The 71,257-nt window shown below is 44.2% G+C and overlaps 5 protein-coding genes across 5 annotated transcripts; 3 read left to right on the plus strand and 2 right to left on the minus strand.

Moving 5' to 3' along the window:
- The first annotated feature begins 6,634 nt into the window (after nt 1-6,634).
- Nucleotides 6,635-11,262, plus strand: LOC120106215 (nascent polypeptide-associated complex subunit alpha-like protein 1). The gene is made up of 4 exons (XM_039119148.1): nt 6,635-6,803; nt 8,864-8,945; nt 10,305-10,435; nt 10,532-11,262. Exons 1-4 carry the CDS (start codon nt 6,744-6,746, stop codon nt 10,862-10,864), a joined length of 606 nt encoding a protein of 201 aa, XP_038975076.1. The 5' UTR covers nt 6,635-6,743; the 3' UTR covers nt 10,865-11,262.
- An 8,505-nt stretch (nt 11,263-19,767) lies between these two features.
- On the minus strand, nt 19,768-22,249 carry LOC103722854 (probable E3 ubiquitin-protein ligase RHC1A). Its single transcript, XM_008813551.4, has 2 exons — nt 22,080-22,249; nt 19,768-21,056 (listed from the first exon to the last, which is right to left on the minus strand). The coding sequence occupies exon 2, from the start codon at nt 21,001-21,003 to the stop codon at nt 20,158-20,160; it is 846 nt and encodes a 281-aa protein (XP_008811773.1). The 5' UTR covers nt 21,004-21,056; nt 22,080-22,249; the 3' UTR covers nt 19,768-20,157.
- A 9,995-nt stretch (nt 22,250-32,244) lies between these two features.
- On the plus strand, nt 32,245-50,765 carry LOC103722852 (elongation factor 1-beta-like). The gene is made up of 6 exons (XM_008813550.3): nt 32,245-32,464; nt 32,731-32,844; nt 48,736-48,817; nt 49,900-50,011; nt 50,168-50,281; nt 50,385-50,765. Exons 1-6 carry the CDS (start codon nt 32,379-32,381, stop codon nt 50,546-50,548), a joined length of 672 nt encoding a protein of 223 aa, XP_008811772.2. The 5' UTR covers nt 32,245-32,378; the 3' UTR covers nt 50,549-50,765.
- Nucleotides 50,766-51,361: 596 nt separating this feature from the next.
- On the minus strand, nt 51,362-53,122 carry LOC103722857 (pentatricopeptide repeat-containing protein At1g07740, mitochondrial). Its single transcript, XM_008813554.4, has one exon. It carries the CDS (start codon nt 53,095-53,097, stop codon nt 51,733-51,735), a length of 1,365 nt encoding a protein of 454 aa, XP_008811776.2. The 5' UTR covers nt 53,098-53,122; the 3' UTR covers nt 51,362-51,732.
- An 8,312-nt stretch (nt 53,123-61,434) lies between these two features.
- LOC120106216 (pentatricopeptide repeat-containing protein At1g01970-like) lies at nt 61,435-66,514 on the plus strand. Its single transcript, XM_039119150.1, has 3 exons — nt 61,435-61,580; nt 63,190-63,905; nt 65,512-66,514. The coding sequence occupies exons 2-3, from the start codon at nt 63,447-63,449 to the stop codon at nt 66,301-66,303; spliced, it is 1,251 nt and encodes a 416-aa protein (XP_038975078.1). The 5' UTR covers nt 61,435-61,580; nt 63,190-63,446; the 3' UTR covers nt 66,304-66,514.
- Nucleotides 66,515-71,257: the final 4,743 nt, after the last annotated feature.

Raw genomic sequence — 71,257 nt, forward strand, 5'->3', positions numbered from 1 at the left:
CCGACTACGCCTGCACCGCGGTTTCCTGCTCCGACGCCAATCCGACGTATCTCATGGGAAGAAATGCAACAACGACGGGAACGTGGGCTATGCTTTAAGTGCAACGAGAAGTTCACACCCGGACACCGGTGCAAAACTCCTCACGTTCATCTAATAGAAGCCGATCCCGTGGAGGACATGGAGGGAGTAAGCAGCGGCGAGGCCGACCTTCATGGCGAGGGGCAGTCTGAAGGAGAGGCGCAACCGGTTATCTCCCTACATGCTCTCTCTGGATGGAACGGACCAAGGACGATGCGAGTAACGGCATGCATCCAGGGACAACCCTTGACGATTCTCATCGACAGTGGATCAACTCATAACTTTGTGAGTGACCGCATTGCCCAGCAACTCCAACTGCCCCTTGACGCCACCGTCCAGTTTGGAGTTCGGGTGGCAAACGGGGAAATCCTCCAGTGTCGGGAGATGTTCCGGTCAGTGGAGGTCGAGCTGCAAGGAAAAAGGTTCTCTGTAAACTTTTATACACTGCCGCTTGTCGGGCTGGACGCTGTCCTTGGTGTACAGTGGCTAGAAGAGCTTGGTCCCGTGGTCTGCGACTGGAAGCAGATGACCATGAAGTTCTGGAGAGACGGCCAGGAGTGCAGACTAATTGGGCAGCCGTCAGAAACCGCCAGAGCTAGGGAATCCCAAGAAATGCAACGAGAGATCAAAGGGAAAGCCCAGCTTTTTGCCATCATGGTTAAAGGCTCTGGGGAACATCACCTAGAGGCTGAAAGGAGAGAGCTGCCCCAAGATCTTCAAAGACTACTGAGAAGGTACTCCTCGCTCTTCCAAGAACCCCGAGGGCTACCGCCGGAGCGATCTTTTGTCCATCGTATTCCCCTACAAGCTGAAGCGTCAGCTGTCAATGTTCGTCCCTACCGTTATGCCTACTATCAGAAAAACGAGATTGAGCGCCAGGTAGCAGAAATGCTGGAATGTGGGATGGTTAGGGAAAGCCATAGCCCTTTTTCATCTCCTGTCCTACTAGTAAAGAAGAAGGATGGCACCTGGCGATTCTGCACAGACTATAGGGCTCTCAACGCGGTGACCATCAAGGATAGATTTCCTATCCCTACCGTCGACGACATGCTGGACGAACTACATGGAGCTCGCTTCTTCACAAAGCTGGATCTTCGGGCTGGATAACACCAAATTAGAATCCACCTCGAAGACGTCCATAAGACTGCATTTTGCACACATCATGGCCATTTCGAGTATTTGGTGATGCCCTTCGGGCTGTGCAACGCCCCTTCGACGTTTCAAGCAGCCATGAACTCCATCTTTCGGGAGCACCTGCGCAAGTTCATCCTAGTATTTTTTGATGACATCCTGGTATATAGTACCACTTGGGAGCTCCACCTTTTTCACCTCAATATTACTCTGAAGATCCTCTCCGACCATCGCTTCTACTTGCAGCCCTCCAAGTGTCTGTTTGGACAACAACAGGTTGAATATCTCGGTCATCTAGTTTCGGCTGGGGGAGTGCAGGTGGATGCCACAAAAATACAGGCGATGCAAGACTGGCCTCGACCCACGACGGTGATGGAGTTGAGGGGATTCCTCGGATTGACAGGGTATTATCGCAAGTTCGTCAAAAGTTATGGCCTCATCGCAGCCCCACTGACCAGTCTGCTGAGGAAGGGGCAGTTTCAGTGGAATCTACAAGCCGAACAGGCATTTCTTCACCTCAAGCAAGCCATGACGACCACTCCCGTACTAGCCATTCCCAACTTTTCAGAGACCTTTGTGATTGAAACCGACGCTTCTGAGAAGGGAGTGGGAGCCGTGCTATCTCAAGGAGGGAGACCCATTGCGTATATGAGCAAGGCGTTGAGTGTAATCAAAAAGGATTGGTCCACATATGCCAAGGAAATGTTAGCAATCATGGAAGCTGTGCGGATGTGGCGTCCATACCTATTGGGAAGAAGGTTTCAGATACGCACTGACCAGAAGAGTCTACGATACTTTCTGGAGCAGCGCGTGAGCACGCCGGAGCAGCAGAAATGGGTGGCAAAGCTACTAGGATATGAATATGAAATCATCTACAAACCGGGTAAAGAAAACTCGGCTGCCGATGCTTTGTCTCGTCTTCCTGAAGAGGCCACACTCCATGGTCTAAGTCGACCATTATTCGAGATATGGGAAGAGATTCGAGTCGCCAGCTGTGAAGATCCTTACCTACAGCAGAAGAGACATCAGATGGGAGCAACGCCTGATCGCATGAAGAACTATCAGTCCAAGGAAGGCATTTTATATTATAAAGGCCGGGTTCTAATTCCCCCCAGATCACCACTCAGTGAACGGATAATGGCCGAATACCACAACACAAAAGTCGGTGGCCACTCCGGAGCTCTTCGGACCCTCAAACGAGTTTCACAAGCTTTCTACTGGAAATCCATGAAGAAGGACATACAAAGGTTCGTGGCTGAGCGTGTTGTTTGCCAACAGCACAAATACGATGCTCAAGTACCAGCCGGGCTACTCCAACCTCTACCGATACCAACCCAAGTTTGGGAGGACATCTCTATGGATTTCATCGAAGGACTACCATATTCCAAAGGAAAGAACGTCATAATGGTTATTGTCGATCGCCTCACCAAGTATGCACACTTCTTGCCACTTTCCCACCCTTACACAGCACGAGGAGTGGCTGAACTCTTTGTATGTCAAGTAGCTCGACTGCATGGGATGCCGAGATCAATTGTGAGCGATCGGGATCCGGTGTTCGTAAGTAACTTTTGGCGAGAATTCTTCAAACTTCAGGGAACCTTGCTCCGTATGAGCACGGCATACCACCCTCAATCGGACGGCCAAACTGAGGTTGTCAACCGGTGTGTCGAACAATACCTCAGGTGTTTGTGCAGCCAATATCCGAAGAACTGGGAACAGAATTTAGCATGGGCAGAGTACTGGTACAACACAACGTTCCATTCCTCCACCGGCACAACCCCATTCCAGGCATTATATGGAAGAGATCCCCCCACAATCGTAAGGTACATGGAAGGCCTGTCTGCAGTAGAAGAGGTTGATCGAGCCCTAGCCAACCGAGACCAACTGCTGAAGGAGCTAAAGAGCAACCTGGAACGGACACAAGAAAGAATGAAGCAGCGCCACCAAGGTGGTAGCCTAGTGGTACTGGGCAGCAATTCTAACCACAAGGTCCCAAGTTCGAATCGCTGCGGCGACGATTAAATTGTGGACCGAAGCTCACTACTTTGGCCACTGCTTGGACTTGTGGTGTAGGACCGCTCTTGAACCGCTAGTAGCCGGGGTGGTGCCGGGTGTGACGTACTCACACGTGGGACTCGAGCCAGAGCTCAAAGGAGTAACTGAGCCGGGCCCACGGGTGGGGAGGGTATGAGTAAAACCGGTCGGGGTGCCCAACACACGGCCATTTCTGCCCGCATCGAACATTCTCCTGGCGGGGCGGGGGCCCAGTAAGGGCTGCTACGCGGGGGTGGGCTTGTCCCTTCCTCCCCCCTACCCCTTTTCTTTAGCAAAAAAAAAAAAAAAAAGAAAGAATGAAGCAGCAGGCAGACAAAAAGAGGAGGAAAGTTACCCTCACTGTAGGAGACTGGGTATTCCTGAAACTTCCACCGTACAGACAACAAACGATCTTCCGGCGAGCTCACCAAAAGCTCGCCCAGAAGTACTTCGGACCCTATCGCATCCTCGAACGCATCGGGCCAGTAGCCTATCGACTAGAGCTGCCTGAGAACGCGAAGGTCCATTCTGTGTTTCATGTTTCTCTTCTTAAACGGAAGATAGGAAATGGGCAAAGCCCATGCACAGATCCTCCGCCTATCCAAGAAGATGGCCATCCGATGTTGGAGCCGGCATCCATCAAAAACTATCGATGGGTTAAGAAAGGAGGAAAGCTCATCGACGAGGTCCTAGTGCAGTGGCGTTCCTTGCCCGAAGAAGACGCTACCTGGGAAGAATACAAGCTGTTGAAGGAGCGATACCCTGGAACAAACCTTGAGGACAAGGTTGTTGTTGAAGGGGGAAGAGATGATGGGTGCATCGGGCGTACCCGACCCCAACGGACCCGAAGACCGAACCCCCGCTATCTGGGGGCCTTCTCCCACGTCCCCACGCTGGAAGCAACACCGGAAGCGTCCACGAAGGAGCAACACCGCATGGGAAGGGAGCACGTGCAAGAGCGGGCCACGATGGAGAAGGAATAGCTCACCGAACAGAAGGATCCGTTGCGAAGACGAAGGCGAACAGTAACCATGCACTCGGCCACTACGTAGAGGCTGGGAGTTAATTTCCTCAACTCTTCGACGGGACAGGCGGCCTTTTCGGAACGTCAGTTGTCAAGAGCTATGGCAGGGGGAAATAAATGAGAGTGTAGGGAGGGGGAGTATTTTATTATTGCATGAATTGTTTTAGTATCTAGTGTTTTGTGGTTGCTCTCACCCGAAGAGAGACCTACATTAAATTTAGCCTTGTGTTCCCATCCATCTCTCTACGTCCGCCTTCCTTTTCCTCTGATCGGGACCTATCATATGTCATGATTATTCGTGATTATAAGTGTCCATCTCTAACTATAAATCTCTTATTAATAAATATTAGCTATGTAAAAAGAAACACTGGCCAAGAACATGCTTTGAATGGACTTAAGATGAGCTCATGGGGCTCTATCTGAGTGACTCTATCTAGCTGTATTGAGAGAGAGAGAGTGAGCTCCATGGGTGTGTTATGGGTGAAGGGGTTGCAAGCCTGTTGCATGAAATAGGAGTGGCAATGAGAGGCGTTGGATCTAGTTTGTGTTGAACTTTCTTATCCATTGCATGGGTCAGAATTTAAAATATGGACCCAACCTATTTATTAGATAATCAAGACAACCAACATGTATGATCTCTTATCCTATTCATCAGATTTGACATGAACATTAATTGGCCTATATGTTAGATTCATGTTACATAAATTGGATCTTAATCATGTCAAGACAATCGAATTATTTAACAGGTTGAATTGGGTTGGGTAAGTAAAAACTACAAGGTAAACTAATCCATTTAATAAACAAATGAATCAGGTCCGCCCGTTTATAATATGAGCATGCTATGATAAATCAAGGTATGCTTATCTTGGGTCAGATCTGTGTCGAATCTTTCATAACATATGTGAAAAGTTCCTCCGAATTTATCTATCTATTTGAACCAAATCATCCATAACCAAGTCTATCAAACCTAATGCAAAAAACTACCCATGTAGTTGTACTTATCCGCATGGACAATTTCTCCTTCGGCTAACAAAGCAGTGCAATTATGAGCCTCTTTATATGTATGGCATATTAAAAAGGAGATATGCATCATGTGAGAGAGGCAGGAGCGCCTTGCAACCATAATAGAGATGGATTAATTAGTTATTTAACATGGTATAAGAGTGCAAGTTAGATGGAGGTAGTGAGTGTGGGTCCCCCTCCATGCTAAATACTTATTTAATTAACTAAGTTATTATCTTATCTTATTTCAATTATTGTTATAATTCATTTGTCCTTTCATGTGTTTGATATGCTCGATCTGGTCTGCACATGTGTACTCAAAGGGCCGGTTAGTTAACATGGTATTAGAGTCGATGGTTTTGCTTTCAAATCCTCTTAGTTTTGGGTCTATTGGATAGTTGACATCCCTCCCTAAGGAGGTGTAATTTGCTCCAACAATTCATTTAGATGGCCAATGAAAATGAAGCAAGCCAACTTTTATAGTTATCTTGAAGGGAATCATCAAAGTTGATCTTGACCTATCCATACTATAGGTCGTGTTTGGTTAGTAAACAAGATAGCCTAATCAAGTCAAGGCCATCCACCAAAAGCGAGTAATGGGTGTAAGATTTTTTCCAGCATGATAAAGTTAATGAGAAGGCATGATCACTTTGCTTGCTGTCTGGATATATGAGAGCAAAATGCTTCTAAGCTTCCTCATCCTAGTCTACCAAATGGACTAGGCCATTTAGCACTTGATGGCAACTATGGAGTCGTCGTTAGGGTTGATCGATGATGAATTGAAGGCTTTTCAAGAGTCAACAAGCAACTTCTATTTCACACCAAACTTCTAGCATTTGCAAAGTAATATGATAATATACTTTTTTTTCACTAGATAGAAAAAGATGATCCACTTAAATAATGGTACACATAACAAACAATTTTGATCAATAGGATCATATTTATTCAACGATAGTATATTCTTCTTTACTTAAATACACCCTACATGGGTTTGAGTTATATCTTTTACACAAAAGAATGATTGATCTCTTTTTTATGATATCAATCATTAGATCATCTCTGCACAGATCTCAAAGCTTCGAGCCTCGCCAAGGTAAATCTTTTTTTCTGCAATAAGTACAACCCATCTCTATTGTGAATAATATGAAAAGACTAACCACTTATATAAAAATATGTGTAACAAACAATTTTGATCCATAGAATCACGCCCATTCATTAAATGAACATCATCTTGAATATACCATGCTCATCATGCAATGATCAATGACCATGGGCCATTTGAGTTCAGATCCACCCACCAGTACAAAACTTACAACAAAGGAGCAGTGGCAACTTGGTAATTTCAGCGCAGCCGAGGAGGCTATATAAACGCTTCGATCTTGCGTTCGCCCTCGTCTCTGTTGGGGCTTGGGGTTTTTGCCTAGGGTTTTCATTGAGCGGCGCCCTCTCCACTCTCTCCTCCGATCCCATCGCCATGACCGCCCAGACGCAAGAGGAGCTCCTCGCCGCTCACCTCGAGCAGCAGAAGATCGACGTAAGCCTCTCCATCTCGTCTCCGTTCCTCTCAGCTCTTCACCCTTCTCGATTTGAATCAGTTATCTTGTATTTCTCCTCTCTTTTGCTTTTGGTGCTGAATGGATGTAAGATTTAATCCCCGCAACCTTAAAAATCCAAAAGTTGGCCCTTTTCTTTCTTATCAATCCGATCTTTGCCCCGTTCTCTTTTATTATTGCTTGGAATATTGTCTCTATGGGATATCTATCTATAATCATAATGAGGTTTTGCTAGAATTTTAATTTGGAAATTTTCCTTTTTGTATGTTGCTCACGATCTCCCTTGACGCATATATAAGCTTACTATCACCTTGCAATTTTTTAATGGTAGATTGATAATATATGCACCTCAAGCAATTTGAGATCATGTCCAATCATTAAATAAATTAAGAAAAGTAGGAGCTTTGCACAATATCCAAATAGCAGTATTGGAAGAGATATAGAACCACACTATCTCGTGCTAAGTACTTTGAGTTAGAACTAGATGTGGCAAAAGAGCGGAGACGTCTGCAGATGACAATGTTAAATGCCAAAATTAACATGGTCCGCTTATTTGATGGTTGGGTTTACTCCATTATAAATTAAAGAGGTGCCAGTTCTTGGGATTGGTTCTTATAGGAAGAGGAATTCATAGGGAGTTTTGCAGGAAATTGCTACGGTATAGCCTGTTCAGAATTGTCTAATACATCTGAAGTGAACTTGGTGTTGGTATCTCGGAGAAAAGAACAGTAAAGGATTTAGATGTTAAACACAATTATGCGGAGTTTGTACTATGCAGTAGCAGTTTTAGATGTCAAGCTAAACTGGAGGTTTGAAGCATCTGGGAATGGAGAGTAAAATTTCTAACACATGCATGCCATCCAAGTGGTGACTCAGATCTTCTGGTGTCATATGAGGTTATTGTTGAAATTTCCATATTATCATTGCTAATTTCATATGAAATGTACTGTGGCATCATCATAAATGGTATGAGATGGTGTTCCTTTTTCTTAAATTTGTCATCATCATTGCAAACAGATCTTGGTCATATAAGTTGAAGTGAGTCAATTGCATGAGTGGAATCATATGATCCTTTGATTGTGAGGGTTCCTTCTAATGATCAAATGGTTCTAAAGTTTTGGAAACTAGTGATATTGATGATGGTATTGCCCCTTTTTATATTTTCATGTCTACACTTGCTGGCAGCCCCCACCTAGTTTAGTAAAAGAGAGCTAGTAGCTATGCAAATAATACATTTTTAAGGATAGCTTCTTGGTTATTTTATTGAATGATCCAAGGCAATAAAAGGATTAGAGGCACAGTAAAATTTTTGGTCTGAATGTTGCTCCCTTTGACTTGTCCTACTGGATGGTGAGTTATTCTGGATGCGTGTTCACTTTTCTTTAATTGTAGAAATTTACCTAAGGAATTCGCTTGCTTATAGAAACTTGCAAAAAACTGCTTTTATGCGAAATGCATCACAAAGCAAAGGGGATGAAGATAAGCCATTTCCATGTTGGAAGCATTAATCTTTGCAGTGTCAGGCTGGTGGAACTGTGGAAGTGTACTTTGAAGCGATGCCCAAACATCTGAACCAATAATTTCTTCAGTTAAAAAGCAAGAACAAACATGATAGTGCCTTCTTGACATTCTTTAATTTTGTCATCTTTATATATGATATTTTGCATGTTGCTTCCCTTTGGGAACTAATGTGATAATGGTCAGAAGAGTGATGAAGGTTAACATTTAGCTCTTGATATCCACCCTCTTCTCCTTCCTCTCTGTCAGTAACTTAGTAAATCATGCATAGCCATGTTAATGTGCACAACTTGATGCATGATGCTATGTGTGCCTTAGCATTCCATGATCCTGTGTACTTTGGAAGAGAGGACTTATTCATTGTATTCCCTACATATACTGACATGAATATGCTCATTATTATTGTATTCAATTTTTCTTTCAGCTAGACCGATGTCAAAGATATTGTCTCTATTGTCCTATCTTTTTATTGATTTTTATATACTTTAGTGTAGTCAAGTTTTTATATGAATTCTCTATATAGCATGATGAGCCCGTGGTTGAAGATGAGGATGACGATGAAGATGATGAGGACGATGATGACAAAGATGAGGATGACGCTGAAGGTAACTCAAACCTTTTTCTGTATACCTCAGTCTTGAAACCTTTTGCATTCAATTTATCAGAAACCCATAAGCCCAAACTTGAAGTAGGAAAAGCCCCTGTAAGATCTTATACATTTCACAGCAGTGAGATACATTTTGCAGTTTTGAAGCATGAAAAAATGATATCACTTCAACAAGCTTAGTAACCTACTCATTTGCTTAGTTGAAGAAAAATAGTGCCTTGAAAATTGTAGAGTCTATGAATGACAGAGCTTCATTCTTCTCTTTTTGAAAATTAAAATAAGAAATTAACGGGCTTCTTCATTGTTTGATATCTTAATCATGACACCTCAAGACAAGTCAACAATAAGACTCATCTGTTTTCCCTTCTGAAGTGCTTCATATGACATATTTTAGTTGCACTTTACCAACATATATTTGCTGCCTTTTGCCTGCACCTGTTGGACCTTTTTATATGCTATTTAAACACATTTCTGTTAACAGGTTTGATGAAATGGCTCAAAGTAACTGAGTGGAAAAGAAGGCAACTAGGAAGTCTAGGGTGAGGCCTTCTACGAATTAGCACTAGTTGCAATGCATGGTTTTGACGGATGATTTTGAGTGTGTCAGGTGATATTGGGCAAAATCCTAGTCAGATATGTAATCAGATTTGATATAAGAGCAGAAAAAATTAGAGGAATAGGGAAGAAAGTTGGATAGACCTGGAGGTCTCTGGTAGGGGAAAAGGGTGGAACAGAATGGTTAGGTTATCTTATTAATTATATTATTTGAAAATTACTCATTCTGAAATTTGGTAGAGCTGGCTCCTTCTTCCAATCATGGAATAGCTAATCAGCCCTGCTACAAGTATACTTAGTCTGAGTGAGACACCTTATTGGAAGGAAATAGAAAAGACAAGATATATTTCAAATTTCATTCAAAACTCAATGGCATATTCAAATAAAATAAATGAAAAGGAAGAGGAAAAATACTAACCTACCAGCCGCCATCCCCCAAGAAGTCTTTCTTTAATGTGGGAGAATAACTCCTAAGTTCCAAATTATGCATCTGCAGGCCCTAAATAGCCTATTTATGTGCTAAACTTCCCTCACCGAAGCATCCCCCAACTTTTTTCATGCATGCATGCAGTGATGCCGCACTCGTACGGCAATGCGGTCCTGGTTGCAAGCCTTTTTCGTTTATACAGTTCTGGCCAAATAATTAGCAACTGCATAACCTGTTTGCTGTTTTGTACTTGATGTTATGATCTCATTTTCTATAACAATGTACCCCAGATACCTAAGTCTTCCACCACCTCTGCTTGTCCTTAAATCTCGCTTATAGACGGTTGTCATTTTACTGATTATAACTAATGTGCAGGACAAGCAGGTGATGCTAGTGGAAGATCAAAGCAGAGCAGAAGTGAGAAGAAGAGCCGGAAAGCCATGTTGAAGCTTGGGATGAAACCTATTCCTGGTGTCAGTCGTGTCACCATAAAGAAGAGCAAGAATGTGAACTCCCCACTCCCTATCTCATCATTATTGCCCACATCATTTATTTGCAACATCTGTTTTTAATTTGACCTCTTTTTTTTATTATACTTTCAGATATTATTTGTCATTTCGAAGCCAGATGTTTTTAAAAGTCCAACCTCAGACACCTATGTTATCTTCGGGGAGGCAAAGATTGAGGACCTGAGCTCGCAGCTGCAGACCCAGGCTGCTGAACAGTTTAAGGCACCTGATCTGAGCCATGTGATCTCGAAGCCTGAGACATCTGCCATGGCCCAGGACGATGAAGAAGTTGATGAGACTGGGGTTGAGCCTAAGGACATCGAACTGGTTATGACACAGGCTGGAGTTTCAAGATCCAAGGCTGTCAAGGCACTCAAAGCTGCAGATGGGGACATCGTTACTGCAATCATGGAGTTAACTAACTGATGCGAGATCTCTGGAGAGTTGTTTGTCTTTCAATAGTGGCTAGATTTTTTGTGTTTTCCGTGCGGTCTGTGGGCCGAATTCTTTGCCTGTCTTTGCTGCTTAAACTGTTAGTCATACGGACTATCGTGTTGTATGAGTAGTAAGTAATGGTGCTTTTATTTTTAATTTTTGCCCCGGTACATACGCTTGCTGTCGGAGGATGTTGCTGCATGGGATCCCATTCAATTTCAGTATAAAGATCAGAGCCAGGATCTTGGTAGGCTGGCACTGGTGAAAACAGAAGTGATATATTTTTTTTAACCCAGTCTGCTAGTCTGTCTTGTAACACCCCTGGATTTTCCATTTCGTCCCACAGGGCATATGAATTTTATTTCTGCTGTTCCTATGTTATGGATTTCCATATCAGATTGCATGTGACACCATTCAAGTTTTCAGTATCTGGATTAAGACTAGTTTTAGCTTGTACTTTGCTTGAAAAGTGTTAGCGTTCCTGTGGACTATTTGTGAGGTGCCAAACCGTATGCTTATATTTTCAGTACAAGTAGTTGCAATGGTCCCAATTTTTGTGCAATATTAGCAAGCAGTTCCCATCTATAACGTCCAACCTAACGACAGTCTAAAAGAGTAATCGGTAGAGAAACAGACTCTGTTGGCCAAAGTGTAATTGGATAAAAAACTGTACCTGAACTGAAGCATCACAGGTAATCGAGTGACCTTATTACCAGGTATCTTGAAACTGGCTGTTTAATTCAATCTACTTGCTAATAAACGGACAAGTACGTCATACATTTGAGCAGCTGAGACTACGGAATAAGCTGGCATTGAAAGTGGCTCCGTACGCAAAAGAGAAAAGGAAAAGAAGATTGGAACTGGCTAAGGAAAAGAAAATTGGAACTGGGTAAGGGGCGGTTCGGCATCTCTTCCAGTTTCCAGTTTTTTGTTTTCATTTAGGCTGGAAGATAGGCGAAGGAGTCTTGGGATGGGGAAACTAACAATGGAGATGTCAGATCACACCATCCTCATTGATCTAACTCGGATTGGTATGCACAAAAAGAAAGACATGAAACCCTACAGTGGATGGAGTTGCCCAATAATGTGATTTGCTGTTTATAGGTCCATTGCTGGTCAGTCAGCAGAAATTCTGGATTGTCCTTGAATTTTTTTTTTTTTTTGATAACTAAAAAATAGGCCTGTTAACGAGCTGAGTCATGGGAGGCTTGGGCTCGACTCATTTCACAGAATCTCAGGCTCGAGCTCGGACTCGGACTTGATACCGAGCTCTGTATTGGGCTCGAGCTTGAGCTTGCTTGGCAAAGCAAAGGCTCAGGCTCCGGCTCGGCTCGTTAACAGGCTTACCCGCCGACACCACCTCCTCCCTACCCCGACGGGGAGCCAACGTCCCCACCGGGATCTAGGGATCGTCGGATCCAGAAGCTGCCCCCAAAGTCTCGACTCAAACACTAAACACGACCATATAAATTCAAACTCAAACGTCAACGAGAAACAAGATGCTATTACTAGATCTAAGGAGTTCCACACCAAAGAAGACAAAATGGGAACAGATTTGAGAATAGAAGAGAACGAGAACTGCATCGGAAGTCTAGAGTTTGGGAGGATGTACCTCTCTTGGCCAGCGGTGTCCCAGATCTGGGACGTGACTCTTGTGCTGGACATGGGACGTGACTCTTGTGCTGCTCGGGCTTGGCTCGAGCTCTTGTGCTGGGAGGAGCATACGTTGGTCCCCCAATTAACGACGCCTCTTCCTCTCCTTTTTCTCCATCCCTCCTCACCCTTCTCCACCGTGTCCCTCCTCTTCCGCTGCTCCTCCTCAACCTTCTTTTCCCCCTCCCACCCTCCTCCTCCTCCTCTTCCTCCTCCTCCTTCTCCCCCCCTTTCTCAGTCTCCCTGCTCGCCTCTCCTCCAGCCGCCGCTTCCTCCGGATCCCTCGCCGCTTCCCCCTCCCCCAGAGGAGATCCATTCTCCGAGCTCTTCTTATCCTCCTCGAGCGTTTCGGAAACCATCAGATCGAAGAGAGCACGCAAACCCTAGAGGAAAGCAGGGACTGTGTGAGAGCCGAGGGTTTTAGTCTTGCATTGAGGTGGCGGGGGTCGGAGAATAGAAACGGGCGATGGATGGGTTTGGAAAATTTAATGAGGGCTCAAGAGCTCTTAACGAAAAAGAAAAGGAAATTGATAAATAAAATGGCGGTTTGAATCGAATTTGATCCATGAATCTAAGAAATAGTGAGAATTCTTGATCTCTCTCAAACAAAAAAGGGAACATAATCCCACTTTAGTTGAATTTCATTATACCCCTTCCTTCTAAAATAGAATAAAGAGTAGATTCAAAATTAAGGTAAGGAATAAGAAATATGAAAATAAGGACTTCTGTTATCCATTTACATTTCTATTTGAACCAAAGGCGGGACCTATTTCATTTTGGGGGTTATCAAATGATACATAGTGCAATATGGTCAGAACGGGGTATGTATTATGTATATAATTACAGTAAGAAAAATATATATATCCCGCAAATGTCAATTGTGAAATATCTCGTTTGTTGAAACGATTCCTAAAAAAAGTAAAAAAAAGCAGTAAGAAGAGGCAATACAAAAGTGTGTAAACTATAAAAACGAGTCAAAGTGGATTGGCCCACACTAGCACTTCCACGTAATAACTCTACCAAAGGCGATTGGAATGGATTCACAATAACTCTGAATTTTTTCTTTCATATATATATATTCGATAGATTCGGGTCGTGATTAATCGTAACTCCATACAGATTACTTCTCAATATAATTTCTCAGGAAGAGGAAGAACTTAACATATTTAAGTTAACATATTTAACTTAACATAACATATTTAACTTGATAATAGCTAAAAATATTGGTCGTATGTTATTATTCCAATTCCCCGAGTGGTGGAATTTGGAACATTTCAAAAACTTGGGGATCCAACTACAAGGATTCATTGATATCTTCTTTTTATAAAGCAAATCGACTTCGATTCCTGAATGATCCACATCACTTCTGGTTGATAAAGACAAGATATGTTTTGACCAGAAAAACCCGTGCTCGATATATATATATATTATTGATTGATTTGATTGCGGTTCACTGCATTTATATAGTTCCAATATAAGTCCTTCTGTTTCGTCTGTGATTGTGGATTGAATGAAATGCAAAAAAGAGATGAACTCAAAGATAGTATCTAGAAGAAAAAAGAAAGGAAAGAGGAATTGAATGAAAGAATGGTTCGAAACAAAGAAATGCAATAACTAGAACCGTATACATATGTATTTACAAAAACTCCATTATATTATGGGTAGAAACTCAAAATGAGATATCGAAATAGTTCTGACGATTCAGTAATATTCATTTCATATCGTACCATATTACACTAAATAAATATCTTTATTATGATCCAGTGTTGAAATAAATTGATGAGATTTGGTCCCATCGGATCTAGACAATCTTATTTTTTTGGACGGATTCATGCAGAAAAGCTAACATAGATGTTATGGATCTAATTTTTCTCTTTGGGAATACATCGATCTTCTATAAAGGAGCCGAATGAAACCAAAATTTCATGAAGTTTTACCATAACATTCCTCTAATTTTATACTGATAAAGAAAATTTATTCCAAAGTCAAAAGAGCGATCGAGTTGAATGACAGATCGAGAAGCTCGACTAGAAAGAATTGGAGGAGAAATTTTGTGTTATATATGGTGATCCTCCTCCTCTGGTATCCTAATTTAAGAAGCCTAGGAATTAAAAGAGTTGGCCTTGGATTATTTTGGAAACCCATACAAGTAGATGTAGCGAAAAAAAAAAGAAATAGAATTAGCAGTAATTAGGAATAGAGAATTTCTGGAATAGACATAAATCATGATCAACTAAGCCCTCTCGGGGGCTTGCTTAAGAATAAGAAAGAGGAATCTTATGGAAATATCATGGAATAAGATTTGATCTATTCATGGGGATTCCGTAAATATCCCTTGGACAAAAAGAGAAGTGACTTGGACAAAAAGAAACGAAGTGACTTAGACAAATCTTGTTTGTCGATAGCCTCGGACCAATCAATCGAATATTGATTAATACGTAATCGATTGAACACTACTTGAAAACGGTTCTTCTCTTCCATGGAAGTTTCATTTTCCCAGAATGTATCCTAATTTTTGGCCTAATTCTTCTTCTGATGATCGATTCAACCTCTGATCGATTTGTTATTTTTTTGTGCGTAATGCAGATTAACAATAGTTTTGCTATTGATAGGAATTCCCTTGTTGAGACCCTATGAATGAATCATCAGAGAGAGAGAGAATTGTTATATGATTTATTCGAAGCCGCCACAGGTATGCGAATGATGCATAATTATTTCCGCATCGGAGGAGTAGCTGCTGATCTACCTCGATCTCGGTAGCTACGCCACCCACTGAATTTAAAGAACCATCATCCAATTGTTCTCGAATTGGTCCATTCAATGGCTCGAAATATAACAATGTGACAAAAGAATCAGATCCCATAATCCAAATTAGGGATTTGCCGGGTCCCTTAGGGACTATTGTCCAGAAACTATAGCCAGAGCAGCTATTTCAATAGCTGCGTGCAAAATGCCTATACGAACTCACATTTGGGCTCGAGCTCGTTAACAGACCTACCAAAAAGAGCTTCATTCAATGGAAGAACACGAGCACTCGACCTCATCATTTAACCATTTATAGAAAGCCTTTCATATTAAGTCCACCAAGATTGTAAACAGAAATAACTCCACCAAGCCTTGTCATGCAAAACCAAGCCCTCTAACTTCAGAAAATCATAAAGCTAATTGTTCATACAGTAAGTTTCATTTGGAAACCAGAGGAAGGGTACCGAGCTTTTATTCGACATAGACTAATACAGCCTCTTAGGGGCCCAAAAGAACTTCTATTTTTTGAAGGAAATGTGCGGCTACTCCTTCTCTCGAGAGGTCCCTTCTTGGAGAAAGTTTTTCCCGAAGGAAGAGAGCAATCCTTGTACTAATTAAATACAAATACGGAAGATTAGGTGCCCCAAATAAATAAAAGGCAGTTCGTGCACTGAAGGTATCCCTCTTATTTTCATAAACAAGCCGAACTTGTTAGAAGGCTGTTAAAAATAGTTATAACCTACTTAATTAAATAGAAAAAGAATGTGGTGGTACCGCCAAAATATGGTCAAAGAATCATTCGTAGGTCTCGGAGTCTCGGTTTTATAGAATCGGATCTCACAAGTTTTGTTACTCAAGGAAACTTTTATATCTTGAAATAGAAAAGAAAAAAAAAAAGCACAGCAAATGGATGGCTAATGCCTGAGAGGGAGTTTTATAACATAATAGTCCAGCTGTTGCTCAAAATAGGTCTCACTTTCCGGTCAGCTGAAAGAAGCATAATCTAAAAGACATGCTTGAACTCGGTGTCACCGGACACATTTCATACCATAGGAGAATAAAGAAGAAGAAAGCTACTAACAGAAAATTGACACTAGGGAGATGTTTAAATAAAAGCTTTTTGAACTTACACAAAGAAAGCATCAAGTTCCTTAGATGATCAAAAAGCAATAAGTTAAAGATATGCATAACCATTTCATGAAGTTCGGTTATAGTGAAATGGCCAGATTTTAAGTGTTCTAAAAACAAAATGGATCTATAAAGTGGAGCCATGAATATTAAAACCATACATTTCCTTAATAATAACAGTCTCGTCTTGTATCATCCTCGAAATCTGGCTCCATTGCCTCTTCGACTCTCACATGCCACACGTGCAATCCACATGCTCAACTTCTGTCGGCCATGCTTTCAGATTTTTTGAAGGGAAATGGAAGTCAATCAAGAATATGCAATGAACAACGAAAGCCAGTTTCCCTTTTAGGATACTAAGGCCAACATCAAACTTGCTTTGTTGTCACAACAATTGACATAGAAGATTCTTAACATCAAGAAGAAACTATAAATGGCCTCAAGGAAGAATTGTATTTTGAAATGTTCTGTTTTGATAATCAAAGAAATATATGAAGAAACAACGAGTGTAGCAATATTTTTCAAAAGATCTATGAACTCAAACAATGGATAGACACATCAAAGGATGTCACCATGCTATCAATAGATTTATGAACCACAGAGTTCAGAAATCCCACTAGCAATTGGTACTTGCAGAAAAAATAATGTTGAGTGATAGAGATAGAAATAGGGATTCATGCTAGATTGCAATTATGATGGCTCTGTAGAAATGAGATAGGAAACCAGAAAATTGTCAGTCAGGAGATGTAAAAAGCAACATTAATGGAAGATGCAAAAAGCAACATTAATGGAACGATGAAAAAATAATTGTAGTTTCACTGAAACTTGAAGGCCAAAAAAAACCCAAAGTAGCAATAATTGTTATCTCAAACCTATCATATGAAAGAAGGTGCTGCTAGCCCGAGAAATCAATAGAAGGTGGAGTTGGGTGGTCAGATAGGATATGTCCCTTTTGGCATGTTTAGGGTTTTTTTGCACATTATATCCAGGAGAATTTTAGAACATCACATGAGATGACTCATCAGAATAATGGCTAAATGACAACAACCATCATGCATTGTCTTCACATAGCCTCATTTGCCATGCAAGCTTTCCCAAATTCTTCCTCGCAACCTTCATCCATGTTAAATATTACATGTTCCTCCCCTCTCAAAACCTTCAAATGTATGAGCTGAATCCATCATCCATTACTTTGTATACAGTTCCCTTAAAAAACACATTTCTCACTCAATTCTCCTTGATTTTGACACAGATCCATCTTATCATTTGCCACAGTCGTCCAATTCACTTGGAACCCCTTTGCAGCCTAACATTCTAAACAAAGAACCTTTAGTCCTTATTGTGCTATATATTTTCCCTCAAGCTGGAAGGGTGCCATCAGTCACATAACACCACAAAATCACCGTTCCAGTTACTCCAAAGAAACTTTAATTTTATCATTATATGTCTTCATACATCCATGGACACATAGAGTCACTGTGTAGATAGTAGTTCTTACTTGGACATAAAGCTAGGAAGGCCAATTTTAGAAATGATTATGTGAAGCTTACAAGTTACACCATTGAAAAAGAGAAGAGGCAATATTATGACAACAAGACGTGCAATGAAGGAGAAAATAAAGCTCCTTCTGTAAACAGAAATTTGAAGTTGCATATGAGGGTCAGAAGTAGAAGGCACCTTAAAAAGTATTAATAAAATTGTAAGGAATTGGTACAGATTGTACTGGCAGGAAACTGGCTTTGATATAGAAGAATATGATAAAAATAATGAAAGCTTAAATTGACTTCATGTTTGTGGCCTCGTGGTTGAAGTAAATTGACTTAAATTGACTGAGTGGCCGTCAAAACATACCATGATACTCAACCTTTTTTTAACTAGAAAGAGAGCATTTAGGCTAAATTAAGCTCTTACGTTGGCCTCAAATACAAATACATATTACACATCAATTTAAGGGTAGTACATAGATATAAACCTTGCAGAGCAAATGAAAATAAATGATGTGGAAGGAACACTATGGATATAAGTGCATCCAGTATCATCATATACGAGGAAGATATATGAAAATTAAACAAATTCAAACTGATGCATTGACTATGAATGCACAGGAAAACCAAAAACAACAACTAGTGGTGAAGAGAGGAGTAATGAACTTTAGCATGTTGGTTTTGAATGGTATAGGGGGAAAAGCCATTACCAGTGAAATGACTATTAAAACCAACACATAGACCAAACAAATCAAAGAATAAGAGCAACTTTGACAAGTGCTTATGGAAGAATAAGAACCATGAGTGTTATATGAAGGTAGCAAAATTCAAAATGCCACCTTAAAAATATAGTGTTAGATCCAAGGTTTTAAGTTCCAGCGGGATAGAGGGTGTCCTAGCCACCCGTCATGTCCTGTTCCTGTGAGAAAATAAGATTGGGATGAGGTCCGAACTCCAAAACCCATCCATGCGGAAAGAGAAGAAGAGGAAAGCAAGAAAGGAAGGAAAGATGAAGAAAAGAAAAAAGCGAAAGAAAAGATGAATAAGAAGAAGAAAAAGGAAAGAAAGGAAGTAAGAACAAAAGAAAGAAAGAGAGGAAAGAAGGAAGAAAGGAAAGAAAAAGAAGAAGAAAAAGGAAAAAGTAAATAAAGGACGGGATAAGAAAACAAAGAAAAAGGAAAGAAAAGAAAGGAAGGTATAAGAAAAAGAAAGAAAGGATGGAAAGAAGAGGAAAAAGAACGAAAGAAGGAAAGGAAAGAAGAAGAGGAGATAGATGGAACATATCTAACGGGATGTATGACCGGGACCACTGCTAGGATAGGACGGGACAACAGGGCATCCAATTCTATAGAGAAACTGGGAAACCCCCATCCCACGGGACTTAAAAACTTTGGTCAGATCATCTGATTGGAATGCCTATGAGCTATGTCAAAATAACAACAAGACAACAAGTCTTTGTCATACAAAACCCATTTAAAATAAATAGAATTTATTGAGTCTCATATGAATTGCATTTTATACCTATAAGGCAATCGCCCATTCCAGTGATCATGAAGAAGCAGAAATGTTATAGCAAGTATAGTAGCATGTATAATTCAAGTGAGCTACTGAAGCAGTAAACAACAAGTAGCATCCTACCAAACCAAGAATCCATCAAATATGTAGTTTGGATGGTTGTCACTATTCATAAGTTTCAGACTTGTAATTTCTCTAAATAAACCACAACCATCAAATGGCTAGCCACTAAATCAATGTCATTAGCAAAACCAACATGAGTGGATCGCCTGTATATAAAAACAGATATAGCCACCAACAGGAAGCCATCACAACATCAAGAAGCATTTTTTGAGTTCTCTTTCTGCATGTAAATATTATAACGCAGCATTCAAAAACCTGCAACTACTGCTCAGGCAGAACTACATTAAACTACATAAGAGCACATCATTGTTCTGGGGAAAGAATGAAAGCAGATGCAGCTATAAGCAAATAAGACCATTTACATGCAATCAAAGGAGTCTATCAACACAGGCCTTTGATTGTTTGATCAACCTTGGCTACGGATTTGTAATTCTAAGTTCTGTAAATGTTTCCATGCCACCATGCATATGGACAAGTTCTAACGGACAATCAAAATAAGCTATCATCTAAGAAGTAGGATATGCCACAAACTAAAAAGGCTATGGATATTACTTTGGTTGCCAAAAGACTATCTAGAATAACTCATCTGGTTTGTACATTCATGGATAGCAGCAGAAGTGCACGCACCTAATCAGCCTAATGAGATCTAGAATTTGAGTTTGAAGAGCGAAAAGGCCACAGAAGTGACAACAGGTTCCTCCAGCGTTGATGTCCACTGTTATTTCCATTGCTACTTGAGCTTTGGTCACTTGATCTTGAATGCATGTAACTACCAGAGCTCTGTGGTGGCAGCTCATGGCGGCAAACTGGACAGGAATTATGTTGTCCCAACCAGGGAATGATGCAGTCCGAGTGATATATATGTTTACATGGCATCTCCCGTGCCTCAGTCCCCAGCTCAAATTTCTCTTTACAAATGGGACAATGAGAGTCTCCATGCAGGTGCCTCTGGTTGATCTTCAAGGTGGGCATAGCCTCAATTGCTGACGGTAATGCAGGTGGCGGTCCACGTCTATCATTTTGTGCCAGCTGTTCAATTAAATTTTCCAGTCCTGGACCAACAAAATAGTCTGCCATGTTGGCTCGTCGCATCCGAACACCATGCCGCGCATTGAAGAAGACCTCAAAGCCATTGTTGTCAGCCAAATGAACAGGAAGCTGGCCCCTGAAGACCAACCAAGGACCAGAGCCAAATTCCGTCCCGAAGTCTGATAGCATATTGTGTCTACCTCGGACATCAATCTCACGGTACGCTCCCATCATCCCACGACTCATCATGGCAGAGATCGCCTCCGGGATGCCATAACGTGGGTCACCATCCATATCAGCATCAATGCCAATGAAATGTCTCATAAGCTCCTCTGTCCCATCAAGCTCCGAAACAAAACCTGTATCACAGTTAGGGCAGACCATTTCCCTCTCCTGAGGCTGGATTCCAAGCCTGCATCGGTAACACCAATGTGTGTGCCTTCTGCCTGACATCTTCTACTCTAAATTTGTTAAATGCTTGATGAAATATGACCCCAAAACAGAAACTGCAACCAAAACAAGAACATGAAGAAAACTTATTTATTACTTATTTCAGATAAAAAATTATAGGAAAATCAAGAAATTTCATTTAACAGTAAGCAAAAACATGGAGGAAAAAATTATTCAGTACATGCCTCCAATTGGACACCTCCAGAACAAAACAATATGGTGAAAACAAACCAGCTAATACTATCCTATTTCCTTAGCTACGAAGACAAAACAATTTAGTACATGACTCCAGTTGGACACCTGCAGCACACAACAATATGATGACAGCAAACCAGATAACATAAGCTGGTTTCCTTAGTTATGAAGGCAAAAATTTAGTTAACTACCAGACATCGAGTATCATGAACAAACTTAATAGAATTTGTCTGGACTTCTTACAGGATTCTGCATGGCCGAGTGACACTAAAACTGGAAATTCTTCACCACACACTGGAAAAAAAAAAGCCCAAACTTTTCCACAAGATTTTCACATCAATTAACAGAAAAATATTTTTTTTTTTAATCCAAAACATGAACAAAAGCAAACCTTTGAGGTCTTCTCGTAAAACCAAGAAAAAAAAAAGACTGAGCAAGGGAAACTCAGGGATGTCTATAGGCAACAATTCCAACTCCAATATCTCAAATAATTACAAATTTTGGGGGCAAAAGTACAAGGAAGGACTAAACCTTGCTTTTTAACTTAGTAATTAACCTGAATCGAATTAAATCACTACCAATCTACCAAACACAATTCTAACTCTTAAAACAAATATTTCCAGAAATTCGGGCGATAATCCACCCAAATTTACAAGAAATCGTAATTCCAATAACCCAGAAGGCCTCACCAACTCCCACCCCTACCCCATAGTTAGTACTACAATATCATGATAAAAAAACCATAGAAATCAATAAATCCGCATCAAAAAATCGATAAAAAAATCCCCAAAAATGGAGAAAACAGATCCCTTAAAGCTAGAAGCGAGATTTCCACATAAAAATACATAAAAAAACGAAAAAAAATAGACTATCAAGTATTATACCTTGCGGTGAAGAGAAGGAGAACCACACGGCGAAGTATCCCAAAACCATACGAAGAAAGGAGGTCTGGTTCCCTGGATTTTATACACGGATTGACTCCTCGGGAGCGGCGTCTTTCTTTCTTGTACGTCGGCTGGGGGAAACCAGATCATCCGTTGATTTTACTACGAACTGTCCGAGTTGGACAATCCAACGTGGACCGAGTGGGAAGGTGGTGCGGTACACGCACCGAGATTCTCGGTCAAGTTGTTTCCGAGAAAGTTAACGAAATTGCATGCATAGAAATGTTTATGCGGTGAGCGGGGAATTCGGCTCCCGCATAAAAACTTCTATACAAGCAGTCGTAAGATAACTTAGGAGGGAGATAAGTTGCTGAGGGGTCCTCCACGAGAGGGAAGCGTCCATCCATAGGAATTATTGGCGTGTAGGATATAACACGTCCCTGTCACGATGCTGCCGAGTTCTATCTGTTCTTTGATAGAGAAAACTGGACAGCCCAAAGAACACACACACACACACACACACACACACACACACACAGAGGCACTTAGTCCACCAGTGTGATATGATGTTTTTATTTTTATTTTTTGATTGCATGGACAAGATTATATCTTCCGTGCAAAAAAAATATATTATTTTTAGCATAAATTCACTATTGAATCACACAATGATTGTTTTAAAATTTATATAGGTGGATGAGTAATAGAGTGCGGATTGCTCAAAAAATTACGTACGGTGTGATCCAATGAGTATTGTTGTAAAAAAAAATCAACCATTCTTTCGAGCCAAAGATTGCATAGCCTTAGCACATTGTTTGGCTTTAATACGCACGCATGATAGGGCAACGGGATAAAAAAAGGGATACGTGACGTAAGGGTTTTAACACAAAGCGGCATCTAACGATAAATGGATTAATTCCCATTTTCAATTGGTGCACTATTTTTTTTATAATTCTTATCTCTCCTGAACTGAATAAAAACAATTATTTAGATTACTTTAAGTCAAAAAAGATCGATTTATCAGTACTATATAAGACACGTGGTAACATCCTTTTGCATGGACTAAGGCAAGCAATTTGTGCTGCAACAGTAAAGATACATATTAATCTTCATGTAAATATGACAAACTCCTTATGTTAAAAGAAAAGTCCAAGTATAGTAATGATACGTAAGGTTCCTTATTTATTTTCATTGATCAAGATAATGCATCATTATGTTGTATAGATCCCGCATTGAAACCGTTAAGCTCTTATAATGGTTATAATGGCTGTTACTTTATTTGAAAACGATAATTTTGAAATTTCTAATATTAAAATAATCATTAAAATGATGGCTATTATAGAGGTGTTACGATGGAAATAACATGCAATTATAGAACAATAATGGTATTACCTTTTTGTTTATTTTTAATTTGATAAAACATGATGCATTTTTTAACCATACAACCATCTAAATTTTTTTAAAAAATATTATTTTATTGAAAAGAAAGTACATGGAAAAATAATTATTGCTATTTATGTTATAGCAGACTGTTATAATAAAAAAAATAGGAAATAACAACTTACCTCAATAACAGAATGGGGGTGTCCGAGATCGAGATAATGGTTCTAATACCATCATTAAAAACAATGGTTAGAATTCCTCTAAGAAAATAATATTTCTAGTCCTGTAACGCATGAATTACTCCTGCCATATTGGCCGGGGCTTCATCAGTTAATTGTGTTGATATAAGATTTTAGGTTTGAGTCCCAACCTCACTATTTCATTCTCTCGATGAAATTCTAATGAACTTTGTTTATGTCTTACAAGGAACCCAATAGTTTTTGTTGGATCAGTTGGGAGCTCACCCTTGCATCCATCTTATGTAACAATGTCAAACTATTCTCAGAAACAAACTTCAATTAATAGTATCACGCTCCGAACTTAGAGTGTAACAGACATCACATACCTATGTAGCGGACCATACAAGCATGCAAGGCTACAGATCATATCAAAAAGATAATAATTCTTGAAAATTTATTTAATCAAGAATTTATTCAAATAATTTTTACTATAGTTCAAACGTGATAATAGTCAACATATGCTAACTATTTACTTAAATCAAATAAAATATTTTAACTAGTCTAAATAATTTGACTAGACTTCCAATAACTCAAAGTATATCAAGAAGATCTAGCGCATTCCTCAAGTCCCGAGTAATTGTGTATTTGGATCTAAACAATAGAGATAATATAATAATGAGCTGCACTAGCCCAATAAGCAACATAACACCTCAAAGTAGGGTCTAAGCATGCCAAATAATAAATTAAAGAGCAAGAAACTGAATAAAAAATAAATCAATTCTTGAATAATATATATATATATATCTTTTTTAAGTATACTATTATTTTTATAAATTAATATTAGAAATCCAACATCATGCTATGGCCATGCAACCTAGTAGCATGGGTTGGAATGCACAAGTGCCAAATACCATATTCTTAACCATCGGTGGTACGGTGTCCAAATACCACTATTCTAATCATTGATGGTGCAGTGTTGAAACTAATTTCTCAGGTTACAAATCAATATGGACAACGAATAATCCCTATTGGCGGGGTTAGATCATAGCCGTGCTGTGAATACATACATATAAAATAATTTTTTTATAATTTGTCTAATTACATTTTCCAGATTTCATAACACAACATATAATATATTTTAAAAATATTATTATCATAACATTAGCATGCCTGACCCGTTTAACTAAGTATAAAACAGATATCATAATCAAATTTAATCAACCAATTATTATTTTACCAAAAAAATAGAAAACATACTTTGAAGTATTAGGTTACTTACCTCTTCTCGCTTCAAAAATTTCACTTCAGATGCACATATTTTAATATCATTAAAATATCATTAATTTCATCATCATCTTCTCAAAAGCCAAGCAAAGTCAAAAATTAAAATACTAGTAAAACATGGCCTCATGCCTCTAAATTAGGTTGGTCAGGTGAAGATCAATAGTGGCCAAATTTCAAAAGATCTTGTTGGGGCTGAAGTAATGGGCTGGTTTACTATGTGAGTACCGGAACGATTTAGGGACTCCAAACTAGGTCAACTTGGCTTCAATCAGAGGTCTGGGTTTGGTCCATCATAGTGGTATAAATCATCACTACATCTAATCCGTGGGTTAGGAAGAGAAATTAGCAACTAGGAAAGAACAATAGAATCTATATATTTACAGAGATTAATAAATTATTTAGAGGAAACTAAGAATGGGAAGAAAAAAAGAGAACTAAGAAGAAGGAGGAAAGAAAGAGAGAGAAGAGGAGAGGGAAGAGAAGTGAAGAAGCCGGCGATCGTAGTGGTGGTCGGCGACGGCTGCGGTGGTCGGTGAAAAGGATAAAACTGAGGACATTCTCGGTTTGGCCCGAAACAGGAGAGATAACTCAACAAGAGGTGGGTTGCGTAGTGTACTCACGGTGGTCGCGGCTGTGACCCCCTTTTGATTTGGCTCCCTGCTTCATCTAATCGGGCCATGGGTGGTCGGAAGGGGCGGGTCTGGTTCTGTGCTTCCCGGCGGTAAGTTGTGGGGAGACACCCATGGGTTGCGGCGGTCCAGTGGAGTGCTCACGGAGGTCGCGGCCGTGAACGCATTGATTCGGCTCCCTGCTTCGCCTAACCGGGTGTGCTTTTGTTTGATTTCTCCTAACCATTTTGTGTGTCCCAGGTGCCTTGGATCATACTGATGGAGCAGTCAGGGGGTCCAACACCGGTGCAGACGATGGGTAAGAAGGCGGAGGTGGCAGCTCAAGGCAAAGGTACGGCTCTGGAGAGTCAGGGGGAGGGATCTAGGGCCCAGGCTAGATTAGGGCCTTGGGTGACTTGCCGGCCCACGGAACTGGAGGTGGCTCGGCTGAGCTGCCTTTCCTCGGCAGTCCTAGAGCTCCCGGAGGAGCCCATCAAGGCTGCCCATCGGGAGTGGGAGGGTCTAGCGGTGGTGGGCCGCAGTCTTGGCTGGCGAGTGCCAGCCGAGTGGGTGGCCAAGGATATGGCTGCCCGGTTGAAGAAAGCAGGAGAGGTGGCGGCGGTGACACTAGTCGAAGACCATTTTGCCCTACGCTTCCGATCGTCGACGGAGCGGGACCCTGCATTATCGAAGGGGTCGTGGGTGGTGGTGGGGCAACTCCTCATCATGGAGTCGTGGGCACCTGATTTCCTGCCCAAAGAGGCCCCCGTGAGTACCGTGGTGGTCTGGCTCCGACTATCCGGGCTACCGCTGGAGTATTGGTCGACCTCGACCATTCTCGACATTGTAGCTCGGGTAGGGCGGCTGTTGGCCGTTGACAGGGTGACTGAGGAATGGCGAGCCATGGGCTTTGCCCGGGTGAAGGTCACGATCAACGCCACTGAGCCCCTCCTTCCGGGGGTCCGGATTCATGGGAAGACGAAGGTGCTCTAGCTGCCCTTGGTCTTCAAGAATTTCCTAAATTTTGGCATCCAGTGCGGTAGGATCGGGCACCCAGCGTTCGTCTGCAAATTTTTGGTACCAGCACAGACGAAGGAGGGAGCCCCCATGGTTGTGGAAATTGGGGTGACCCCGGGCTACCGGGGCCATGCCCAGTGGAGGGTGATCTCGGGATGATTTATAGCCCATGGTTGGTGGCGACTCGTGCCCGGCTCCCGTGGCAAAAAGGGCCACCGACGACTGTGCCTGTGGTCGAGTCATCTTCAACTCAGCCGTCCCTCTCGGTGGCTCGACCTAGTCCTCCTGCATCCCCGCCGGACCTGGAGGGTTGGCAGAAGCCAACCAAGGTGGCCCGCCGCTACTCTCCGGCAAAAGGGCATCTGGAGGTGGTCGCCGCGCTCCTAGGCTCCGGTATCCCATCCGAGGGTTCCCGAGTCGACTCGACCCCCAACTCGATCGTGGGCCTGGGTGACTCGGTGGCCCCGGCGGAGTAGTAGGTTGGCCCTAGCACTGCACCACTGGGCCAGCATGCAGGCCCATCAAACAAGCGCCCCAGGAACCCTAGGTTGCTATTGGATTTGGGCCCCGCTGTTGCAAGCCGGGACTGGATGGGGGGAGCGGGCCGCGGCCGGGCTAGGACGCAGCTGCACGGGGCATGTGTGCCTCGCGCGGCACGTGCGATGGGCTAGTAGGCCCGTCGCGGGGCTGCGGACACGCAAGCCCAAGAGTCGTGGCCACGCGAGCGTAGCAAGGGGAAGGCCCCTGTGGTTGCCGGCCTTTCGGAGGGAGGATTCAGCTGGGCCCAAGCGAGCTCGCCGATGGGCCTGGGTCGGGTCGTCCCGTGAGTGGGGCTGTCGGGCCCTCGGGGCCCCACTCCAGTGTGAATGGGTCAGCCCTGGGGAGTGCCCCCCCCGGAGGGGGCTCTGTGACTCTGGGTCTGAGCCTATTCAGGATAATAGATGGGCCTAGTGAGTCCGGAGTGAGGGGGCCTCTAGAGGGCTCAGCTGGGGGAGCGGCTGCGGTCTTCCAATTTACCTCTCCGGCCCTGGTGGTGGACTCGGCTCCTGAGGCCCATAACTCTCAAGGCCCTGCAAGAGTGTTTACAGTGCAGAGGGAGGCAGTCTCCGGTGGGTCGGGTTTGGATGGCGAGACTCGCTTGGACGGGACCAGGTCATGGTGGGTTGCCCTGAGGGTGATGCACTAGTGGGTCGAGATACGTCTGCACCTATGCCGCCCGGAGCAGGTGACCCGAATGATGATGAAGGGGCCGTGAGCACGCCAATGATGGATCATCCGACGGTGGTGCAACAGGTCAAGGCGCCTGTTATGTGGGTCGTCTCTAGAGCCAATGTTGATGATGTTCAGCGGGGTGGCACTTATCCCGAGGTGGAGATGGACCCTGAGGCCCAAGGGGTGAACGTGCCTGTAGCCGACCTCTCAGACTTTTCTCCATGAAGATTCTAGCATGGAATTGCAGAAGGGGCGGTAAAGCCGTCTTTCATGCCATCTTTCAGGAGATTGGTGTAGATCCATGGATCAAAGATCCGCTTCTTCTATGAAACGCATCTTTCCAGTAGTGGGCTTCAACGAGTACTTAGTGGCAGACTGGAAGATCTATGCAGTAGAATCCCAAGGCTTGTCCGGGGGTATTTTGGCTATGTGGAAGCAGAGTGTGGTGTTAGTAGACATTTTCCACAACTGCTCTCAACAGATTATTATGGTCGTCTCGAAATCCAATGCAGCACCATGGGTTTTAAGTAGCGTGTATGCAAATACTGACCATAGGTCTAGGAGAGTCCCTGTGGGACAAAATCACCCATTTAGTCGCCCAGGGGCTTCCGTTAGCAGTGGTGGGAGATTTCAATTGTATCCAGGACGCTAGTGAGAAGAGGGGTGGAAGGGCTTTTTTTGACATAGTGGATAGGAAGAAGTTCCGTGACTTCCTATCGCGGAACAGCCTATTAGACCTGGGCTTCTCCGGACCGCGGTTTACCTGGTGTAACAACCAGTCCGATAGAGCCAGGGTTTGGGAGAGGCTTGACAGGGCCATGGCGTCCACTGGTTGGATTATCCGGTTTCCTTCCTATCGAGTCAGCCATTTATCTCGGATTGCCTCAGATTATTGTTCCTGCTGATCTCGACGGCATCCGACTCTAGTCACCATTGCCCTTTCCGCTTTGAGAAGGTTTGGTTGTCTTACCCTTAGTCCTGGGACATTGTTCGAGGAGCTTGGAGCTTGCCGGTGCGCGGCAATGCCATGCAGAGGATTTTTCGGAAAGTGGACCTAACCAAGAGACGGCTGCATCGTTGGAACCGTGAGGTTGTAGGCGATATCTTTAGGAAGCTGGAGGGAGTGGAGGTCGCGATAGCCGACCTTCAAAGAAAAGAAGTTATTGAGGATGCACTCCTGGAGGCCGACATGGTACACATTCGGGGGCTTCTTGCGACTCATCATTCCATTTTGCGACAGCATAAGATATTATGGAGACAGAAGTTCAGAATCCAGTGGGTCAGGGAGAGTGATCGGAATACTAGCTTCTTCCATCAGACCGCGGTTATTAGAAGATAGAGGAATATGATCCGGTCTCTGCGAGACGGGACAGGTCAGTAGGTGGTGGGAGACTTGGCGATTAGATAGGTCTTGCTTAATTTCTTCCGCTCTAGATGGTCAGAGGATAGTGAGGGTGATGAGGTTGACCTGCTCCCGAGGGCCGACATAGCTATTGGCACTATAGAGAATGCGTTATTGGTTCGACCGATGGTGGGAGGAGGTGCGAAAGGCGGTCTGGGCCCTGGGAGAGGATAGGGCTCCTGGTCCAGATGGATTCCCACCCTTCTTTTTCTGAAAATACTGGGACGTTGTCCGAACGACTGTGATTGAAGCAGTTCTATGTTTCTTTAGTCGGGCAGGGATGCCTAACGACTGGAAGGCCACATTTGTCACGCTGATATCGAAGCATCAGGACGCGGTGGAACCGAGCCACTTTAGGCCTATCATCTTGTGCACAACCTTATATAAAGTTGTGGTAAGAATACTGGTGGAGCAGATGAAGCCCTTGCTTTCCGAAATTATCTGCCAGGAGCAAGGAGTTTTTGTGGGAGGTAGGAGCATCTCTGATAATGTCATGTTAGCCCAAGAGATGATGTGGGATTTTCAGCGAGCCTCGATGTGGCGAAGCTTAATGGCTGTCACACTGGACATAGAACGAGCTTATGGCAGAATCCGGTGGAGCTTCCTTAGGCGAGACTTGGAGAGTCTTGGCTTCCACGAGATCTGGATTGATTGGGTGTTGGAGTGTGTTCGGGGACTGAGGTTTTCTATTCTGGTCAATGGCACACTGTCCCCCTTTTTCAGATCCACCATGGGGCTTCGGCAGGGATGTACTTTATCCCCATACTTGTTTATCATTTGCTCTGATGTCTTATCTCGGGCACTACGGGCTGCATGCGTCGCCGGGAAGCTGGAGGCTTACGTCCCAACTCCAAGAGCCCAGCTGATATCTCACTTACTTTTTGCCTATAACTGCCTCCTCTTGACGAGGGCGTGAGTAGAGGATGCACAGGCCCTCAAGAAGGTGTTGGCCGACTACTGCGCTACATCGGGGCAAAGAGTGAATGTCCAGAAGTCCACCATCTCCTTCAGCCCTAGCACAATGGCAAGGGTTCAACAGGGGATCCGGAGGATTCTGGGATGCCAGAGCAGGACGGGACCTGGAGCTACTTGGGTGTACTGATCACAGGTAGGAGACTACGGGTATCTGAGTGCGTCGAGTTGGTGCAACGGGTCTAGAGCAGGCTGGAGGGATGGCGGACAACGTCTCTATTTATGATGGGTAGATTGACGTTGATCAGATTGTACTTGGCTCCATGCCTACCTATTTTATGGCAAACATGATGATGCCAAGGACAATGCTACTGAAGATTGAGCGGCCACTTCAGGCTTCCTATAGGGCTCGTATGGAGGTGGTCGAGGGGTCCACTTGGTGGCATGGGAGAGCATTTGCCTCTTATTCAGTGAGGGTGGCCTCAGGGTTCTATCTCTCCTGGAGAGACGGGAGGTGCTCATTGCCTGGCATGCAGCCTGATTCTTTTTGGAGCTGTAGGGGATCTGGAGCCGAACCATGGAAGCCCGCTATGAGAGGTTGGGCTCTGAGGCACTGGCACGAGGGCGGAGAGTTTCCTTCCTATGGCGAGAAATTGCGAGGTACCTGCCTACTGCTTTGGTGCACACTAGATGGCTAATAGGCGATAGGCGTAGTATTGTTATGGCTGAGACTCGTGGGTAGATGCCCTCCCCTTGCGGCATTGGCCGAGTATGGTCAGCGTCGAGGCTGCGGAGAGTCTGCGGGTCTGTGACCTCCTTGTCCCTGAGGGGCTGCATGGGACGAGACTAGATTGGTTCAGCCTTTTGGGGGGCATCTGGTGGAGAGGGTCCGATCCCTCTCGTTATTTGGGTGTGCAGGTCCTGACATGCGGGTTTGGGGCACCTCTACGAGGACCAGGGTGGGCGACCTCTTCCCCATTCTCCGGCGGCAGTATGAGCCTGGGCCGACTGTACCTAGATCTGGCGCTTGGGACTCCACCCGAGGGTAGCCCTGTTTCTCTGGAAGGTGGTCTGGGACTGTCTTCCGACGAGAATAGTTCTTAGTGGACGAGAACTGAGGATTCTCTCGGTATGTAGAGATTGTGGTATGGATGAGACGGTGGACCATGCCTTATTTTAGTGCACATGGGCTAGGAAAACTTGGCGACTGGCAGGGATCCCGCAGGAGGTCTGAGGCTGGAGGGACCAGTTTTTACAGGCCATGCGCCGATGTTCGAAGTCCCCAGTGCTTCGCCAGGAGGCGGTCTAAGTGATTTGCACGTCCTACCAAATTTGGCTGGCTAGGAACGCTCATATCTTTGGCGAACATAGGATGTCGCCGAGACTTGTGGTGGAGAGTGCCCGTGTGCAGGGGGCAGAACTCAGTCACATCTTACCCGTCGAAGGAACCTTGACAGCTCGGGACATTTGGGGTTCCCATTTTGTTTCGGCAGCATCCCGTTCGGTGTTTTTTACCTGGGAGCCCCCCTCCGAGTTTCCTCAAGGTCAACTTCGATGGGGACGTCTTGGACGGAGGTACGCAGGGTGGTGCGGGTTTTATTATTCGGGACCTGTCTGCCAGGGTTGTGACTGCAGGGGCAGTCAACTCTTCGACATTCGGTTCCGGGTGCGGAGTTGAGGGCTGTTTGGGCGGGTTTGCGTCACGTCTGGTGTGTTTTACGGGCCAGTTCTATTGTCTTGGAGGGGGACTCGGCCACGGTTATTAGTTGGATCCGAGGGGCCCGAGGGGTAATGGTTGTGTCCACCCTTTGCTCTGAGATATCTGGGCAATGATGAGGAACGGAGGGGCCTTTCAGGCTAAGCATGTTTCCGTGAAGCTAATGGAGTTGCGAACTGGGTGGCTAGTTATGTAGCCAGCCACTCCGATAGTACCTTGTAGGCTGGTGATGGAAAGTTGCTCCGACACTCCGAGGTATTTTATTTTTTGATTTTATTGGGTATATCAGTACTCGTCAGGTTTGATCCACCCGCTTTAATAAAAAAAATAAAAAAAAATAAAAAAATAAAGACATGCCGGGTAATAGTGAATCATGATCCAATACCACACGGTTATCAGCCGTCCATTTCATGCACCCGATGATAACTAAAAGCCACAATATTTCCTTAGAATATTCCCTTATTTTATTATATAAATCCCTTTCCTTCAGCTACCCTCTTCCTCTTTTCCAGTTCTAGGGTTTTTGCTTCCGTCCCAGGGTTTCTACTTTGCTGCCGCCCTCCTCTCGCTCCATCTGCATCGTCTCCAATGGCGGTCTCCTTCTCCGATCTCCACACCGAAACCGGCCTCAAAACTCTCGAAGAATTTCTCTCCGGCAAGACCTACATCTCTGGGTAAATTCCACTCCTCCTCCTCCTACATCTTCCTTTCTCTGTTTCCTATATTTAGGTTCAAATTGGATTCTATTATTCGTTTCGTTTCTCTTCTGTGACTTCGATTGTCGGGTTTAAGCTGCAAAAATATAATCTTTTTTGACGATCTGGATCCATTAGATCTTTTTTTTTCTTTGCATAAATTTGTCGATGTTTTTTAATGTACCTGATTCGCAAGATGCTTGGTGTAAAGGTTGCATTTTTCATAGATTTGTTTGGTTTTTCAGAGATCAAATTAGTAGAGATGATATCAAAGTCTTTGCAGCAGTATCAAAGCCAGGAGGGGAGTTTCCGAATGTGTGCCGTTGGTGCGAGAGCGTGTCTTCGATTATTGCTCCAAGGTTGGTGGGTTAGATGCTGTTGCAACTTTAATTTTGTTTAAAGTTGTCGGCTTTTTAGCTTTGAAGCTCTGAATTGTGCTGAATGCTTTCATGTATTTTGGAATTGTCGCTTATACTCGAATAGTGGCAGGTATTAGCTTTGTTTTTTTTCATATATGTTCTAACGCTATGCTGATTAATTGTTTATAGTGTTTGGTGACGTGTTGTAATTACATTGATTACGTTGGCAGTTGGCTAGTATAGGCGCTCAGGTTATTGTATCTAGGACTTGGAGGCGTCAATTGGATAATCATCAGACTAGCTTCCTTTAGAAGTACCATAGATCGGTTTCCTGGGTTCCATTATTTTGTTTTGCTTGGTTTTGTATCATGTTTACCTTACTTTCCTCTCCATTCTTTTTGTGAGATCTTTTTATTAGTATTCTTGCATAAGGTATACAACTTGACATCATGTTTTGACTTGCCTCTGACTTCCAGGAAAAAAACAGTAATTCAGTGAGTATGCTCAGCAGTGATTTCTAACATATCCTTTTCATGCTTTGTTCATGCAGCATTTTTTTTAATTTTTATTTCATACATTTTTTTTCTCTTATAAGATCTTTTGCATTCCTTTCTGGCTGCTGAGCTAAATACTCTATTCAATCAGTAGGGATAAATTTCTGTTTCACAAAATTTTCTAATGATGTTTAATGACCATGTCCTTGCTCATTAGACTACCCTATTAACCCACATTGCTTTCATGAAGCTCTTGCAGCATGCAACTAAAATTGGAGTTCTTCACACTAGTAATATGAAATCCCTGTTGATTCTTTGTGATGACCAACTGTATCACTATTTTACTGAGAAAGAATCATCTCAATTCCTTCTTCAGAAAATTATAGAGACTTTATTTATTTTAATTACTTAGGTTGATAAATAACATGCGTGAATTGAAACAGTCCACTTGAATTTAAACTTCAGACCAATTTCATGTGATTGCATAAACAAAACTCGACAACATTATTATGTATTTGAGGGTATCCAGGATTTTTTGAATGTCCATACTAGTTCATTTTGGACTAGGTTTCACCAAAGATTTCAATGCCTCTAGACTGTATGAAATGGGTCAGTCACTTTTCTTGTTTCGACATTGGGACCTATGGTACTCCAAATATTAAGAGTTTATTATTGCTTTAAAAAGGTACCTTTTGTGACTTTTAAAGCAAAAAAAAGCACATTATTAAACAAATAGGTGTTTGGTGACATCATCTAAAAACTGCTCCAAGATGAAAAAAAGCAAAAGAGCGGTCTTGGGAGAAGCTGTAAATCGTAGCTCCGAGCCTCTCTTTTCTAAAGTAGACACAACACTAAACATGCCTTAAGCATGATCAAAGGTTTCAGGGGTCATAACTTATGAGCTGGGAGTTCATTAAGCCAGTTGTTAGGGGAAAAACCCTAAGTCATATATCCATAGAGGGCGCTCGGCCGAAGAGCGCCGACCGGAAAGCTGCTCGGCCAAGAAGTGCCGACCGGAAAGCTGCTCGGCCGAAGAGCGCCGACCGGAAAGCTGCTCGGCCAAAGGATGCCGACCAGGAAGGCGTTCGACTAGAGGGCGTCGACCAGAGCGTGCGCCAAGAGGTGCCCCACCCAAAGCTGCTCGGTTAGAAAGTGCCGACCAAAGACAGCGCCAAGGCGCTTTGCTAGAAGGTGCTCGCCTAAAGGGCGCCGACCAGGAGTACTTGAAGCAACCCCGCCACAGGGCACCCCACTGGGCGACCAGCTCGGCTCGGCACTCTTGCCGAGCCGATGCCTTAACCAAATGTTCAACCTCCGCCTAAAGTCCAAGGGACTGACAACTCCTACGGCTTGCGACCTGCCACTATCTCCAAGCCATCAAGGCATAAGATCTTCGCAGGTATTCGGCACGACCTGCCATTAATGCACGAGACTCTCTCAAGTCTCCGATGCACTCAGTCATTTAATGAACACGGCCCAAGACGATCTCCGGATCACTGAACCATCAGAGCGCATGGCTCTACCTGACCGCCGGTTCATTCGGTAATAAATGCACTTACCATCCACAGACCCCAGGCCCGTTACGGCCGGCGGTTCAACTACTCCAACAGGTCCGATCGACCGTGACAACTCCCTGATTCCGGTCTGATCCGGTCCCGTTCTCCATTACGCCATTAATGGGCCAAATCGTGCCCAATTATTACAAAACAGGACAAACCTCCTGTCACCTCCCAGGCAACAAAAATCCTCCTATAAAAGAAAACCTGGGGGGAAAAGGGAGGGGGGACCAAAAACAAGAGAAAAAACCCGGAGCTGGAGAGAACCCTCCTAGACCGGGGGAAAAAGGAAGAAAACAGCACAGACACAATTGAACACAAGATTCTTTTTGTCTTCTCCACATACTCTCTCCCCTGCTCTCTCCACATACTTGCCCCCTCTGACTTAGGCATCGGAGGGCCGGCGCCGGGGAGCCCGGCCACCGGTTTTTCTTGCAGGACTTGCACACCCCCCGCGGCGGAGGACGCAGCCAGCCGGCGCATCGCCGTCCGCCTCCTGCAGCAGCGGAGCTCCTCCTTCCACGGCTTCACGGCGGCCCCCGGGTCCAATTTCCAGCAACAGTTGGCGCTAGAGGAAGGGCCCGAGTTCGCTACCATGAAGCTAAGAAGCAAAGGGGCTTCCAACGCCTCTCGACGTCCTCCACCAAGCCCAGAATGTTCCGTTCGGAACTCATCACCCCCGGTTGAGCCAGCACCTCAAGTTCGACCGGAACAATTTGATGCCCTGGTGCAGCAAGTGCAGGCGTTGGCTACCGCCGTTCAAAGCTTGCAACCCAGGGGCATCCCAGCAGCACCGCCTCCCCCGGCTCCAGTTCAACTGGGGCCCCCCTACTAGCGGGCTTCCTCTTCGAGGTCAGGACTCTCAAGTCCAGGCCTCCCTCTGGAGAGAGCACCCAGTCAGAGATCACGGAGGCTGGCCACAGCCTTCAGAAGCCGAGTCGGTTCCAGGGCAACCTGCACCCAGAGGAACCGCTGTAGCGATCCTCCAGAATGATGAACTCGACAAGAAGGTCGAAAAGCTGGAGCGCCAAATCCAGGCACTCCACGGGAGAAAATCGGGACGTAACGGCGACTTCGAGTTCAATACGAAGTCGCCCTTCTCCCAGGAGATTGAAGATGAACCGGTTTCCCTCCGGTTCAAAATGCCCCAGGTGGAGCCTTACAACGGCAAGGCTGATCCCTTTGACCACCTGGAGAGTTACCGGGTCTTGATGGCCCTATAAGGAGCCTCGGAAGCCATGATGTGCAAGGCTTTCCCCGGCGACACTCCGAGGACCAGTCCGGCTTTGGTTCACCGGGCTGAAGCCAAGTACTGTCTCCTCCTTTGAGCAGCTCGGCAGACAGTTTGTCGGCAACTTCGCCGCTAGCCAGCCCCAGCGGCGGACATCCGACTCCCTCCTCGACATCAAACAAAAGGAGGGAGAGTCCTTCAAGGAATATCTGGACCGGTTCACCGCCGCAACATGGGAAGTCCGGGAGCTTGACCAGTCAATCGCCATGTCGGCGCTGAAGACTGGAGCCCGGTCCTACAGATTCCTCTTCTCGATTGAGAAGAATTTCCCAGCGGACCTCACGGAAATGTTCGCTCGGGCGCGGAAGTATGCCAAGGCAGAAGAGGCTGTGGCAGTTAGGCGGGGTGGAACCGAGCAGAATCCCAAGAAGAGGCGCCGCGAGGAACGCGGCCGACCCAGAAGCTCGTCTCCACGACGAGCCAAGAATCCGCCCCGCCCGAAGAGTCCACCCCGGTTGAGAGGACCGCCGCAGCAGAGGTCACTCCGCCCGAGGTTCCCATTGCAGGCCCGTGCACCTGAAGGGAGGTATGAAAAGTATACTCCCCTCAATGCTCCTCGGGCTAAATCCTCATGGAGATTGAGAATCGGGATTGCATCCGGCTCTCCCCTCCAAAGCCAGACACCAGAATCCGGCGTGATCTCCGGAAGTATTGCCGTTTTCACCGGGATCACGGCCATGATACCGAGGATTGTTATCAGCTCCGAAATGAGATCGAAGCACTCATTTGCCGAGGGGTGCTCGATCGGTTTGTGCAAGGCCGGCGCGAAGGGAAGAAGCCAGCCGAAGGAGCAGCACAGCCTGAAGGTTCCAATGCCAACAGGCCCATCGCCGGCGTCATCAACACTATCCGAGGAGGGACCTCGGCTGGAGAAGCCTCAGGGGAAGGAGCCTCCTCGAAGCGCCCGCGCACATCTGAAGCTATCTCCTTCTCAGACGACGATCTAGAAGGAGTCGAAACTCCCCATGATGATGCCATGGTCATCTCCATGATCATAAATAAATTTGATGTAAAACGCATCCTGGTTGATAATGGAAGCTCGGCGAATATTTTGTATTTTGATGCTTATTGTAAAATGGGGATGACAAAAGAACAGCTACGGAGGATGAATGCTCCGCTAGTTGGATTCACTGGGGATTCAGTCCCAGTAGAGGGCGAGATCGACCTTCTGGTCACAGCCGGGCTCGCCCCTCGTGAAAGTACCGTGGGTATGAGCTTCCTTGTGATACGCCTGCCCTCGGTTTACAACGCCATCCTTGGAAGGCCAGGACTCAACGCCCTCCGAGCAGCAGTCTCAACTCACCACCTGCTGATGCGATTCCCCACCAGTCAGGGAGTCGGTGAAGTCCGAGGGGACCAAATGGTGGCAAGGCGATGCTACCTAGCGACCCACGAGGCAAGACGACCACCCTCAACTGAAGCTATGGAGGCACGGGTCAACCCCCAGAAAGAGCGGGTAGAGCCTGGTGAGTTGTTAATTCAAGTTCCCTTGCGAGAGAACTTTTCCGGGCTAACCGTGCAGATCGGCTCTGGCCTTGGCGAAAACGGGAGGAGTCGCCTCGTCAACTTCCTACGGGACAATATGGATGTCTTCGCCTGGTCGCCTATAGACATGCCGAGAATAAACCCGGAGGTCATGGTCCACCGGCTTCAGGTAAAGCCGACCTGCAAGCCCGTGCGACAAAAGAAGCGAGGCGCCGCCCCTGAACGACAACGAGCAGCAGCCGAGGAGGTCGGTAAGCTCCTTGAAGCCGGCTTCATCCGGGAGATATCCTACCCGGAATGGCTCGCCAATGTGGTCCTCGTCAAAAAAGCTAGCGGAAAGTGGCGTATGTGCGTGGACTACACCGACCTGAATAAAGCCTGCCCGAAGGACAGCTTTCCACTTCCTAGCATAGACCAGCTCGTGGACTCCACCTCGGGTCACGAGCTGCTGGCATTCATGGACGCCTTTTCCGGATATAACCAGATCCGCATGGCGCCAGAAGACGAGGAAAAGACAGCCTTCATCACCGACGGGGGAACCTACTGCTACAAAGTGATGCCATTCGGTCTAAAAAATGCCGGGGCGACTTATCAAAGGCTGGTCAGCCGGATCTTCAAAGACCAAATAGGCCGAAACATGGAGGTCTACGTGGATGACATGCTGGTGAAAAGCAAGGCGGCGCAAGACCACATAGCCGACCTCAATGAAGCATTCTCCACACTCCGAAAGTACCAGATGAAGCTCAACCCAGCTAAATGTGCATTCGGGGTCACCTCCGGCAAATTCCTCGGCTTCATCATTACACAACGAGGAATCGAGGCCAATCCAGAGAAGATCCGAGCCCTCCAAAGGATGACGCCTCCCAGGACGGTCAAGGAGGTACAGCGGCTCACGGGCCGAGTGGCAGCCCTCGGGAGGTTTATCTCCCGCTCGGCCGAGCGCTGCCTTCCATTCTTTGCAGCCCTCAAGAAGCCGAAGAACTTTTTGTGGTCGGACGAGTGCCAGCAATCTTTTGAAGAGCTCAAGCACCTGCTGGCTTCCCCTCCCCTACTCACGAAGCCTCAACAGGGTGAGCTCCTCTACTTGTATTTAGCTGTCTCCCCTGTAGCAGTAAGCTCGGTCCTGGTCCGAGAGGAGGGGAAACTTCAGAAACCGGTGTATTACACCAGCCGGATCTTAAGGGATGCTGAGACCCGATACTCCAAGCTTGAGAAGACCGCCTATGCTTTGGTCATCTCAGCTCGGAGGCTCCGACCCTACTTCCAAGCTCACACAGTGGCCGTGCTGACTGACCAGCCGATCAAGCAGATCCTGCAAAGATCGGATCGTGCGGGTCGGATCACTAAATGGGCCATTGAGCTCGGGGAATTCGACATTGAGTACCGGCCCAGACAGGCGATCAAAGCACAAGCACTCGCAGACTTTATGGCCGAGTGCACTATACCAGATGAGGTCAAGCCTGAACCTGAGCCACCGCTGGAGCAGACTCCGAGTTTTACATGGGCTCTACATGTCGATGGCTCTTCAAACTCGGGGGGTAGTGGAGCAGGATTTATTCTCACCAGCCCGGAGGGGGTGGTCGCCGAGCAGGCCCTGCGCCTCGAGTTTCCTGCTTCCAATAATATGGCGGAGTCTGAAGCGCTCGTCGCCGGGCTTAAGCTAGCCAAAGAGCTAGGAGTGAAGGACTTGAAGGTCTTCAGTGATTCCCAGCTCGTCGTCAACCAAATTGTGGGCGACTTCGAAGCTAGAGACCCGACCATGCAGAAGTATCTCCAGAAGGTACGGGATCTCGCCTCGACCTTGGACTCTTTCCACATTCAACATATTGCCAGGTCGGAGAATCTCAGGGCCGACCAGCTATCAAAGCTGGCGTCCTCTCGCATGAGCGAGCTTCCCAAAGGGGCAGTCCTGGAATATCTCCAAAAGCCCAGCACGGACGAGACCGAGCAGACCCTCTGCACCGAGCTCGAGCCAAGCTGGATGGATGGACTCATCAGCTATCTGCAAGACGAAACTCTCCCTGCTGATGTACGAGAGACTCGCCGAATCAAGCGCCTCGCCACCCGATACATACTATACGAGGAAAAGCTCTATCGGAAATCCTTCACCTCTCCCCTTCTCAGATGCCTTCGCCCAACGAAAGCTAATTATGCCCTGCGCGAAGTCCACGAAGGAATTTGTGGAAACCATCTGGGAGGACGAGCCTTGGCCCATAAAATTCTGCGCCAAGGGTATTATTGGCCGACACTCCAGAAGGATGCTATGGATTTCGTCAAGAGATGCGACCGGTGCCAAAGGAACGCCAACGTTCAGCGCCGGCCCTCGGCTCTTTTGACTTCTATCAGCTCCCCTTGGCCTTTTGCCCAGTGGGGAATTGACATCCTCGGGCCATTTCCTCTGGCCACCGGGCAAAGGAAGTTCCTGGTCGTCTCCATCGACTACTTCACTAAGTGGGTGGAAGCTGAGCCCCTCGCCCGGATCACCGAGCAGAAGATGCGGGATTTCGTTTGGAAGTCCATCATTTGCAGATTCGGGCTTCCCCGCATCCTTATCTCTGACAACGGTCGCCAGTTCGACAACATCCATTTCAGAGAGTTCTGCTCCGAGCTTGGCATTGACCACCGCTTCACCTCGGTCGCGCATCCTCAGACAAACGGAGAAACCGAGGTAACAAATCGTACTATTTTGCAGGGTCTCAAAACCAGGCTCGACAAATTCAAAGGACAATGGGTCGAAGACCTATACAATGTCCTGTGGGCTTACCGGACTACGTTCCGCGTCCCCACCGGCGAGACTCCCTTCAACCTGACATATGGGACGGAGGCCGTCATTCCACTAGAGATTGGGCTCCCCTCTCCAAGAGTCGAGCACCACGATGCTAGCTCCAACTCTTCGCAGCTCAGAGGCAACCTCGACTTGATCGAGGAAACAAGGGAGGTCGCCCGAGTGCGTATGGCGAGGTACCAACAAAAGACAGCTCAGTACTACAACGCCAGGGTCAAAGTCAAATCTTTCAGACCAGGGGACCTCGTCCTAAGAAGAGCTGAAACCTCCCGACCAACTGAGCGAGGGAAGCTGGCCCTGAATTGGGAAGGACCATACCGAGTCACGCGCATTCGCCGGCCCGGAGCTTATCAATTGGAGTCTCTAGATGGGACTCCCATTCCGCGGAGCTGGAGCTCTGAAATCTCCGCGTGTACCACCAGTAGAACCCTAAGGGGTCCCTCATCATTCAACCATTAAATTTCATCTTATGAATTTCACTCTATAAATTTCATTTCACGGTAAACTGATGGATTGCGAACTTATTCCGAGCTCACCAATTTTCTTGATTATCTCATGGCATCAGGTTTATTCTTCCCTAACCACGGTTGGGATGCCCTGATACCTCGGGATGATGGAGTACCTGCGTGGACTCCCTGAAGATGTCCATGAGTTTATGGTACGCTCTCCATGGACGAGCTCGGCTCGTGCTCCATCGATTATTGAGTAGCAGTCCTCTGACCGGACGAGCTCGGCTCGTGCTCCATCGATTATTGAGTAGCGGTCCTCTCTGACCGGACGAGCTCGGCTCGTGCTCCATCGACTATTGAGTAGCGGTCCTCTGACCGGACGAGCTCGGCTCGTGCTCCATCGATTATTGAGTAGCGGTCCTCTCTGACCGGACGAGCTCGGCTCGTGCTCCATCGACTATTGAGTAGCGGTCCTCTGACCGGACGAGCTCGGCTCGTGCTCCATCGACTATTGAGTAGCGGTCCTCTCTGACCGGACGAGCTCGGCTCGTGCTCCATCGACTATTGAGTAGCGGTCCTCTAACCGGACGAGCTCGGCTCGTGCTCCATCGATTATTGAGTAGCGGTCCTCTCTGACCGGACGAGCTCGGCTCGTGCTCCATCGACTATTGAGTAGCGGTCCTCTGACCGGACGAGCTCGGCTCGTGCTCCATCGATTATTGAGTAGCGGTCCTCTGACCGGACGAGCTCGGCTCGTGCTCCATCGATTATTGAGTAGCGGTCCTCTCTGACCGGACGAGCTCGGCTCGTGCTCCATCGACTATTGAGTAGCGGTCCTCTGACCGGACGAGCTCGGCTCGTGCTCCATCGACTATTGAGTAGCGGTCCTCTCTGACCGGACGAGCTCGGCTCGTGCTCCATCGACTATTGAGTAGCGGTCCTCTGACCGGACGAGCTCGGCTCGTGCTCCATCGATTATTGAGTAGCGGTTCTCTCTGACCGGACGAGCTCGGCTCGTGCTCCATCGACTATTGAGTAGCGGTCCTCTGACCGGACGAGCTCGGCTCGTGCTCCATCGATTATTGAGTAGCGGTCCTCTGACCGGACGAGCTCGGCTCGTGCTCCATCGATTATTGAGTAGCGGTCCTCTCTGACCGGACGAGCTCGGCTCGTGCTCCATCGACTATTGAGTAGCGGTCCTCTGACCGGACGAGCTCGGCTCGTGCTCCATCGATTATTGAGTAGCGGTCCTCTGACCGGACGAGCTCGGCTCGTGCTCCATCGATTATTGAGTAGCGGTCCTCTCTGACCGGACGAGCTCGGCTCGTGCTCCATCGACTATTGAGTAGCGGTCCTCTGACCGGACGAGCTCGGCTCGTGCTCCATCGACTATTGGGCAGCGGTCCTCTGACCGGACGAGCTCGGCTCGTGCTCCCACCCCGACCTCGGCCGGGATGCCCCGATACGTTGGGATGTTGTCTTTATTGGCCAAGCGAGCTCGGCTCACTCTTTACCGGCTTCAGCCAACGAGCTTGGCCCGCTATTCCATTTTTGAATTTCTCTGCCGACGTCCTCGAAGAACGGAGTCCGAGCAGAGAAGCGTCCTCAGTCGCCTCGGCGCATGGACGCATACGGTACAAGGTACCCATTTATTTAATGTTTTTTACATTATCTATTCTGCTTCTGGATTTCTCTGCCGACGTCCTCGAAGAACGGAGTCCGAGCAGAGAAGCGTCCTCAGTCGCCTCGGCGCAAGGACGCATACGGTACAAGGTACCCGTTTATTTAATGTTTTTTACATTATCTATTCTGCTTCTGGATTTCTCTGCCGACGTCCTCGAAGTACGGAGTCCGAGCAGAGAAGCGTCCTCAGTCGCCTCGGCGCAAGGACGCATACGGTACAAGGTACCCGTTTATTTAATGTTTTTTACATTATCTATTCTGCTTCTGGATTTCTCTGCCGACGTCCTCGAAGAACGGAGTCCGAGCAGAGAAGCGTCCTCAGTCGCCTCGGCGCAAGGACGCATACGGTACAAGGTACCCATTTATTTAATGTTTTTTACATTATCTATTCTGCTTCTGGATTTCTCTGCCGACGTCCTCGAAGAACGGAGTCCGAGCAGAGAAGCGTCCTCAGTCGCCTCGGCGCATGGACGCATACGGTACAAGGTACCCATTTATTTAATGTTTTTTACATTATCTACTCTGCTTCTGGATTTCTCTGCCGACGTCCTCGAAGAACGGAGTCCGAGCAGAGAAGCGTCCTCAGTCGCCTCGGCGCATGGACGCATACGGTACAAGGTACCCATTTATTTAATGTTTTTTACATTATCTATGCGTTGCTATACCATTGGTCGGAGAACCGAGCAATGGAGCTCGGCAAGCCAAAACTTAAGCTCAGGCCCTAGAGCCCATATCCTCGGAACCTAAAATAGATCCGAGCAGAGAAACCTAAGCTACAATAGACAAGTTTCCACACATGAATATTCATTTCAAAAAGCCCGGAGGCCTAGTACAAGAGCTCGGACCCGGCCTTAACAAAGTATAGAGGCCGCTCCGGCTTACAAAAAGGAAAAAGAAGATAGGAAAAAGGGGAAACTACACAAGGGGCTCAGGCCCGGCGACTTCAGGAACAGCTGGCTCTTCTGCGGCCGAGGCCCCCACGGTGGCTTTAGGAGCTGCCTCGGTGACCTCGAGAACGATCTCGCCTTCTTCAGCTTGACCCTCCTGGTCGGTCCCGCCAGAGGTTGGAACCTCTACCTCCGCCTCCGCTTCTGGGTTTTCGACCCCAGCGCCTGGTTGAAGCAGGCTAAGGTCGAAATCTGGGAGAAGTCGCCGCAACTGATTGCGGAAGTCCTTGAAGCCCTGGATGAGACCATTGACGCCTTCCTCTTCCATCAAGTTGCGAAACTCTTCCGATTCACGGAAGAGCTTGACGGCGTCCTGGGCCTGCTCCCGGGCCTCCTTCTCCCGAGCCTCATGGTAGGCGGCCTTCCGCTCCAAAATCTTTATTTCTCTTTCGCGATCCGCGAGCAGAGATTGCACGTCAAGTAAACGGATCTCGAGATCTCGGACCTTTATTCGAGCCTCCCCCACCTCCTGCTCGCGTATAGCGAGCGACGATTCGGCCTCCGTCCGGCGGGCCTCCGCGGCGCGCACTTCGGACCTAGCCAAAGAGTGTGCGCCCTTCTCCTCTTCAAGTTCGGCGACCAGAGTCCGAACCTCGTCTTCGGCCGCCCCTAGCTTCGCTTGAAGCACTTTCTGCTCGGCCTCAGACGCGAGGAACTTTGTTTCGGCCTCCTCGCGCCCCCTTTGATGCCTTCGGGCCCGGTCCCGATAGTCCTGGATGATGTGAATCATCGTCTCGGTCTCGTGGAGGCGCTGCAAGAGGGACATGTAAGAAACAGTTTTAAGCCGAAACACAAATTTGCACAGAGTTAAAAGCTGACTTACTCGGATGGAAGAGCAAATAGCGGAGTCCATGAACTCGCCGTAGTTCATGGACCGAATTTTGGCCTGGTCGGCCGGGAGCAGCGCGACCCGAAGAACTTCGCGCGCCACTTGTACATTATCGAGGGTCGAGTCGCCCTCGAAAACAGCCCATCCAGGAGCGTAAGGCACCCGCTCCTGAGGACCCGAAGAACCCGCCAGACCGGCCTCAGCTGGCCTGGGTGCGGCCGACCCCGTTGCTTCTTGGCTATTCCCCGGCTCAGAGCTGGGGAATTGGGGTCGAGTAGACGGCTGACCGGACCGCTGCGTGGTAGAGGTGGGGCGCGCGAGCGCCAGATCTGTTGAGGTCCTCCCTCCCTGGTCGGAATTTGGAGCTTCCCGCCGACCAGGGACTTGCGAAATCGGCATTGGACACGGAGGTGCCATTGTGGCTCCGCCAGAGCCCACGCCCTCTCCCCGACCAGCCTCAGGGCGCACGGGGCGAGAAGCGTGCGCCTCAACGGTTGTGGTCGTCGAGGTCTTCGCCGAGGTCTTTGCTTTCTTCCTCGGCTCGGTCGGTTCTCCTGAGAGTTCGGCCGCCCTCTTTTGGAAGCGGGCGTAAAGGACTTCGCTCTTGGTCACCATTTTTGCGATGTCTGCAAAGATGAGCAAAATTAGAACATTAGAACAATAAGGAAATAAGAAGTTGCTGTAACTATCCTTACCCTGAGGACGTGCCGAGCTCAAGCCCACGTTCACCAGGGCGTCCTCGCTAATGAGGCCGTTTAGCAAAATTCCGTCCCCAAGGCTGCGGATGGTATCGAAGATCTCCTGCTCACGCGGAGAAAGCTGGGGGAGCCTGTTGATGGATTTAAGTTGGGCCGGCCTCCACCTGGGGTCAAACCCCCAGGACCGTTCGGAACCCAGGAGGAAGAATTTCTCCTTCCAACCATGAATGGATGAGGGGGCACCATGAAAAAGTGGACGACCCACCCGGAGGGCGATGTAGAGCCACTCCCCGTCTCCCGGGTTCGACTTAAAAATAAAAAGTCGTCGGAAGACGTTGACAGAGGTAGGAATCCCCTGTAGTAAACACAGTGATAGGAAACCCATCACTGCCCTCCAAGCGTTTGGAGTGAGTTGCGCCGGGACCAACTGGCATACCGCCAGCAACTCATTCACAAAGCTGTGAAGAGGAAATCGGAGGCCGGCCCAGAGTGACTCCGAGTGCACTCCGATCCGGCCTACCGGAGGATCGGTTACCCGATCCCTTCGCTTGGCGGGTTCCAAATGGAACCCGTGAAGAGGGAAAAACCACTCTTCGGTCATCTCGACCTCCAGGACACTCATGGTGGATACTACTTCGCTAGGCAAAGAACCCATTACAAGAGAGGGAAATCAAAAAGAAGGGGGACCTGGGAAAGATGCCGGAGAAAAGGGACTTCGGTCTGACGAAGGCTGGGAGAATAGGAAGCTGGAAGCAGAAGGCAATAGAAAGAGGACAGGGGGCCGGGGGAGAGTTTATATAGACCTCCCCAACGGCCCGGATCAGCGAAGAAAGCGCTGCGTCCTGGTTAGATGATAACACGTGTCGGCCTAAAAGACAGAACGACGCATTTAATTAGGGCTAGCGCTTCGAATGTCGAAGCGCCCCATCGGATCGTGCGGAAAGGCATCCGCAATCGAAGATCGTGCGGCTCCATCATGAGCCCACGACGCGAGGACGCTTCGCAAAAGGTGTCCCAATAATGAGGCTCTTCGGAAAAGAAGAGACGCCGCCTATTAAAGGCACCTCGAAGCGTTCGATAATTCAAAACGCACAGTAAATCAAAATTTTCGGAATTCGTGATGATCCAATTAAAGCTACTTCCCGCGCTCCAGCTGATAGCCAACTGGAGCTCGGAAGTCGGGGGGTAGTGTTAGGGGAAAAACCCTAAGTCATATATCCATAGAGGCGCTCGGCCGAAGAGCGCCGACCGGAAAGCTGCTCGGCCAAGAAGTGCCGACCGGAAAGCTGCTCGGCCGAAGAGCGCCGACCGGAAAGCTGCTCGGCCAAAGGATGCCGACCAGGAAGGCGCTCGACTAGAGGGCGTCGACCAGAGCGTGCGCCAAGAGGTGCCCCACCCAAAGCTGCTCGGTTAGAAAGTGCCGACCAAAGACAGCGCCAAGGCGCTCTGCTAGAAGGTGCTCGCCTAAAGGGCGCCGACCAGGAGTACTTGAAGCAACCCCGCCACAGGGCGCCCCACTGGGCGACCAGCTCGGCTCGGCACTCTTGCCGAGCCGATGCCTTAACCAAATGTTCAACCTCCGCCTAAAGTCCAAGGGACTGACAACTCCTACGGCTTGCGACCTGCCACTATCTCCAAGCCATCAAGGCATAAGATCTTCGCAGGTATTCGGCACGACCTGCCATTAATGCACGAGACTCTCTCAAGTCTCCGATGCACTCAGTCATTTAATGAACACGGCCCAAGACGATCTCCGGATCACTGAATCATCAGAGCGCATGGCTCTACCTGACCGCTGGTTCATTCGGTAATAAATGCACTTACCATCCACAGACCCCAGGCCCGCTACGGCCGGCGGTTCAACCACTCCAACAGGTCCGATCGACCGTGACAACTCCCTGATTCCGGTCTGATCCGGTCCCGTTCTCCATTACGCCATTAATGGGCCAAATCGTGCCCAATTATTACAAAACAGGACAAACCTCCTGTCACCTCCCAGGCAACAAAAATCCTCCTATAAAAGGAAACCTGGGGGGGAAAAGGGAGGGGGGACCAAAAACAAGAGAAAAAACCCGGAGCTGGAGAGAACCCTCCTAGACCGGGGGAAAAAGGAAGAAAACAGCACAGACACAATTGAACACAAGATTCTCTTTGTCTTCTCCACATACTCTCTCCCCTGCTCTCTCCACATACTTGCCCCCTCTGACTTAGGCATCGGAGGGCCGGCGCCGGGGAGCCCGGCCACCGGTTTTTCTTGCAGGACTTGCACACCCCCCGCGGCGGAGGACGCAGCCAGCCGGCGCATCGCCGTCCGCCTCCTGCAGCAGCGGAGCTCCTCCTTCCACGGCTTCACGGCGGCCCCCGGGTCCAATTTCCAGCAACACCAGTTATATGCAATTTTGGGCTGCCCTCATGCGGCGCATCTTGGAGTTCATTAAGCCAGTTATATGCCATTTTTTAGGTAATAAACATGAATTAATCGTTTCAGTTAAGTCTTGGTTCCTTTCTTCTCTTTAAATCAATGTTTTAGTTTAAGGGTTTACAAATTTAAATGGTTGTGTCCTATGTATTGTATGGGCGAAGCCATTTCCTAGATATTTAAGATGAGTGAATGGTTTTCTTTTAGTCTTGGTTCCTCTCTTCCCTTTTGAGTGACTGTAGCTGTGGCCTATATCTTTGTATACAACAAATAATCCTATCATAGTTCTATCTAGGCAAACTGGAGTAAGTGAGTAAAAATTTGCCTTTTTTTTATATATAAATTCCCCGTTAACTCCCCTTAAAATGCCTTCAGTCCTGGAACAAAAATGGCTGCGGAAGGAAAAAGTGGGTAAAAGGATTTGCTCTGATGAATCCCCATACCAAACAGGGTCCAGCTGTACTATGCATATTTATTAATTCTAGGAATGGTCTGCAAAGTTCATGGCGTTAGAGAATTAATCAGTACAAGTTATGAGATGGGCTGCACGAAGTCCAAGTGCCAAATTGTAGGATAGCACAAGTCCAATTGGCTCCTTAGGCAGCTTTGCTTTGTGGCAATTAATTATACATGATTCTTCATGTAAAAGTTGCCCTTTGCTATTTCTTTTCTTTGTGAATCTTTTTTTTTTCCTTTAATCAACATTTGCAAGGACATATATGGAGATAAATTTATAGTAGAGTTGTGAATTGTTTTAAATTTTAGATGTTTTTGGTACAAGAAATTTGTTACTTACCGCAAGTATATCAAGAAGCTTGAGATTATATCAGTCTTTGCATTTCGCAGAGGTCCAAGGATATTTGTCTATTGGTATTTGCATATGGTAATAATAGGTTAACTAGAGCTTGCATAATTTAGATTTTATATTAGAAATGCCTGGCATGTTTTTAAGAAATTAATCAGTTATAGGTATATCTCCAGTTTTGAGCATTCAAACTTTCGTTTTGGAAATAGGACACAAGTTTGGCTTCAAAAATGAGTTTCCTAGTGACCGTGCATTTACCTGATTCTTCTTTAAAATTATGATGAGCATGTTTTCTTGTATTTCTCCACTGATATAGACTTGCATATCGGTATTTTTTTACTTGTTATTCTATCAAAATGCTTCTTATTCTTGAATATTGTGTTTTCCATTTTTTTTTCTCTGCTCTCTCTTGTACCCTTTATTGTGACAATTCACTGTTTGTGATGTCAGATTTCCTGGTGAAGCTGTTGGAGTCAAAATCGCAGGCCAAGCTGCACCCTCAGCTGCTGCCCCTGCAACAGAGGCTGCAAAGGTATTTTCCCTCCTATTTTATTCATTTCCTATCTCTTGTTTCTTAAGTAGGTGTGTGGATGTGGAGATGATGTTTGTTCTGATATTCTTTCTTTCTTTTCTTCAAATTTTTTCCCGCTTTCAAATGTCACTGAGAATCATATAAACATATGTTATTATTGCTTTCTACAGAGACAAGTCATTGCTGTCTTGATACCAAGAGTTCCAAGTTGTGCATCTGAATTATCATCTTGATTTAATACTGGTCTAAAATGTTTCCATAATGGTTTCAGCAACAGCATATTTTTGTTACAATGGCCCCCCCACCAAAACCATTTTATACCATTACAATGGTTATAGTGGCCATTATTTGACAAAAAGTATCCAGATTGAGATAATTTGGGCTTAAAACAATAACAGTTAGAACAACTGTTATCTGCCATTACAAGAGGATTTATTTATCAAGTAATGGCAATAACATAGTTATTTGCTCCACAACACTTTTGACCAATTATTTTTTTTCAGTTATAACTACTGATGTCTGCCAGAACAACATAAAGTAATGGTTGATAAAGGAAATAATAGTGGTTATTTGCTCGACAATCAACTCTTGAAGAAGGAAACATATTTTGTCTGTTTAACTGAATATTTTTCCAACTTAAAAAGATTTGAATTTAAAAAATGTTATTTTATTTAATGAACAGTTAAAGAATTGAATAACAACCATTATTTCTGTTACATAATAGCCACTATTACAATAGTCATATAACAGCTCTTATTTGAAGTATCATTTTTTTTACATATAATGTAAAGACCCCTCTGAAACATTATAATGGCCATTATTTTAAACCATGTGGGTTCATTCACTCTTTAACATCCGGAGTGGTGAGTTGGGTGCCTCAATGGCTTATATTACAATCTACTCATCAAACTACAGCTTTCTTTGCATTGGTTTGTTTCATCTTCTTATAACCTAATGTTTTTCACTGTGGAATATTGGCCCTTTTAGTCATTCTACCAGTCAGCTTAATATATCGTGCTTACGTTGTAAATGCCTCACCTTTCAATCTTCAACTGAAAAAATGTTTCATTTGCTCTGTGAAGACCTCAGTGAATGATGATGATCTAGATCTCTTCGGTGATGAGACAGAGGAGGAGAAGAAGGCTGCTGAGGAGCGGGAGGCGGCTGTTAAAGCCTCGTCCAAGAAGAAAGAAAGTAAGCTCTTCTGAGCTTGGTATCATCAAGGAAGACGAGTCACTTAAATATTCAACTTTTTTTTTCACCCATATTATGTTATAGTATTTACTATCATGATTATCATAAGCTGCTAAGTAAAATTGGCTAAGCTGCTCATTTGATTTTTGTCCTCAGGTGGAAAGTCATCTGTCCTTCTGGATATCAAACCTTGGGATGATGAAACTGACATGAAGAAGCTGGAGGAGGCTGTTCGCAGCATTGAGATGCCAGGCCTCTTTTGGGGAGCATGTGAGTCTAATTTTCTTGTTAACATTTTTAGTAGTATCATGCTTTGTGCCTTTAATTTTTTTTTTAAAACTATAAACTGACCCTTGGTGCTAATTATTTGCAGCAAAGCTTGTGCCTGTGGGCTATGGTATTAAGAAGCTGCAGATCATGTTGACCATTGTAGATGACCTTGTATCAATTGACGACCTTATCGAGGAGCGTCTCACGGTCGAGCCTTGTAATGAATTTGTTCAGAGCTGCGACATTGTGGCCTTCAACAAAATCTAGGCGTGTCTCAACCATTTAATTCGGGCGAAGTAAGGTTATTAGATTGTTATGTTCTCAGGGTAATAAGACCTTGTAGTGTCGTTTGGTTCTTTTTTGAGGCTTTGCTTTAAACAATATTATGAGATTGTCTGTCTAAGCCTCAAGGGGCTTAGCAGAGACTTCATTTGAAAGGACATTTTGGCTCTGTTATTTTATTCTATTTTACGAGCTTTGGAAACTCTCTGTGTTATAGTTGATGAAATTTCACCTCAGCAAAATCCTAGAATATCTTGGTGGTTCATTTTTTTTTTCACTGCAGCAGATAGAAACTGATAACTCGGTTAATCTCAATAGTCAATATCGGGCACTGACTGAGTAAGATATCTCAGGTTTTAGAAACCCTGCCAAGCACTTGGATTGGGGTTGGGGGGATTCAATTTGGATTTCAGGTCCAAGAGGTAATGGGAATATAGGGTAACTGATGAAAATTAGCCTCTCCCAGTCTCAACAAATATAGTGGTGCAAGTGATGCCATCTGTGCTAGCATTCCATACAACTATATAAACAATCAATGTTGAATTCTATGGAGATAATTGATCCTATAACTGATGATAAGAGTGGCAACTACTTCCGTGTCTGGAGTTAAACAAATCAAAAATACTTAATTCTCATTTGAGCAAAAACAATATTCAGGAGAGCCGGACAGGATGATTGCAACTCGAAAGAATGATTCATCTTCTTTCGTAATGTCAACCCATTGGATCATGCAATAGCCATTTCAAGATCTATAAAGGTAAGATCTATAAAGGTGGATGAAAAAAAAAATTGGAGTAATTTGAGAAGAGAAAGATCATTCATTCTTTCGTACAAAAGATACAACCCGAACCTAGTAGGATAAAAAATTTATAGCAGTTCTGCTGTCAAAGATCCAAAAACAGGTAGGTAGCTCAAGGCGAGAAGGGAATCGTCGCCGGCGGCCTACCAAGAGGCCAGAGAAGGCAGCATTGACCTGAGGAGAGGAGTTGGGAGGAGAAGCGGAGGAAAGGAATCTATATATGTATTCATTCTCATCAGATGCTCTGTGGGCATTCATAAATTGATAAAGCAGTCAAAATTAATACTAGGCTAGTCATATAATCCTAGAGAAAAGATCTTCTAAATAATCAAAAAAGATCAAAGATTATTCAAAGTCTATAAATATATACCTACACTTCTCCCTCCCAATTCTGCACAAACTTTTCACAGGTTAACTCATTTAAAAGCTCTTTCCCACTCCCACGCCTCCCACAGACAGCCTCAACCAAAACACACCATCCTTCCCCATCCAACCCCACCTTCCTCTTCCCCATCTCCTCCAAAACAAAACAAACATCCTCCACCCTCCCACCCTCGCAGAGCCCCATTACCAAGCACCTGAAGCTCTGCGCCCTCGGGCAATGCCTGCTCGCCAGCATCGCGCTTAGAACTCGCAGCGCCTTCTCGAACTCCTTCACCCTACAAAACCCATCAAGCATCATCCGATACGTCGCCGCACCGGGCTCGCATCCTTTCATCTGCATGTCCACCAATACCTTATAAGCCTCATCGACTCTCCCTTCGACACACAAGTAGCCGATCGAAATGTTATAGATCGCAACGTCCGGTTTGATCTTCCTCCTCTTCATCTCGGCGAGCAACTCTTCTACTCCTTGGAAATCTCCTCTCCTTGCGCGATCGCTCATCAAAACCCCATAATTCACGACCTTAGTCTTGCAACCCTGGTACTCCATGTCGAGCATCATCTTCTTCGCAGCATCATACTTCCCCTCCAAGCACAATCCTTCCATGAGCAATGCATAGGTGACCGCATTCGCGTGCATCCCCTTCTCACTCATCTCCTCTTTCAATCTCAAACCCATGTTCACGTCCCCATTCCTGGTCAGAAACCCAATGAGTATATTGTAAGTGACAACCGACGGTCTCACCCCTCTCTTGACCATTTCGTCGAACACTCGACGGGCTTCTTGGAGTCCATCCTTTTCGCAGCAGCTACCCTTGAGAATTATGTTGTAAGAGACGGTATTCGGGCATACGTGGAAGTGGGAGCACCGGTCGAGCAATCCCCGGGCATCTTCGAGGCGGTCATTATCGACGAGGGAATTGAGAAGGAAATTGAAGGTCTGGAGGGAGGGGGCGGAGGGGCAGTTGAAGGAGGGGAGGTCTAGGAAGAGGCGGAGGGCTCGGTCGGGGAGGCGGGCTCTACCGAAATGGTGGATGAGGGAGTTGAAGAGGGGTTCTTTGCAGGTGATTTGTTGGGATCGGAGGAAATGGAGGAGGGAGTCGAGGTGGGAGAAGAGGCGGGCGCGGGCGAGGCGGTAGACGAGGGCGGCGCAGGCCGGGTAGTCGTGGAAGCGGGGGGAGGCGGAGAGGAGGTGGCGGAGGGCGGCGGCGGGGTCGGAGATGGATTTGAGCTCGGCGAGGAAGGGGATGGCGGCCTTTCGAGGTCGACGTCGTTCTGGGGTTCGAGGGCGACGGGAGGACGAGGAGCCGCGGGGTTTGGCTCGCAGCGCTTTCTTTGCCCTAGCAAGCATCTTTACCGCACCACGACGTGGCAGAAAGGGATCTAGTTAGTAAAAACTCCTAAATCAAGATTCGATGGCAAATAGGAAAGATTCTTGGACTTATATTCTTCTATCTACTTGATCCGATTATTTGTCAATCCAAAATGGGCATACACACTAGATGATCTGCAACATCTGTCCACATCCAAAAACTCCTCAATTTAAACTGGAAAAAAACTTTTTCATTCACCCCAGTGCCAAGAACATGATTTTAAATGATAACTAGCATACAACCCATGCAATGAGCTTATTTGATTTTCTTAATATTACGGTCTGGATCATTTGATCGAGTATGCCAGAAAAAGTATGCTCATCCTTTGTTAATGTACCATCATATTGTTAATCCCTTATCTGCTGGATTACTCTCTTGTGAACCAATCCCCATGCAACCTGTTGGGTGCTTCGATAGAGAATTGGAATGCTTGGATACCTTTTTTTCGTGAATATAAGAACTACATGGTGGATAAAGAACTTTGTATAAGTTGAGCCTTCATTTTAGATTAATATTAGCATATAACCAGCGCAATGCGTGGGTACCTTTTTTTCGGAGAAAATATGCCATCTCTAAAATATTAATTATCTGCTACTTAGATAATAATATATTTTCAATATATACACTATTTTTTAATTATTTTTATTTATTTTTAATAAACAATATTCTTAAAATAATCATGATTAAATTTTAATAAAAATACAATTTTAGATATTAGGTTCTAAAGGAGAATCTCAAGATTAGTTTAATTTGTCTACTCATTGTTCATACAAGGTAAGTAATATTTTGTCTTTTCTAGATTTTTTTATTCATATAATATTATTTTTATATTAAATTAATAGTTAATCAATTTATATATGATTTATGAATTTTATAAGATTTTGTTTTGAATGGAAAATAGATATGCAATTTTGAAGTAATATTTTTTGAATTATTTATATTATTTAATGATCTTATATCGTATATAAATGTTTTGATTGGGTTATGGTTTATATGATATGTATCAGATTTGAACTCTCAGCTTAACTGATCCTACCAATTGAAAGTTATGCATTGGCTCTCTGACTATTCTTGAGCTCATTGTTTAGCTGCACCATAGGGTATAAATATGGTATTTTGACCCACACTGTAGGATATATGTTCAGTATTCTGATCCACTCTATAAGATATAAGTACAGTTTTGTTACTGTTTCTGGCCCAACCATATGGTATAAGCATGATTATAATTAAAGGATGTTGAGTTGAATGTGATTTGTTTCGAATTAGATTTATGATTATGTATATGAATATATGAAAATATTAGTTTTACTAGATTTATGCTTGAAACAAAATTGATCATATCTTCACACCGATTCATTGTAATTTATATTCGACCATTATATTTTATGTTATTGCATGAAATATCTAGTTAAGATATCCATTACTAACTGGGCTATCGAGCTCATTATTTCTTCTTTTATTTACATATGCAGATACTTAGTTCTACATATGGATTCTACTATAGGAGTGTGACTAGAAGCATTCGGCAATGTATATATAGTTTAGATTTATTATTATTATAATTTTTATAGAGTTATTATTTGAGGTTTAATTGATGTAAGACTTTTAAATTTTATTTATCAGTTGGATTAGTTAATTAAATACATTATATCCTTTAGTTATCTAAATTATCTTTACTGCAATGCATTTGATATCATGTTGGAATGCTATGTAAACTTGCGAAGAGAGTTTTCTATAAGTATGCGGTGGTTGTCATAATTTTGTCTTACAATTTTAGGTTGGGCGCATGACAATAAATATGATATCATAGCATAAGTGAATAAATCATAAGTCATAGAATCGGACATATGATGAGTGTTGGTGGGTAGACACTAGGGACATTGTGACGTTAGTTTATGATGATTGTGAATTAATTGATAAGCTTATTAAAAGTATGCTGTTGTATAATGGATATAGATTAAGATGCCTCTACGTCGGATGAAAAGGATGATAAAAAATATTGCTAGAGGGACATCAAACTGGCAGGTTGGTGGTATTGCCTAGCAAGTTGGCAGAACTTCTCAATAGGAGAGAGTCATTTCTACTAGAAGCCATTAGACAGAGCAACTAAAACCTAATATAATTAGTTAGATTAATGCAAATATACAGCAATTACAATAACAATGGTTACAACAGCAGCAAATGCAACAATAGAGACAATCATAGCCACAACAAGGACGTGGAGAGTAGTAGGAGCAATGAAGTAACATTGCAGTGTTTAAGAAATTGACTCCACCAGCTTTCAAGAGGACTACATAACCTTTGAAAGCTGAAAATTGGCTTATGGAGATGGAGAAAACGTTTGTTGTTTGGAGAAAACGTTTGTTGTTCAGAGAAAACGTGGTGTTGAAAAATCCTTTATGCATCGTACATGTTAAAGGGTGGGATTTTTAACTAGTGGTGGATGCTAGAACATAAATATGAACAAGATAGAAAATGACTTACTTGTAAAAGATTTCGAGGAGTATTTTATGATAACTAGTTCCCCTGAAGTATGAGGAAGCAAAAAGAGCAGAAATTTATTCACCTAAAATAAAGAAATATGACGGTTGCGGAATATGTGGTTAAATTTACAAAGATGACTAATTTTGTTCCAAGGTTGGTTTAGGATGAGATAAATCAAGTGCATAAATTTGAGATGTGACTGAAGACTGAAATTAGAAAACAAGTAGTACTTTATGAGTTAACTACCTATGGAACTATGGTGAATAAAATATTAATAATTGAAAGGGAAGTCAATGACAAAGAAGAAAAGAAATTAAAAAAAAGAAATACGTTCAATGAATCTGAAGGATAGAGTAATAGAAATATCGGAAGTTCAAACAAGAGATTAGCAAGTAATAATTCTTGGACAATGGATGGCGTCAAAGTGTTTCAGGTGTGGCAAAGCTCACATTGACAAGGATTTCCATTGGATCACTAGTGCCTTTTTTTTAGATGTGGCAAGATGGGCCATAGAATTGCTGCATATTCGTAAAGAAATGAAAATCAGTCCGTTCAGACAGCTCAACAAAATAAGGATAAAAGTTAGCAGCCCCATACCAAAGAAGGGTCTATGCTCTCACACAATAGGATGAGCAGGCTTTTGATGCAATGGTGATAGCTATTATTCTGCTTCTAACATTTATTCTTATATGATTCAAGTGTTACTAATTTTCCCTTCTCCACTGCTTTATTAGATGACATATTAAGTTGTGAAGTCTATAAGAAACTAAGTTATATACTAAACTTTCATTAGGGTACATTAAAGTATTGAGATAGGATTTGTATGATCAGAAGAGGAGAAAAAATTAAAAATAAAAAATTATAAACTATCAAATTTTAGAAGTGTTTATAAGGATTGAAATATAGAAAACCATGTGTTAATAAATAGGAAACTTTAGAAATCAAAATTTGATGCTACTATGTTTGTGGGTTAGGAATAGAGTTGTGCAGTGAAAACATGGTGCATTGAATTATTTTGAAACTAGTTAGAAATAATGACTTTGATTTGAAAAATGTTATGACCTGATATCAAAAAAGTATTCCCCATCTCTTCAAAATTATAGGTACAAAAAATTTCAGGGATGAAATTTCTTTAAGGGGGAGAGAACATAACACTCATCGTAATAAGGAACAGGCCCGATCCACTTAACTAGCCCTGATGTAAGAGTTGGCCCAGAAAAAAAAGGGCGCACATGCTTGGCATGTTGCAAGAAGAGAAAAAGACTCTCGATGGGAGTCTTCTTCCTCTCGACTTTGTTAGATAGAATTCAACCTTGGGCGGATCCTAGGCTCGTCTGAGCGCTATTTAGAGCTCCTCCCAACCTCCTTTCCACCCCACTAGTTAACTCAACATTGATCAAAGTTCTTGCTATTGGATTTCTTTGATTTTCTTACCTGGTTATTGCCTTGTCGGCCATCACCAGCACCATGGCTGTAGCCAATTGCCACTAGAAGTTAGGTAAGGACCCGACATCTCTAGAGCTACCTTTTTCTCCTTCTTCAGAGGTCCTTGAAGCCTTGATTCTAACCGGTGATTGCTAAAATTGGCTAAGAAGGATGATGCCCTATTTCTTCTATTTCTTCTCTCTCTTATTTCTCTCTACCTAGACTTTCTCTCTCTACTCTCTCTATGGTTGTCGAATTCGGTAAGAACTCCTCGTAGTGATTTTGGATCGATCCTACTGAAGGATCCTGATCTATGGCCATCGAGCGACGTGCTAGTCTCCATCTTGACCCTTGTCAGACACTCTTAGATTTGGTCACCTTGATCTCTGATAAACCACCTATACCCTAGGCTGACCATGATGAGATGAAATCATCTTGATTGGTCTAATCGAGATGTCGGAAACTCTAGCTTGGCTAGCATTGTGAGGGTGTCAAAACTTAGAATTTTATTCTTAAAATGATTATGATTAAACTTTAATAAAATACAATTTCGGATATTAGATTTTGAAGAAAAATCTCAAGACTAATTGGATTTATTTGCTCATTGTTTGTAGAAGATAAGTAATATTCTACCTTTTCTAGATTTATTCATATAATATTATTTTTAACATCAAATAAATTATTAATCAATTTATATGTGATTTATAAATTTTATGATATTTTTGTTTTGAATGAAAAATAGACATGCAATTTTGAAGTAATATTTTTTTAGATTATTATTATATTGTTCAATGATCATATATTTTATATGCATATTTTGATTGGATTGTGGTTTATATATTATTTTATAAAAAGAAATATGATATGTATCAGATTTAAACTTTCAGCCTGACTATGTTCTGGCCTCTACTAATAAGGAATTATCATTGGCACAATGACTATTATTGAGCTCATTATTTTTATTTCTGGCCCTGCCATAGGATATAAATGGTATTTTGGCCTATGTCGTATGGTGTAAGTACAATATTATGGCCCACTTCACAAGGTATAAGTGCAGTTTTGTTTTTATTTCTGGCCCAACCACATGGCATAAGTGTAGTCATAGTTAAAGGACTACTTAGTGAATGTGATTTATTTCGAATCTATTTATAATTATATTTATAAATATTTGAAAAATATTGGTTTTACTGGATTGGTGATTGAAACGGATTGAATATATTTTTTAAACCAATTCATTGTAATTTATATTTGTTAATTATATTTTATATTATTATATGAAAAGTTGAGGCATTTGTTACTTACTAGGTTGTTGAGTTCATTATTCCTTTTCTATTTACATATGCAGATACTTAGTTCCAGATGTAGACCCTACTATGAGAGTGAGATTAGAAGCAACATCAACAATATCTACATAGTTTAGATTTATTATTATTATAATATTTTTGTAAGATTATTATTTGAGGTTTAATTGATATAAGACTTTTAAATTTTATTTATCACTTGGATTTGTTAATTAACTAAATTATAGCTTTTAGTTACTTAAATTATCTCTGCTACGATGTATTTGATATTATGTTGGAATGCCTTATATGCTTGTAGGGAGAGTTCTCTATGAGTATGTGGCAGTTGCCGCGGCCCTGGCTTATGATTTCGGATTAGGGATGTGACATCTTTTTTTCAAAATAAATTTGTTTCTATAGTTATTAATTAGCTTAAACCTTTTGTATTGTGGTGGTAGGATTGTAAAAGTTGTATTACATTTGACCAAGCAATCAATGATAAAATTGTGCGCAAGCCCATTAAATGCTACATGGATACTTTTATTAATCAGTGAGTTCAAACAGAATAAATAAAATTCGCATTAGTGCTACAAAATGATAACCCTAACATAAGTTATTTATGAACCAACCCTTCCATTTCCATTGCTGCATATATAAACTGGCTCCACACCTTAAGTTCCGTAAGCATTTTCTTCAATCTAGCCAGAGTTACCAGCACGTCCAGATATAGTCTGTTAAAAATTTGTTAATCATACAAAATAAGCATATGTCACGATATATACCTTATACCACCCAAAACCCAACCACAAATCCCATTTCATACAAAGGTTAAATCATAAACATTTCATAGCCACCTTCATCTTCATCACCACCACCAAAAATTGTTTGCGCAAGAACAACTCTTGGTAACTGGGGGGCCACAAAGATCTGCATTGCCAAGATAAGTGGACAGAGCCTACTGGAATCCTTCCTGATGAATTATTAATTTTTTATAAGACCTATTCAAAGTGCTTAAAGAAGTAAAAAGATGAAAAACATGAAAAACTCTGTGGACCGGTGCCCCTAAGTTCGTTCATTGAAAGGTCAAGGGATTCCAATGACTGCATTCCACCTATCTCCTTCATAATATTTTTCAGTCTAATGCCCCGTACCTAAGCCGGGTCCAGGGGGTGGCAATCAGGCCGGGTCGAGTCAGGTAATTGAGCGAGCGGAATACAGATCGAATCATAAATCTTTAGTATGAATGCCACCCATTTATTAAATAGGTCAAAAAATCTAAATTATGAATTTAATCTTTTAATGAAAAAGGTAATTGGGCCCTAGTCGCATAAGTTTATTAAATGGGTTAGATTAGGTTTAAATGAGTTACATGGTTAAATAAGTTAAAGTTTTAAATATTAACCCAGACTGTTTAATAAATAAGTCTCGGCGGGGTTAACCCATTTATAATCTATATCCGTTTTATGCCAAACCTAAACTTGGTAAAAAGAGGTTATTTGCTGATCAAGTTGGCAAGCTGACTCGTAAATTGCCACTCCTAATCAAGTCAAGTGGGTAAGAAATAGACCTTTGTTTTTATTTTTCAGTTTATTTTATTTTATTTCCTGCTTTTCAACATGCTAAAATTCAGAACCAGACCAAACAAATAAGCCATTTTTAGTATGAGTTGACTCATCTATTGATTCAACTAGTGTCGAGATGGTGCATTAATCATTAATGTTAGGCGCAGAAATTTAGTAAGGGTGGCAATTGGGTCGGGTCGAATAGGGGTTGGATCAAAAATTTTATCAAACTGAACCTGACTTGTTTATTAACTAAGTCAAAAATTTAGATCTAAATCTAATCTATTATTAAATAGGTTACAAAATCCGGAGGTCGACTCTTGAAGTCCTGGGGTCAACAACTAAGATCTTCGGGTCGACTCTTGAAGTCCTGGAGTCGACTTCTGGAGTTTTGGGGTCGACTCTTCTTCACTTGGGATCGACTCCTCTACTACAAAAGCTTCCAAAATACTTCAAATATTTCTTCAACTTTAAAATTTGTTCTTTCATACTTCTCTAATCTTTCAAACTCATTGAGCTTCTTATAAAACAAATTGAGTATTTCAAAAATACAAAATTATTAGTATCATAATCAAATATTTTGTACTCACATCTTAAATAAATTAAATGGATTGGATCATGACCTGATCCATTTATTAAACATGTCAAAATGGATAAAATGAGTTAAAAGTCTAGCCTGAATCCGACTTATTTAATAAGTAGGTCTAGACAAGTTAACCCATTTATGACCTAAATTATTTGTGCCAAATCCGATTCTATTTGCACGTCAGGTTAATGAGCCAGATCATAAATTGTCAGACTTTGGGGCACGGGTGGGCCAATCATCTTAGACCATGATGGGTGGCTTATGTCTGCTTGTGAAATAGAGACAGCTTCTCGATATGCGAGGCAGGCTTTGCAGGCTGGCTCGATTGTTTTGGAGGGCGACTCAGCCACAGTTATCAGTTGGATTCAGAAGGGGCTGAGGGGTGAGGGCTCAGACCACCCCTTGGTTCGGGACATAGGGTTGATGTGTGGGGTTGGGGTGGCCATTCAGGCCAAGCATGTATTTCGAGAAACCAATGGGGCAGCCGACTGGGTGGCTGCCTTCGCGGCTCATCATTCAGGATATACCCTTTGGGTGGGGAGGGGGAGCTGCCTCTGGCTCTCCGTGAGTTAGTATTTTTTGACTTTATTGGGTATATTCGTACACGTTTTGTATGAAAACCCGTTTTTAGCACAAAAAAAAAAAAAAAAAAAAAAAAAAAAAAAAAAAAAAAAAAAAAAAAAGAGAGAGCTTCCGCTTTATGGTGACCTTCAATACTTTGATAGATTTTTCAGTAATTGCAAACGGTCGAATGATAGATTTACAGTATCATCCTGGCTCATGCAGTACACGAGAATACACCGTGTCACGTGTTGACTGGTACCATTCTAGCCACCCAATCACCAACTGCCACGTCGGCGCAGTGATCCGAGCACTGACCAAAGGATGTGCTTTGGCCTTTCCCAGTTTTTAGCGCACGACCCATCTTGTCATGGTGAACGCGAAGTCCACCATGCATCGGTCTCGTTGAAGTCATTCCTTCCCCGTTCCTCTTTTGAACTCCCGTCCCGTTCTGCAGCGTTTGCAACGCGATCGTATCCTTCTAAACCAAGGCGAAGGAGCAGCAAAACAGGGTGGCTGGCTGCCGACAAACACCAGGAGAAGGAGAGCCGACGCACAACCAAGTACTCCCATCCTTCTCATAAAACCAAGCATAATCTCGTATAAAATATACCCCTTTGATTAACTTGTAAGCTGGATCTAAGCTTAATGATAGTGTTCCCTCATCATTTTTGTGATGCTCGTCACCGTTTGGAGCACATTGTTCCAATAGTTTCGTAAAATTGTGAATGTGAGCCATTTGTTCGACGAAATACCCCAATAAAATGGAGTCACGTTTTCTGATGCTCAGTACCCTTCTTGGGTGGTCAACAGGTCAAGTGACTATGAGTTGAAAGGTGATGGAACTATTTTAGTTACACTAGTTAATATGTGTTGACTGCTGTCGATTCTTGTGGTGGTGGTGGGAGGATAATGTTTGATTAAATGCTTGTGAATCATGTGATTAAGGAAAAAACATGTATTCCATTACTATAATTATATATGACACATGTATTCCATTCTAAGATGTATATTTTCTTCTCTCGCATATCTTATGCTTCTGATATTCTTATACATATGTTAAGGAAAAAATAATTTTGTAATGTTGAAGCTTAATAAATTGACTTCTGTCACTTATTACTTGGATGCGAACTTTGTGTAGGAAATATATTTTAGATACATTTGATACTATATTATAACTGCCCTAATAACTTTTGCTCCATTCTCCATGTTGGGTTGCCGACCAACTCAATTGTCGAGCATCCTACTTGTCCTTTTAACTCGAGCTTGAGATATCAGCATCAGTGTCATTAATCCTGGATCAGATTTTTCAGATGATCTGGGTCTTGGCTGAATTTATCTGTTTTTGGAATGCTCATGTTGGGTGGATGTTTGTTTTAATAGAACATGACTCATATGGTTGGAGGACGAACTTTTATTTGGTCTGCTAGCATTCCTTCGCCACACCACAAGTCATCTTTTATTGTGATTACTAACATTTAAGAAGCAGTTGAAAGAAAAAGTTAGTGTCTTAAAAGTCATACATCTGTTTCAACCAGAAGGTGCCTGTATGAGCTGACTGGCACAGCTTTGGTTCTACGTCCATTCCAGCTCTGAAGGTTTTTTCAGCAGAGAAGGCTGACTGTTAGAATTTATTAAACAGCTAAGAGCCACCCTAGGCTTCAGAAGCCTGTATGCCGAACCCCAACATATAAAGAAGTAATCTATCAAATCCTGGTTCCAATTTGAGCTTTATATGCTGTACTTCTAGAGATGTTAATTTATTGTGTTCTTCTGATTGAGTTATTTTCTTATTTTTTTCCTTTTTTAAAAAAAAATAGAAAATTTAGATTATACCAAGATCACTGTGTCTTGGTATTTAATTTTAAATGATGCACAAATGCTTAGGAACTGGCTGCGTCAATTGTATCTATAGCATACCAATTGATACATTCACTTCAAACTGTGCCTTGGTATTTAGGTTTTCCATAGTTCTTTCTTTTCTGGTTGGGAATGTATATTTATCATGTTAATTATCAGTCTATATGTGTATTACATAAATTACTCTGATAAACCTTTTAGTTTATTCATCATTAAAGTTTGTCTATTTGTAATAATTTTTAATTTTTAATCCATTTGAAAATATTATGACAAAGGTTTCATGTGGAGTCATTCAATTGCTTTTCCTTGCAGGGTCATTGCTACAAAAGAGGGAAAATTTAACTTTTTTTTTTTGATGTAATCACAGATAAGTTCTCTAGCTATCTTTGTCCTGTTTCAACAGTCAGATGATGCTTAATACGCTTGTCAATACTTTTATCAGTTCTCCCCATTCTTTCCCTTCTATTCAGCTTCCACTTGCTGACTCTTAGTTTCACCTCTGTAGACCATGTATAGAATGAGCTAATTTGGTACATACACTATTTTGAATCGGTTTCCTGTTCATCATTATGTTTCGCCTTTCTTCATTCATGTTATCCACCATTCCCCCACCAAGAATCCTGACCGATACCACCACCAAAATTTTTCAGCAATTTCCATGTAAAAATTTCTCTAGTACATATGTCCGACAGCCTCCCAATAAGTTTCATTATCCTATGTCTTCTCCTAAGTCAGCAACACTTTCCCTTCAGGAAGAAGTTGAAGAGAGTGAAAAACAACCAAAACTCAAGTGGTCTGACATAGGACCTGACATAACAGAGGCCCAGAAACAGGCTATTTCTCAACTTCCTCCGAAGATGACTAAACGCTGCAAGGCCCTCATGAGGCGCATCATATGCTTCTCTCCTCAAGATGAAAACCTGCCTCTCCTTTTGGCTGCATGGGTAAAGGTCATGAAGCCCAGGAGAGCTGACTGGTTGTCAGTTCTCAAAGAAATGAAGAGAATGGAAAATCCGCTGTTCATGGAGGTAGGTCATTACCTTTTCATCCCGTTTGTGTTGCTCTCTCTTTCCTTATCAATTTAATAAATACTCCTCTATAGTTCTGCTCTAATGTGTGCTAAATGATCGATCCCCTTGAGTTTTGTTTGCAAGCATATTGCTACCATTTAGATAAGAAGGACAATTTCAGATTCTACATCATTCAGTGCTTGTGCTTGTGAAATTGCTTGGCTTGGTTTATGAATCCAAGCAATTCATATTGTGTTCCTTATTCAACAAAACTATCATATTTAGTTTTCCTTTCTCTACTGTAGTAATTACTTGCAGTTTTTGTTTTATGTACTGGACAGTATTGCAATTTCCTAGTATTAGCAAGGATGGTAGGCAAACGTTCTCTAGGTTACACCTAAGGTGCATCATAAACAAATTTTGGATTGTCATAAAAATTTCTTCTGAGTTAACCAGGTCTGAGAAAATATGTGGTTTTTGATGAGCCATCTAACATCCAGGCAGATTATACAGTAACTGATTGAGTTATTCACAATAGATTTAGTTATATATGTACATCTATTCATAGTAGCATAAACAATTTATCTACAATCCCACATACATATCCCATACCTGTTCAATTTAAATCAGAATCCTTTATCATATGGCTGTGATGTGGTTATTATTTTATAATTATCTGGTAAGACTTGGTTTTCTTCTTCAAATGTGCTTACGCAAACCAAAGAACTGGGCCAAATGTGGTATATGATGTATGGATGAGTTCAATGATTGGAGCAGGTCCTAACGTTCAAAAGAGGCACTTTGTAAGGGTATTAATTAAGCAGAGGCATGATGGAAAGAAGAACAAACTCTGCTATTGTTGTGTTGGAAGTACATTTGCATATGCAATATAAACTGCAAGGCAACAGTTGCCTGGCAGATTTTATTGGCTTTCGACTTACCTAAGAGCCTAGTGGGAAAGTCAGCTAAACATGGGATTACTCTTTGATGACATTTGGTCCATATACGCCAGCTTACAAGATTAACAGCTTGACAAAGATCTCTTGTGGCGCCAAGGAGTCCTGTATGAGCAGAGTCTTGATTTGAGTCATTGTGTATCAATAGTTTTCCAACATGGTAAATACCTACATAAAGATGGCCTTTTCTGGCCGGTTGCCATTTTTTTATCAATATAATCTTTTTTTCCAATATAAATAATGTATATCTACATAATAAAAAATATCATGGCAAGAGAATATTAATCCAGAAAACTTTAGCAGTTGATGGAATGGCTTCCATCTGTCAAATATTCCTTCCTCTTGCATTAGTTAATTTCACATCCTTTATTGTCAAGTTTGAAATTTAAATTATGGACCTATTTTAAATTTCTCGGCTGAATTTGAGGTACATTCTTCTTTTGGACGATGCTTTCAGTAGAAGAAAATGAAAAAGTCGAAGGTAATCATCATTCCAGATGATTATATAGGTGACTTTTTTGTATCTGTATCATGATACAATTGCATTTCCATGTATGATACTAGAACTAGTCTGATGGATAGTTTATTCTCCTACGTTGTGTTTTCTTATAGATGAACTTGTATCAATTTATTAAATATACTAGTCCTAACATCATTTATTTTCTTAGGTAATGGAATATGCCTTACTGGATGACTCTTTCGAAGCTAATGTGCGCGACTATACCAAATTGATTGGCACATATGCAAAGCATAATCTTTTGCAGAATGCTGAGAATTCATTCCAGGCCATGAAAAATAGAGGTTTTGCATGCGATCAGGTCACCCTCACCGTCCTAGTTCACATGTACAGCAAGGCCAGAGACCTTAATCGGGCCAGGGAAGCATTTGAATATATCAAATTGCTTGGCATACCTTTAGATAAAAGAGCTTATGGCTCAATGATTATGGCCTATATTAGGGCTGGAATGCTAGAACATGCAGAGAGTTTAGTAAAAGAAATGGAGGCTCTAGAGATTTTTGCAGGAAGGGAAGTTTACAAGGCATTGCTTAGAGCTTATTCCATCGCTGGCAATGCTGATGGGGCTCAAAGAGTGTTCGAGACCATACAATCTGCAAGAATAGTTCCTGACAGTAAACTCTGTGCTCTTCTTGTGAATGCTTATTGTGTGGCAGGTCTGAGTGAGAAAGCTCGCAGCGTACTGGAGAACATGAGGAGTGCTGGGCTGAAACCAAGCGACAAATGTGTTGCCTTGATGTTGGGTGCTTACGAGAAGGAGAACATCCTTGACAGAGCACTAGGCTTTCTGATGGAGATGGAGGGTGATGGTGTTGTGCTTGGCCCAGAAGCATCACAGGTCATGGCGGGCTGGTTCCATAAACTTGGGGTGATGGATGAAGTGGAGCATCTTCTGAGAGAATTTTCTGAGCAGGAAGGAAAACAGAAACTACATTCCTTGTAGTGTTTCTTAAACAAAGGTGGTATGAGTTGTAAGAGTTTTTCCGAAATGGATGCTTTTTTGCAGTAAACAAGTGTATTGTGCTTGATGTTACTTCAAGGCACATGAAAATAGTAAATCCAAATAGCTCCTACAATGTTCTGTGACTTCAATTTGCCTCATCATTTGAGAAGAGTTTGGAGGTGAAGGAAGAGTAAACAAGCAGTTCAAGTCATCCATGCACGCCTTGTGGTTGGCATTGTCTTCTAGTTTATCATCTGATCAATGAGCTCTTATTAGGGTATAAACTGTGTTTTATGTGTCACATGCCATATAGGAAGCTGGTTCAGTCGTAATATGATGCTCCCACCCAAGCAGCACCTAACTCATTTCCTTCCAAATACATGTTTTGTTTTGTTTTCATCACATACAAGCATTTGCACTAAAATACTTGTTAGAAGAATTGGAAACTTACATGCATTTTTATGTAAACAAAAAAAAAATCTCAAATAAGTTTTCACAGTTCCATTTCAACTCATATCTATGCCAAAATTCAACTAAAGAGAATTTATGAGCTTCAAAGTCTGGGCATTATCAAATGATTTTCAAAATAATAAAAGGATGGCTTAACATGTATGTATATCCACCCCAAAAACGAAGAGTTCTGAGTACCATGCAGCACCATTCTTCCAGCAATATATAATTGTTAATATAGAGCAATATTCTTGTCAATAGTCTACCATATATCTGTATATCTTTTATTGAAAAATTTTCATTTCAGGTGCCATTAATGCAGAGAAAGCATATATTTATTTAAAAAAGAGTACATCAATATGATAACAACACTTGTAATAAAGAAGTAAAACCTTTGTCATTTCAAACAAGCATTAAAATTGGATCGAGGACATGCTGAGACCAGGCTCCTAAAACATCTGTTGAATTCAGAGCACCAACAGGATCCAAATTCTATAATGACCTTTAATTTGATCGGTTTTTAGAATAAAACAGTAAACAAATGGAACTTTTCTGTTAGATTCGATCTGTAGAGTTGAATTTGAGCATTGAAACAAGACCGATGCAAATTGTTGCTGGAAATTGGACCCGGGGGCGACCAGTGGCTGAGAAGGAGGAGCTCCGGCGTGAGTTGGCGGGTGGCGGTCCGTCGGCGAGCAGCGTCTTTCGGGAAACCTGCAAAAAGCCGGTGACCGGGTTTCCGGCGTCGGCCCTCCGATGCTTAAGTTAGAGGGGTTGAGTGTATGGAGGGAGAGAAAAATATATGCCGGAGTTTCAGAGTCCAGCCCCCTCTAAGATGGAGGGGTTCCCCTTTTATAGAGGGGTACAGGGGGGTCCGGAGCAAGATTGAGCCGGAGATTGACGGTGAGGAGCTTTCTGCACTCGGTCAGGAGATTCCGTGCGAGGTCGAGGGAACCTCAGCTCGTGATCGATTCAGGAGAGCATCCCGGCCCTAGTCGGGGTTTCGTTGACCGTCTTGTAATATAAGTAAGTAAGCACAATGATGTAGGTGCTGGGTAGGATATACCTTTCGCACCATCGGAGTTGGGCATCTCATGTTGAGGCAAGCGACTCCGCTCTGAAGTTGGCTTTCAGCGGTGCTCTTTGGCCTGTAGTCCGTTTTAGGCGCGCCTGCACACCAGGGGATCCGCGTAGGTACTACCCCTGGGTCGTGCACTACGGGGGTCCGCATGGGTACTACCCCGTCGTTGAAGGCCTCGGGGGTCCGCGTGGGTACTACCCCATCGTTGAAGGCCTCGGGGGTCCGCGTGGACGCTTCGGAGGGGTCTTTCTCCCGGTTGGATCTTCAGCTGAACTTCCTCCTCCGATAGTGTTGATGGTGCTGGCGATAGACCTGTTGTCATTTGGATTTTCGGGCAGTGCGGCGTTTTGCACTGGCCTCCTTTCCTCACGCCGGTTCCGCACAAACCGGTTGAGTACCCCGCGGCGGATAAGTGTCTTGATCTCATCCCGAAGCTGGAAGCAATCCTCCGTGTCGTGGCCGTGGTCCCGGTGGAAGCGGCAATACTTCCTAAGATCGCGCCGAGCTCCGGTATCCCGCATCGGGGGTGGAGATCGGAAGTAGTCTCGACCTTCTATCTCCATTAGGATCTCTGCCCGGGGAACATTGAGGGGAGTGTAGTTCTCAAACTTTCCTGAAGGCACTCGTGGCTGCGGTGGAGATCTCGGTCGAGACGGGGACCTTGGTCGAAGCTGTCCCCGCTGCCGAGGTGGACTCCTTAGCCGAGGCAGATTCTTATCTCGGCGGGGAGACCGGCTTCTCGGGCGGCCGCGCTCATCGCGGCATTTCTTCTGCTTCTTTGAGGCCTGCTCGGTCGTGCCCCGTCTGGAGGTGATAGCCTCTTCGGCCTTCGCATACTTCCGAGCTCGGACCAGCATTTCAGTGAAGTCGGCGGGGAAGCTCCTCTCGATGGAGAAGAGGAACCTGTAGGATCGAGCCCCAGTCTTAAGTGCCGACATGGCTATCGACTGGTTAAGCTCGCGGACTTCCCAGGTTGCGGCGGTAAAACGGTCGAGGTAATCCTTTAGGGACTCCCCCTCCTTTTGTTTGATGTCGGGGAGGGAATCCGACGTTCGCCGCTGATGTCGGCTAGCAGCAAAGTTGGTGGCGAACTGCCTGCCGAGCTGCTCGAAAGAGGATACTGTGCTCGGTTTCAATCCAGAAAACCAGAGCCGAGTTGTTCCCCGAAGAGTTGCTGGGAAGGCCTTGCAGAGCCAGCTTCCGAGGACCCCTGCAATGCCATGAGGGCTCGGTAACTTTCTAAATGGTCGAGGGGGTCGGCAGCTCCATTGTAGGGCTCCACCTGGGACATTTTGAACCTCGGTGGGACCGGCTCATCCTCGATCTGGCGGAAAAAAGGGGACTTAGTGGTGATCTCAAAGTCACCCTCGCGTCTTGCCTTCCTGCTGTAGAGCACTTCAATCTGGCGGTCAAGCTTCTCGACCTTCCTGTCGAGCTCCCAAGCCTGGGGGATTATCATAGTAGTCTGCTCCGGCTTGTGTCGGTTCGGGGCTGACTCAGCTTCCGAGCGCTGCGGCCTTCTGTCTACGCTCCTTCCTGGCAGTTCTCTCCGGGGAGACGCTCGGGCTGAGCCTTGGCAACAGCGTCATTCTCCATCGTTGGCTCTCGAGGAGCCATGGGGATTTTGGCCCTGGAGCATCGGTCCGTTTGGAGGAAGCACTGGCTGAACCTGAGCCTGTGGAGGCGGCATAGGTGGGGCTCCCTCATGTTGCAAGCCTTGGACGGCTGCGGCCAAGGCTTGAACCTGCTGCACCAGGATATTGAATTGTTCCGGCTGGACTTGGGGAACTGGGTCAGCCGAAGGCGGCGAATTCTGGACAGAGTGTCCAAGACTTGGTGGGAGACGCCGGGAGGCATTGAAGGCTCCTTTGCTTCTCAACTTCATGGCCACAACTCGGGCCCTTCCTCTAGTGCCAACTGTTGCTGGAAATTGGACCTGGGGGCAACCAGTGGCTGAGAAGGAGGAGCTCCGGCGTGAGTTGACGGGTGGCGGTCCGTCGGCGAGCGCCGTCCTCCGGAGGACCTGCAAAAAACTGGTGGCTAGGGTTTCCGGCGCCGGCCCTCCGATGCTTAAGTCAGAAGGGGCGAGTGTATGGAGGGGGAGAAAAATATATCCCAGAGTTTCAGAGTCCAGCCCCTTCTAAGATGGAGGGGTTCCCCTTTTATAGAGAGGTACAGGATTACCTGTGATGTGAGGGGGCAAACGGGTTACCGTCATGATTGAGCATGTCGTATGAATTAATGTACGACTGTGTGAATTAATGCATTGTCGTAGGAGATCAGGCCGGAGCCAATGAGTCGTCGTGGCTGATCGGACGTAGTCGAGCAGGTCAGCTGTTTGCCGTAGAGGGCTTGAGATCTGTAGATAACACGCGCATTGATTGTTGAGTGAGCCAGAGATCAGTGGAGGCCATGTGCATTAATTGTTGAGTGGTTCGGAGATCAGTGGAGGCCATGCGCATTAATTGTTGACAGCAGTAGCAGGGCGTGGTCCTTGGTCGAGCTACAGAAGGATGTGACCGCTGCAGGTGGATAGCGAGGTCGGACTTCCGAAGTCGAGGATACCGAGGTCGGGTGCCCAGGTCGGGCATCAGATCGAGAGCCCTGAGGTCGGGCTTCCAGTTGAGCATCTTGAAGTCGGACGCCCTCAGGTCGGGCGCCTGCAGGTCGAACGCCCTCAGGTCGGGCGCCTGCAGGTCGGACGTCCTTAGGTCGGACGCTTTCGTCACGTGCCGGCGATGCGTTCATGGGTTTCTGGGGCGATCTGCTTTTCCCCCCAACACATATAAATCACTGCTTGGTTGGAGGCGGCATCGGAGCTTTCGAGTGGAAAGAAAGATAACATGGAGAAGAGAGCTTTCTCTAACCTTTTGGCTCTAGTCTTAGATCGGCTTTCTTTTAGAGATTAGGGAATCTCAGAAGAGAGGGAATTAGAGGTGGGGGTTTGATTGGAGTTTGGCTGAAATGGATTAGAAAGAGAGGAAAGAATGAAACAGTCTTGAGTTTTCCATCTACCGTCTCATGACATGATAGCTTCTCACTAGCACCCATATGTTGCACAGCTTCTAGAAATTAGTAAACGTATCCCTCTTGCAAAAGCTTTGCATGTACATAGAATTACAGGAACCCTTTAGGTGGCATTTGGTGATCTAAATGGTATCATCAAGATGATCATCACCCATGATTTCTTATCCTGGGGTGATCTAATCCCCGATGATTTAAGATCACCATATTTAGTATACTATATTTCGGTAAATAAAGATCCCTGGCTATCCACAAATACTTTATTTGGTATTCCATGAAAATCTAAGATTACCGACAATATAATTCCAAAATTACCCCTAACATATTCCATAAAAATATATTTATTAATCAAATAGAATATATTATAATAAAATTTTAATATATTGCATAAAAATATGT

The sequence above is a fragment of the Phoenix dactylifera genome, unplaced genomic scaffold, assembly GCF_009389715.1.
Source record: "Phoenix dactylifera cultivar Barhee BC4 unplaced genomic scaffold, palm_55x_up_171113_PBpolish2nd_filt_p 000491F, whole genome shotgun sequence".
Taxonomy (NCBI): domain Eukaryota; kingdom Viridiplantae; phylum Streptophyta; class Magnoliopsida; order Arecales; family Arecaceae; genus Phoenix; species Phoenix dactylifera.

Coding starts and splice junctions, on each gene's coding strand:
- LOC120106215 (XM_039119148.1), top strand. CDS start 6,744: ATGACCGCCCAGACGCAAGAGGAGCTCCTCGCCGCTCACCTCGAGCAG. Junction 6,804..8,863: donor TCGAGCAGCAGAAGATCGAC/GTAAGCCTCTCC, acceptor TTCTCTATATAG/CATGATGAGCCCGTGGTTGA. Junction 8,946..10,304: donor AGATGAGGATGACGCTGAAG/GTAACTCAAACC, acceptor ACTAATGTGCAG/GACAAGCAGGTGATGCTAGT.
- LOC103722854 (XM_008813551.4), bottom strand. CDS start 21,003: ATGTCAGGCAGAAGGCACACACATTGGTGTTACCGATGCAGGCTTGGA.
- LOC103722852 (XM_008813550.3), top strand. CDS start 32,379: ATGGCGGTCTCCTTCTCCGATCTCCACACCGAAACCGGCCTCAAAACT. Junction 32,845..48,735: donor TCTTCGATTATTGCTCCAAG/GTTGGTGGGTTA, acceptor TTGTGATGTCAG/ATTTCCTGGTGAAGCTGTTG. Junction 48,818..49,899: donor CTGCAACAGAGGCTGCAAAG/GTATTTTCCCTC, acceptor TGCTCTGTGAAG/ACCTCAGTGAATGATGATGA.
- LOC103722857 (XM_008813554.4), bottom strand. CDS start 53,097: ATGCTTGCTAGGGCAAAGAAAGCGCTGCGAGCCAAACCCCGCGGCTCC.
- LOC120106216 (XM_039119150.1), top strand. CDS start 63,447: ATGTTTCGCCTTTCTTCATTCATGTTATCCACCATTCCCCCACCAAGA. Junction 63,906..65,511: donor AAAATCCGCTGTTCATGGAG/GTAGGTCATTAC, acceptor TTATTTTCTTAG/GTAATGGAATATGCCTTACT.